The sequence below is a fragment of the Uranotaenia lowii genome, chromosome 3, assembly GCF_029784155.1.
Source record: "Uranotaenia lowii strain MFRU-FL chromosome 3, ASM2978415v1, whole genome shotgun sequence".
Taxonomy (NCBI): Eukaryota; Metazoa; Arthropoda; class Insecta; order Diptera; family Culicidae; genus Uranotaenia; species Uranotaenia lowii.
In genome coordinates, this window is record NC_073693.1 from 339630704 (window position 1) to 339702792 (window position 72089).

Here is a 72089-nt window from a genome sequence, read left to right on the forward strand (position 1 = left end):
CTAAGAAAGTGTTATGTAGTTTTTAACCTTGTACAATAAATGATAAAATACTTACAAAATAGGGATTTTAATAATATAATTCAACTGGGAAAATATTCACTTCACTTGTGCCTTCGAATAGTGTTCTTTAGACTTCATATCCTCAGTCTTGCTTTTCGATCAATCTGACAGGTTCGATATCAGATCAATGACAATGATCGTGTAATCATCAGATACGGTTGTCCGGCTCAGTGATGCCAGAACAACACCGTTTTTGTTATTTTTGGCTTGATTTTCAACGTTTCGTTTTGAATCGAATTTTTCTGCTGCTGTTGGCGACAAATCTAATGAATCGATTGGATTTTCAGTGCATTTTTTTACTCAAACCCTATCGAAAGATGCAATTATTAGGCATTCATATGATAATTTAGGACTAAGCTAAGAAGAAAATAGATATATTTTATTTGATAATCGGTCTGTATTCATGGAAAACTGTACGCAAAAATTTGAGTTAAATGCGTGGTGTTGTTTAAATCTTACCTAACGAGCCTCTAGTAAAAAAAAAGACAAAATGCCACGATTGGAGTTTTCGATTTTCTGTTAGTGTTATTCAATTGAGCAAAAGACTTGTCAAACTGGGAAATTTGGAATTGCGAAAAACGTGATAGCGAAAGTATTATCATTTATACCTGTAAATACAAGGTAATCAAAACACAGTTTTTAAATGCTCGATTTCGATGTCAAACAAGGTTCTCCAGGACTTATTTCTTGGTACTTAGTTGCCAAGTTATGATTTTTTTTATGATATGTAGGTATTTTTTTAAATTTTGTGTTTTTATTACCAGCATAAGGTGGTAGGGGAGATGAGGGCATAACGAGCACCCAGGGCGTAATGAGCACTACTCTTTTCTACGAAAGTACGTATTTTATTAAATAAATTTTCATTTACAATTCATGATCGATTTTTTTATTGTAACATTATACGGCTAGTAGCATCATCCTCCGAACAAAGCACATAATGTATGAGCGTGCGTGAATTGTTTGTATTCTTCAAACAGATTTAGATTATTTTGTTATTGCTTTGTTTGATGAATCTATGACTCACCTGACTTCATCGAATTGAATTCGCTGCTAGATTTCCCGGCAGAAAACGCACATCTTGCCCTGATTAATGGTGCTCATACTGCCTCAGGGGGGGGTTCTCATTATGCCTCCACAGTGGCTGGTTTTCAGCTTTTGTCAACATTTTTTAAAATGCATTTTTTAACGTTTTCATCTAGTTTTTCACGTTTCAGCCCGTTAGGGAATAGGCTTTCCAAGTGTCTGAACACGAAACAATAATGTAACCTCCATATTATAGCTATTTTCTATGGTTAAATAACCGTTTTCCTTAAGGTGGCCATTATGCCCCCATCTCCCCTACCAATGAAAATTCGGATTCCAGTACAGAATCCTCCAAAAGATTGCAGAATGTGAGCCATTTTTCCCGTTGTTTTGGTTCATTCGGGAACCGAAAAAAGATATCTTTTTGAATACGGGGAAGGTCTTGTAAGAACTTTTGTTTTTTTCTTTTGATGGCAATGACAAAAATACAGCTAAGTTAAAACAGCGGACTCGACCAAGAACCACTTCCGAAAAAACAAACGTCACCAAAATTGATTTCATGAGAAGTTTGAAGAAAATCAGTGCTGCCCCAAATGACAACGGGGATGCTATATGATTTATTTAAAAAAGGATTAGATTGCGTCTCTTTTTTTTACTATAGGCTCTTTAATCTTACCGAACACCATCTTGAGAGGAAGGCGATTGAGTAAATATCAACGAGGGCATTTTAAGGTTTTATAAATTTTCAGTTTGAATAAAAACGACAATTTACCGAAGTTATTCATATATTAAGGAGTGTATTCGAAAAAAAATACAACACTTTGTTTTGTGAATGACTCTTGAAAGCATGGATGGAAATTGGTGAAATTTTCAGTGAATCTACCTTGTAATGTAATATGCACGTGTGTAAAATTTGGTTACCATCTGTCAAGTGGTTTCTCAGATAGCGTTCGATACTGAAGTTCTTTGACAATTTTTTTGTGCAGGATGGAGAAAAATCCAGAAAAGTCCCTGTGGGAGACCCAAAAACAGCTGGAAAGCAATTATTCGACCAAAGTTCACATGAAGAATCGTTTAATAATTCCTAGAGGAACCTATAGTGAGCTAAAATTTGAATCAAAGTGAAGATAACTGAATCAATAAAGTGAGAGGAATGTGAGAGGTTTTTTCAAGGTCAATCCGAAAATATAAATAACGGTGGTGATAAAAGGTAAAAATTTTCTGACTGGTTCTGACTTATAAATAATCCTGACTTCATTTCTACGAGGTAGAAAACCTGCCACCGATAAAATTAACAAAATACGGTGGTCAAGTCGTGCGAAAAATATTTTGACTGCTTGTGGGGAGATATTTTGAAAAATTTTCTAAAGGACAGCAAATCGAACAAGGAGAAAAATTGAAAAAAATAATGTCTAGTACTTGAGGAGGCTAACGATCTGTGAAAACGGCAAAATACTCAGTCTTTCATAACGATTGACACGATGAATGGCTAAAAATACAAGGAAGACTGCCTCCAAATGCAAATTTTTTCTACAAATCACTTTAATAGGTTACACAAAGTTTATACTCTGTTTAAGTTGGATCTGCAATCGTGCCATTATGCAAAAACGGTGGTTGAGTGATGAAAGGTCAAATATGTTGTTCTTGTGCCGAAGAGGACAATCTGAAAAATTTGTTATAACTTTGACCAGATTCAAAATTTTGAGTTATTTTGGAAGTCAAGCTTCAGGAAACAGCAAATGTAATCAAAAAAAGCTTTGATTTTAAAAAAAAGTGGTTCATCGTATGCATTATAGATGGCGCACGTGTTGCCCAAAAATTAAAATCGAAAAATTTCTTCATTCGAAGCTATTTCAAAAACCACTTGACAGAATATCACAAAAATGTGCATATGTAATAGAGTGCCCCAAATGATCCGACATTTGAAAAAGCTATGCGCTGCAGGCTAAAATTGATATTAGATCTAGTACAAGATCTCATGCCAAATTTGGGTCAGATCGGATCACGGGAAGGGGTCGCTCAACGAGCCTAAAGTTTGTATGGGATTTTGGGACATTTTGTTCGGGAGGAACACAAAAATCCAGTTGTTCATGAATAACTTTAGTCCCCTTCGGTTGATTTCTTTTGAAAACGGTTTTTCTTAAAACCTAAACTATGACAAACATTTCATTCCAAAACTGCATTTCGATTCAAGTTAATGAACAAAAGTTATTAAGCTTCAAAAAATAGTTATTTTTTTAAGGGTGATATTCATCACTATTAATGAGAGACACTGCTTCCAACATTTTGACGCAGCATTAACAGTAATGAATATCACCCTGAAAAAAGTTACCCAATTTTTAAGTTTAATAACTTTTTTATCATTAGTCGAATCGAAATGCCATCTTTGGATGAAATATTTGTCATAATTTAGGCTTTAAGAAAAACCGTTTTCAAAAGAAATCGACCGAAGAGGACCAAAGTTATTCATGAAAAACTGGATTTTCGTGTTCCTCCCGAACAAAATGTCTCAAAATCCTATATAAACTTTAGGCTCGTTGAGCGACCCCTTCCCGTGATCCGATTTGGTCCAATATTGGCATGAGACCTTGTACTAGGCAAAGGATCAATTTAAGACTGCAGCGCATAATATTTCACAAGCTTGAAATTTCTCATACAAATTCGGGGCAGTCTAGTATGTAAACATTACATTATCAGGTAACTTCGCTTCATTCATTCATTCATTCAAAAGATATTCACAAAACAAAGTGTTGCATATTTTTCGCATAAATACACTCCTTGTTTGAACAAACACATTTGATTGAATATCTGGTTATTATATTTATTTGAACTATTAAATATTAGTGTAATAAGAATTCACTGGAAGCTACGCTAATCTTCAAAATCTATCAAAATACATAGTTGATGGCGTTTTACTCCGCAAGGGCATTTTGGACAAAAGTACCCTATAACGTCCCAAACAGCGCAATCTTTTTTTCATTTAAAGAAACTAGCAACACTGACGAATTTTCTCCCAATTTTCGGAGATATGATTTCAACTAGAAAGTTATTGATATTAGAGCATTGAAATGTTCTGATGAAATGATCTTCCTCAGATTCTCATTTGCAAACAAAAAAAAATAGTCTTTGGTAAAGTTGAATTGATTTTTTGCAGAGTTTATAAAAGCTTTGGTTGAGTTTAGTATGAGGATATTTGTTCCGGCATGGTAATCGAACAGCGAGTAAACAGCGAGCGAGTCATCGAGATTCGACACGGCGCAGTACGCAAAGGCGCGTGTGGTGCGTGAATTATTTCACCCCTTTCTTTATATTGTTATGCAAGCAGCGAATTGTTCGGCGGAAGAAAGGACGCTTTCTTCACCAGCAGAAAAGAAAGCTTTTGATTGTTCCAGCGCGACGACCGCCAGGCCGAACAGTGTCCCAAAATTATATTTGTCTAATTGTTAAGTGTTTAGAAATAAATTATAAGTCTAGTTATTAAAGTTCGTTAAAGTCTTTAAAGTCTAAATAAAAGTGTGTTAATTTTGTGCAATAAATATTAAAAGCTATTTATATATGCAGCGAAATGAAGAAATTTTCCTTTGTTAAGTCGACAAACTCCCTAGAGTGGCCCTTATTTTCCAACTGTCAGGAATCCTAGCTCCCACCCTCTAATCCCAGTCCAGTTAGGGTAAGTGAGCTCTATTTTGACATGCTCCTTTTCTTGGCATGTCTACATGTCTTTTCATGTTTTTCAGATCCAAATTGAACTATAAACTTTTGAATATATTTTCATTGCGAAGAGAATAATTTGTTTCAAATCTGTGCATACCGAATTTTTTGATTGTTTGTACTTTATTAAAGTAGTTAATTTTTTTCGATCTGCATCCGAGGCAATTATGTTGGAAATCACCCTATGAAACTCAGATGAACTCACCTTTCTAGTGCAACTGTTAAATTCACAAGCGACTTCAAACGCGGACATTCATTTGAAAAATTTGCAATAAATACTCATGCCTACAGTTAAACTCGGAAAAAAATCAAAAAATACTAGAAAGACAGAAGAATGAATATTTATTTAGATGTTGAATATAAATTTAAAACTAATTTTGTTCCTTTTCTTGGCATGCAACTTCAATCGAAATACACCACCAGTGTTGGAAGCTAGAAAAAATACTTGTTCATTAAAGAGGTATTTTTGGGCTGATGTTTTCCCTAAAAAATCATTTAAAACTACGCACAAATGTTTTCATACTAATTGAGTTGTATGATAAGACCGTTTCTATCAACTTAAGCTTCGAAATAAGTTGGAGAAAATAAGTGGTTAGACTAACTTAAAGTCATATCCAAACATTGAAAATGCAAAAATCGCTATTTGGGAACCATGAATCGAAGGTACATTGGTATGCGTGCGAACAACATTTGTTATTAAAGAATCCCTGTAAAAATTTCGCTCAATCGGATCTCTCTAAGACGACATGTTCGCATTTATTCACTTTATTTGGCAATTCCAACGTGAAAATTTAAGTTTTATAGAAATAATGATGAAAGGTTTTTGGAAGCCTTAATTACAATTTGAAATCTGTCGATGAGTTTGGATAAAAAAAATAAATTTTTTTTCTTTATTTCTGTTGAATTATTTGTGGGTTTCGACAAAAATTTTCGGGATTTTGGGACGTTAAATTTTAAATCAAATGTCCAGATTTTCCTGGGTTTCATATAAAATTTCCCGGATTTGTCCTTCCTGTACACTAGTCGGAAAATATTCTGGCAACCTTAATATTCAAAAATATGTTTCAATGGAGCTGTTATCATTGGGATACTGTCAAAACTACTTGTTGTCTTCTGAAAAATCATTCTCTGACTCGAAAAGCTTGATTTAAATTACAGACTCTGTTCGTTTTTTGTAACATTCGGTTTTGGCAACATTCGATTTCGGCAAATGTGCCAAAATCGAACGGTTTTAAGAAATAACATTACCTTTAAGTTTCCGCTATTACAGTACCAATATTATTTCTACAAATACCATAAATACCTACCTTTTAACGTTCTCAAATTGTGTTGAAATACAACAAAAAATAACAAAAGCTCTTAAAAAAAATTGATGAAAACTCAAAAATGACAATGAGATGAAAAATAAACAAAAAAAAAAACGAATACAAACAACAGACTAAAAATTACAAAAAACAACTTAGAAATGATGAAGGATAGCATAAACAGCATTTATAACAATAAAACGAAGATTATAAACAAAACAACAATAGTGCAAAATGCTTCAAAAACATGAGAAAATATAATCAATTATATCTCAAAATGGGCGGAGATTTACTAAAAATAACGTTAGTGATGATAAAAATAGTTATTTTGTGATAATAAGAGAGAAAATTTAAGAAAAAAACCGTTTGATTTTGGCAACACTAAATGTTTAGGCATGTTGTCAAAACTGAACGGGATCTGTAATTTGAATTTATTGCCAGTGTTGCCAGATTTAAATATGATTTTAAGTGGAAAATTTCTCAAATTTTTCACAATTTATCAGCATTGAAACTTTTTATGAATGGATCTATTATAGGGCCACCCCTGCAAATTTTTCGCTTTTGAAAAGCCCTGTATAGCTAAGGACCACCCTAGGTCTCATTCTGCCCCAGGGAAAGCTTATCATGGCTGTTTAGTCAGGTTAAGCAAGCGTCATCCTTTAGGTGCCCATTTTGCCTATAATTCTCCAAGATGGTTATGAGTTTCAGTTCTCTCAATTTTCTATGATTAATATTTATATAGACAAAAGTTAGTGTCCGTTGAATTAAACACCTTTGACAGTGCAATCGCATTTAAACTTTAAACGCAACAAGCTTTAATGTTTCCCGTATCTACGAACCCGCCTTCGCCGCTAATGAAAGCTGACAGATTCGACACTATCTTCACTGGCTCTGGTCGGCTTGGTCGTCGTCGATTTTGCACTTCCAGGTGCAGATAAGCGCAGTGTAGGATTGCGCAAACCGCTTTTATAAGATCTCAGCTTTATCTTACTCCGGAACGACGAAACACGTCCAAGTCCAAGAGCGAAAGTGTGAAACTGAGTCGGCTTTCGGTTCTTATCAATTTTGTCATGACTACAAATCATTGTTAAATGAGACCCCTTAAAAGGCTTTCTTCCTCTTTCCCCGGATGGAGGCATCCTTCTTTCTCAGATTTTTTTTTCTCCATCAAAACCGCACCGCAAAACAGTCGGGAATGAGTAATTTCCCTAGAAGGGTGCTCCCGTAGGCGTATCAAATTACAGCCGGCCTTCCTTGGTTCAGTACTATAGAGCTTGGTCCAGAAGTGCTGCAGACTCCACGACGTCTCGTTTGGAATCGTTTTAGATGCCCTGAAGCTAGGAAAAAAGGCTGAAAAAATCCCTCGTCGGCAGCTGTTGTTGTGGCCAGGCTTCTTTGCCAAGCTGGGATGATGGGGGAGAAAAGTCAACAACACTTCTCCGAGCTGCACTTTGGTTTGCACTTGCCGGAATGCACTTCTGGCTGCCATTCTGGCGTTACGGGAAGATCTCAGCCTCAGTTAGAACTCTGTGAAGGTTCTCCAGGACAGGACGATACAGAGACGCCCTGAAATCGTTGACGGTCAGAATGATAATCACATTATTACAACATTATGTGCTTCGGGGTAGAATTGCATGCAATTGGCTCTCGAGGCTGAACGGTGCTTCGATTTTAAGATTTTTTTTAAAATAAAATACAAATTTGTGGAAATTCTTACGAAAGTAAGATTTAAATCAGTAAAGATCAGTAAAATTTATCCAAATATCTTTTTTCAATTTGTGAGTAAGTTTGTTCCCTAAACTTTTCCCTTCATTTTCAAAGAAATTTCGATCCGAATGCAATATCCCGAGTGAATACTTACTCTGTGGTTAGCTGACCAAAGGCGAGGAGCAAAAACACTGCAAAACCAAAACTAAAATCGTTTATCAGATTAACACCTTTCGTGGGACTTCAGGGGCCAGCTCCAGGGCCGGAGATCGAACGGACGACGCGGAAGGAAAGGCGCAACACAGTTTCTGCATTAAAATAATTTGATAAGAAAAACGCTTGACTCTCCCGGCACTTTCTTGGGCAGCATGACTACTAACTAGAAGAAGGAGTTGAAACGAAAAAAAAAACCGAAACAGCAAATATGTAAACCTCCGACTGTTTATGGGGCGCGCGCTCTTTAGCTTGGAGTCGGTCGTGTGGGACAGGTTTTGAACTTCTTTAACTTCACACGTCGTGAACAGCTGACGGGCTGTTTGGCATCAGTAATCTACGGAAATCTGACTTGGATCACATCGAAGCCAGTTGAGCCAGATCAGGAACGCTTCAAGCCGAAAATGACTGTTTGAAATTTTTATCTCAAGCAGAATTTCCAAAAAACATAACAAAAGTATTCAAAATATGACAAAACTGACAAAACTGACAAAAACGACAAAAATGACAAAAATGACAAAAATGACAAAAATGACAAAAATGACAAAAATGACAAAAATGACAAAAATGACAAAAATGACAAAAATGACAAAAATGACAAAAATGACAAAAATGACAAAAATGACAAAAATGACAAAAATGACAAAAATGACAAAAATGACAAAAATGACAAAAATGACAAAAATGACAAAAATGACAAAAATGACAAAAATGATAAAAATGACAAAAATGACAAAAATGACAAAAATGACAAAAATGACAAAAATGACAAAAATGACAAAAATGACAAAAATGACAAAAATGACAAAAATGACAAAAATGACAAAAATGACAAAAATGACAAAAATGACAAAAATGACAAAAATGACAAAAATGACAAAAATGACAAAAATGACAAAAATGACAAAAATGACAAAAATGACAAAAATGACAAAAATGACAAAAATGACAAAAATGACAAAAATGACAAAAATGACAAAAATGACAAAAATGACAAAAATGATAAAAATGACAAAAATGACAAAAATGACAAAAATGACAAAAATGACAAAAATGACAAAAATGACAAAAATGACAAAAATGACAAAAATGACAAAAATGACAAAAATGACAAAAATGACAAAAATGACAAAAATGACAAAAATGACAAAAATGACAAAAATGACAAAAATGACAAAAATGACAAAAATGACAAAAATGACAAAAATGACAAAAATGACAAAAATGACAAAAATGACAAAAATGACAAAAATGACAAAAATGAAAAAAATGACAAAAATGACAAAAATGACAAAAATGACAAAAATGACAAAAATGACAAAAATGACAAAAATGACAAAAACGACAATAATGACAAAAATGACAAAAATGACAAAAATGACAAAAATGACAAAAATGACAAAAATGACAAAAATGACAAAAATGACAAAAATGACAAAAAAGACAAAAATGACAAAAATGACAAAAATGACAAAAATGACAAAAATGACAAAAATGACAAAAATGACAAAAATGACAAAAATGACAAAAATGACAAAAATGACAAAAATGACAAAAATGACAAAAATGACAAAAATGACAAAAATGACAAAAATGACAAAAATGACAAAAATGACAAAAATGACAAAAATGACAAAAATGACAAAAATGACAAAAATGACAAAAATGACAAAAATGACAAAAATTACAAAAATGACAAAAATCACACAAAATTGACAAAAACTTGACACAAAAATATTACAAAAATGCCACAAACACTACACAAAAATGAGAAAAAAACACACAAAAATGACAAAAAAAAATGACACAAAAGTTAAACAAAAATGAAACAAAAATGACACAAAAATAACACAAAAATTATACAAAAATTATACAAAAATGATGCAAAAATGCCACAAAAAGGACACAAAAATGACACAAAAATGAAACAAAAATGTCACAAAAATGACACAAAAATGACACAAATGTGTTACAAAATTTACTGAAAAACTATACAAAAATGTTTTGTAATGACACAAAAATAACCCAAAAATAACGTAAAAAATACACAAAAATGACACATTAATGACAAAACATAGACACAAAAAATAAAACACAAATGACACAAAAGCGGCGAAAAACAACACAAAAATAATACAAAAATGGCACAAAAATAACACAAAAATAACACAAAATTGACACAAAAGTGATACGAAGTTTGCTCAAAAATGGGATAAAAGTGACCTAAAAATTTATCAAAAATGTTACAAAAATGCCACAAAAATTAATCAAAAGTTACACAAAAATGACGCAAAATGACCCAAAAATTACCTTGAAAATTATAGAAAAATAGCAAAAAAACAAACAAAATTAACACCAAAATGTCACAAAAATGACACAAAAACGACAAAAAATGACACAAAATGGCACAGATACGGTACAAAAATGACACAAAAATAACACATCATAAATACAAATATGACAAAAAATAACAAACATTACTCATAAATGACACAAAAATGACACAAAAATGAAACAAAAACGACAAAAAATGACACAAAAATGGCACAGATATGGTACAAAAATGACACAAATATAAATAAAAATAACACATCGTTGATACAAATATGACAAAAAATAACAAAAATTACACATAAATGACACAAAAATGACACAAAAACGACACAAAAATGACACAACAACAACTAAAAAAATTATACAAAAATGACACAAAATGGCAGAAAAATGACACAAAAATGGCTCTTTAATGGAAGAATGACGCACAATTTAAACAAAAATTACACAAAAATGACACAAAATGACACAAAGTTAACCCAAAAATAACAATCAAATGAAACATGACATGAAATGACGAAACATAACATTAAATGTCACAAAAAACACATGAAAACGTCATGAAAAAGGGCACTTTAATGGCACAAAAATTACTATACAAAAATGATACAAAAATGACACAAGAATGACACATAATGACACAAAAATTACCCAAAAATAACAATCAAATGACAGAAAAATGACGGAAATTAACACAAAAATGTCACAAAATGGAACCAAAATGGCATTGAAATGGCACAAAAATAACAAAAATTTGTAACACATTTGATAACTGAAAAAAACTGTACAAAATAATACAAAATGATACAAAAATGGAACAAAAATAACGTATAAAATATACATTAATGACAAAACATACACACTAAATTGAAACACAAATAACACAAAAATTACACAAAAATGATACAAAAATGAATCAAAATTGACAAAATGACACAAAAATGATACAAAAATGAATCAAAATTGACAAAAAATGACCTAAAAAATTATAGAAAAGTGGCAATTAATTACACAAAAACAAACCAAATTTACACAAAATTTACACAAAAATGATACAAAAGTGACAAAAACATGGCACTAAAAAGCGATTAAAGTTACACAAAAATAATAAAAAAAACGATAAAAAGGACACAAAAATGACACAAAAATGATACAAAAACGACACAAAAATGGCACAGAAATGGTACTTAAATGATACAAAAATGACCCAAAAATAAACAAAAGTAACACAAAATTGATACAAATATGACACAAAAACAACAAAAAATTACACAAAAATTACACCAAAATGACACAAGAATGATACAAAAATAACACAAAAATGACACCAAAATGACACAAAATAACATTAAAATAACACGAAAATGACAAAAAAATTATACAAAAATGACACAAAAATCTCACAAAAATGATACAAACGTGACAAAAAATTACAAAAATCAAACCAAAATGACACAAAAATGACATAAAAATGATACGAAAATTATACAAAAATGACAAAACTATTTAAAAGGTAAGAAATTTTATTAAAAAAATCACAATTCTTAAGCAAAATGATTGAATATTATTATAAAATTGTATAAGATGTTTTTTAAGGCCTGCCAATTTTATCGAATATTTGCATAAATTTTGCTAAACAATTGCCAAGAAGTTTTCTAATTATCTTGACGTTATCAAAAGTATTGCAAATAAATTTATCTGAAAACTTACATTCAATTCTCACGAAATTTTCTCAAAATAGTCACAAAACTATTTCAAAATTCAAAATCTCAAATATTTCAAATTATTGTTACGTTTTGAGACACTTAACAATGATGCGAAATAGTTTTGAGATAACTCTCTAAGAAATTCATTTAAACTCTCACAATTTATCGAAGATTGTCACAAAATGACAAACAAAATTGTTCAAATTTTCGACGAAACAGTTCCAAAATTTCAACATGAATATTGAAAAATGGACACTGTCCTCCATGTTTGGCAAACAGTCATCGTTAAATATTTTTCAAACTATAAATGCAGTTTTATAAAAAAAAACTCTTACACACTTACTCTTACAAAAATTGGCTCAAGAATGTAAAAATTGTAACAAAGATTTCTCGATATTGTTTCATGTCGTTCTCACAATTTCCAGATAATCAAAATTGTTTCAAAATTGTCTCAAAATCATCACAGAATTGTGAAAGTTTTGACACTCAGTTGTCTTTATTCAAATACACAGATTTGTTTTAAAATTGTTATTACATTATCGAAAAATTATTTCGAAACGAATTGATAAAAATTTATAACGAATTTTTATATATTTTCCGAAAACTAATCAAAAAGAATTAAACAAACTGATTTCAACCTGAAGTTGCCAGATTGCCCAAATTTATCCAGACTTGCCCAGAAATTTGACACAAAATTTAAGGAAAGTCCGGTCTGGCCCTGTTGCCCGGATTTCGTTGAAAAATGCCCGGGTTCAACCCGGATTTATTCTCTTTATTTGTAAACTCAAACTGGGTCATTATAATTTTTCATTTTTACGTCCAAAACGGATCCTTTCTCGGAAAATTGTATCCAAATTATTATTACTGTATTAGAGTATTAGAGTATGAGAAGCCTAAAATACGATTTAAAATCTTTTTATGTGTTTAGATGAAAAAAAAAAATTTAAGTGTTTCTTGATTTTTACTTTTTACTAATTTCGTGATTTTGACCTAACTGTTTCTGTTATTGTCCGAATTTTGAGTTGAACATTTTAAAATCAAATGCCTCGATTTTGACAGCTTTTTAGATGAAATTTCTCGAATTTGTCCGGTGCGGATACGTCCTGAGAAAATTCTGGCACCCTCCTTTAAGCCAAAAATAATTACAAAACTATCTCAAAACTATTTCGAAGTTGTTAAGAGTTCATAACCTTAACAAAATTTTGTCAAAAACATTCCAACAAAATTTACAAACGTGTGTCTCAAAAGTCTTCCGAAGTTTTTACAAAATTTTTATATAATTAAGACGGAGGCCAGGAACTCGTAGTACTTTACTCTTAGATAACTTTTATGTCGTTTGATTTTCAGCAAAACTATTCCCCAATTTATTTTGCTTAGCATTTGTGGATTTCATTGGTATACGAATATTTTTTTTCGAGCAATAGTAAACTCACAATTAATGATTGTTCTATTAACAAAAATTACATTGCACACACGGTGGTGCACTCAAAACTGTCATCAAAATGTCACAATTTTGTAGTAAATATGTGACATATTTATTACAAAATTGTCAACTTTTTCAAATCAGCCTAAAAAATAATAAAATTCTGATGATTGTGAATGTACGTATCAATAGCACAGAAAATTGTGGAAGTATCAATAAGTTCACGTTAAGTGTTCCACCTTTTTATCGATTTCTATCAAATAATCTTCGAACGAAACCAGATGCCCCTCACCTTTCCATCCGTGTCGCGTGTGCTCTACATAAGTAATTGTATTTATGTGCGTTTAGTCGGTCGTAAAAATCATATGCCAATAATGTGCAATAAAAATCATAAATATGTGTAGCTCGCCTGAATGTAGGCTGAGTTGAACCAGGCAGAGGGATGACATCCACCAGCCTCTGGAATTCCTATCCGAGATCTCCCTATCAGTTTTGTGTGTGTGTTTTTTTTTCTGTGATGGAAGGAGTGAAAAAGTGGCTGGTGCGTGATTCGGATGCTTCCTGAATCTTATTCTGTTTGAACTGTGTACGTGGCCCGTTTTGGAAGGACGAAAAAAAAGAAAAAAGACCAGAGGCTTGCCGAACCGAAGAGTTATTCCAAGAATCACATTCCAGATCCACTCCGTGCTCGGAAAAATGAAAAGGGCTGACGGTAGACGGAAGTTTTTCGTTGTCTGACTTCCTACAACTAGGTTCCGTAAGACGTTCGGGAATTTCCGTGTCCTCTTTGCTTAAGGTGCCCTTCCTTGGGAGGATACCTTCAAGAAGGGTGAGACAGAAGGAGGAAAATTTTAATAATATCCAACCTCCATACTTACTCTGCTTGATTGCGAAAATATTTGCGACATCCGGCCGGTCGTAAATCGTAGGGAAATTATACCGAACCAACAGCCAAGGGTTTTCAGGGTTAAGGAAGGTGGCAAACCGTGTGTCGTTCCTGATAAACGGTTCATATTTCCCCGAGGAACAATATGTTATGATTTGCCGGTGAAATACTTTGGGAATCATGATCTTTTTTTGGGGGATGCAAAAAGGTGACACATTTGAATTCAATTCCGTACAAGGCAATGAGTGTTAATTTGGGTTCCTGAGTACATTTTTCCTGCCACTTTATGCCGGTCGATAGGAGTGTATCATTAGACTGAGTCGATTTGGGGTCATTTTCGAATTTCTCAAACCCTGGGGTCTCAAAAGCTTCGTTTTGGTCCAAAACTCATCCACAATTTTTTGCAGAATTTTTAAGTAACGTTTACATGAGTAAATTTGGACTTTTAGATTTGTATGGGAAAATTGAATATTTTGTACTGAAAAATCAACATCATTTTTGTTTCTTCTGTGCAACCGAGCCAGCTGGTGGTTTTTGTGCCAATTTATAAAATTCCGAAAGGAAATTATCCGCTGAACAACTTTGTCGAAGACCGTAAATTCGTATCTTATTAGACAAAAAAGTTATTAGCTGTTCAACAGAGGTATGCTTTTGGCATTGATAAACAATAAATTCAATAGACACCACTGTTGTGTGCCTTGCGAGGTATTGCATGACTACTTTTCATGCAATACTTCGCGGGGCACAAGCAGTGGTGTCAATTGAATTTGTTGTTTATCAATGCCAAAAGACATACCCCTGTTAAACAGCTAATAACTTTTTTGTCTAATAAGATACGAATTTTTGATCCTGGACAAAGTTGTTCAGCGGAAAATTTCCTGTAAGAAATTTATAAATTGGCACAAAAACCATTAGCAGGCTCGGTTCTACAGAAGAAACAAAAATGATGTTGATTTTTCAGTACAAAATATTCAATTTTCCCATACAAACCTAAAAGTCCAAATTTACTCATGTAAACATTACTTAAAAATTCTGCAAAAAATCATGGATGAGTTTTGGACCAAAACGAAGCTTTTGAGACCCCAGGGTTTGAGAAATTCGAAAATGACCCCAAATCGACTCAGTCTAGTGTATCATGTCGTTTTGCTGGAAGATGGGATTACCCTTGGAATGTTTAACTGCGACCAAAAAAGTTATACCTTAAAGGGTGATACGGTCAAAATTTGGTCAATATCAACTTGACGTATTTCTGGAGACCTAAGTTGGCCTTGCTCGAGTGCAGTCGCGTTTATTTTCGACGGTCGCGTTTTGCATCGTTATTCCTCGTATTTTTTTTCCTTTCCCGGAATAAAAAGTTTCTCGAGAACGGCGTTCGTGTATTAAATGCATACTTTTTCCACGATGCTCATTGTTTGAATTGTGAAAAATGCAATAAAATGGAAATGAAAATCGATTGATCAAATCAACCAGTAGTTCAGAAAGTGTTAAGTTCAATGGTTGGTTCAGTTTGTTCATTTTTTTGTGCTGGATGGAAGGGAAAGGGTGAAAGAGTAAAAAAAAAAAAAACGCTGAACTATCATCATCATCAAACCATGGAGGCCTACTAGCATTAACACCATTAACAACAGCTAAGTTTATTTCAAATTTCAACTTTTTCTCCCAACTGATGATCTTTTTTATAAGCATGGTTATTCTAACTATTCTTAAGGCATGAATCTGCCAGTACGGTTTCATCGTAAAACGGCAGGAAAGTGTGGTTTCGAATAGAAAAATCTTGTATGTGTGGTGTGTGCGCGAGCGTTCTGCGAAATCGTCCAACGGCTACTTTGATTGCTTTCTGGTTTTTACTGTTACGCCAGGAAAGGTTCTTTTTTTGTAATTTTTATTAAAATTGCATAATTAGAGCTCTCGGCGAAATCTTATTTGGTTTTTACTTTTTCTAAACTTAGGAAATTTGAATATAACATTTTCAAAAATATGATGATTTCATGAAATATTTTTCCACTAATTACAAATTTTTCGTTTTTGAATTGTGAAGAATCTCAAACGAGCAAATACATAAAAATAGGTGAGAGTAAAAGTTCCAAGTGATTGATTACAAGGGATGAAAAGCAACATTTAAAAATCAACACCAATACAGATATCAAGTTAAATTACCAGAAACGAAAATCCCATTTTCATTGACAATAATTCAAATTAATTTTTATCGTTAGAACCATTCACACCATACGCAGATTTCTCGATTGAAATCGAAAGGTTTATGAGGTATTAGGGCAATTTTGTCCAAGGATAAGCAAAAATAGTTATTCGAAAATATACATTAGGCTTTGTCGTGGTGCATTTCCTAGTATATTCGTATATCAGATCAGTCAGTTGATATCCTCTAATATTTTTTAAAAAAATTACCACGATCACATACGTTTAAAAAAATAACTGTTTGTTATTGATCTTGCTAACCGATAGCCTTTCTTATTCATCCTGCTGTTTTACTAGAAATGAAGAAATCAAATGCGAAATTGCTCTTCCGAGAAACACGGCTCTTATTACCCTTCTCCGAAGGAAGATTTGGGATTTTTAATGAAAATTCTTTTTGTTTAAAATTTTACAAGAACTTTAAAAAAAAGAGAGACATTCGATAGTTCAGTTTTTCGATTGGAAAACTTTTTATTATACATTACATTGAAATTCGAGAACAATTTTAATATCTCTGAGTATTTTTTTAAACGAGGCCAAGATTAGTTACAATAGCATATGGAAAACCAATTCCAATAAAATAATCGTAAAACTTATGAATTATTTTGAGTATGGTAAATAAATAATGAATCAGCATTCGAATATGGTTCTGTTTAAGGTTGATTCATGAATGATAATTCTTTCCTTGATTTGTGAAAGTAAGAATACAGTGCATTTAAATGATTTTTTCAAGTTACCCAGACTTTTTTTTGTTCATTGAACTTTATGAGTTTTGAACGCATTTCCTCTGATATTATGTTTTTTTTTTTTAATTATTATGGGCTAGGACATTTAATGGATTACACCGTAATTGTTCCAACGAAAAATTTATTGATTAAAATGATAAATTATATCACCATAGAATTCTAAATTGATATAAACCAATCAAATCAATTGCATAAACAACATTGGTAAGAAATTAAGCACTATTTGGAGTTGGTTTCAATAAGTTTAGGGAATGAGCTACTTAATATAACGCTGCGAAAAAAAATCTTAGTAAGATTTCAAAATTTGTTAAAATTTGCTTACACTCTCTGAAAATAAAAATCTCATCGTTTACTAAATTCGCCTCAATAGGAGAAAATAGGAGTTTCGATAGGAAACTTAGGAATTTTAGGAGCATAGGAGCTTAGGCTTTAGTGGCTACGTCGCTTACCAAGGTGACAGTCCATGCTACATTACCTTTACCCCCAAACACTCAGCGTGAGATTTGTGGAGGGATGGCGTACAGCCGGTCTCCGCAAAACAAATCATCACATGTGCTGCACTTCCCTTCCTTCTATCGACTACATGGACTTGGCCGGCGTCGTTATTGGTTCATATTGAACAGTGAGATTCTCAAAACTGTACAGTGAGATTGTGATGCTTGTACCCAGCACCTTTCATTTGGTTCATTGTGCAATGTTGATTATCTCGAACCAATCACGGAGTGCAACCATTATGCCATTGGCCAGGAGGGGCCGCAGGTGGACCGTAGTTGATAGCAAGCTCAAGCTCAAGCTCAAGCTCAATATCAACTTGACGTATTTCTTTCAATTTTGCGTTTAAAAAACCTGAACACCCCTCATTTTGAAGGTGTGTGTGTGTGTGTAGAATGTTGCTCCTATTTTGATTTTGGAATTCAATCTTCAGTTGTCAAAATAGTTGTCAAGGAAGAAGAGCAGCGTATCAAAATTTTGCTCGCGCATCGCGAAAATCCGAGCTAATCGCATGCAAAGCTGGCAAAATCGCGAAAAGTTGCCAAATCAACCATTACAAATGTAATTAAAGTGTTTGGGAAACGTTTGTCGACAGCCAGGAAGTCTGGATCGGGGGGAAATCGAAAACCGGAAGCCGCTGAGACGACAAAGAGAGTTGCCGGTAGTTTAAGGCTTAACCCCTGCCATCGGATTTTGTACAGCCACCTTGTCCACCTTCTTCGCCGCAGAAAGCCAGTTTGCCTTGAACTGCTGCTCGTCCTTAGCAGTTTTTTTTTTGGTCTTCTTTAGGTTCCGCTTGACAATAGCCCAGTATTTCTCGATTGGTCGGAGCTCTGCCGTGTTGGGAGGGTTCTTGTCCTTGGAAACCACATGCACGTAGTTGGCGGCGTACCACTCCATGGCCTTTTTACCGTAATGGCAAGATGCCAAATCCGGCCAAAACAGTACGGAACAACCGTGTTTCTTCAGGAAAAGGCAGCAGACGTTTATTCAAACACTCTTCCACATTAATTTCTTGGTTGACAGTCCCGGAAGCTATGAAAATGCTGCTTTTCAAGCCACAGGTACAGATGGCTTGCCAAACCAGATATTTCTTCGCGAACTTTTACAGTTTCATGTGCTTGAAAATATCTAGCCGTATAAAACTCCTGTCCCGGAAGCTGCTTGTAGTCGGCTTTGACGTAGGTTTCGTCGTCCATTACCACGCAGTCAAACTTCGTCAGCATCGTCGTGTACAGCCTCCGGGATCGCGCTTTGGCCGTCGTATTTTGTTTATCATCGCGATTTGGAGTCACTACCTTCTTGTCAGTCGATAGTCCGGCTCGATGCACGGTTGTAGACGATACACCCAGTTTATTTGCGGCATCTCGGAGAGAGAGGTTAGGGTTTCGCTTGAAACTACCGGCAACTCTCTTTGTCGTCTCAGCGGCTTCCGGTTTTCGATTTCCCTTCGATCCAGACTTCTTGGCTGTCGACAAACGTTCCCCAAACACTTTAATTAAATTTGCAACGGTTGATTTGGCAACTTTTAGCGATTTTTTCAGCTTTGATACGCTGCTCTTCTTCCTTGGACGGCATTTTGACAACTGAAGAGTGAATTCCAACATCAAAATAGGAGCAGCATTTTACACACATACACACACCTTCAAAATGAGGGGTGTTCAGGTTTTTTAAATGCAAAATTGAAATAAATACATCAAGTTGATATTGACCAAATTTTGACCGTATCACCCCTTATTTCGGACTGTATCAAAGCAATCAGTTGGGATTTTTTTCGATTGCTTTGTTTCAGTAGAATTATTCAACCAACTAGGCCACAACACATATTAGAGTGCATATTTCGCACTCGCATTCAAAATTTTAAATTGATTTCAAATTCATATTTATAAACACAAAATATCGTTTTTATGTAATATGTTAAAATTTAAGGAATGTGATGTAGATTTCAATTTTCACATCAAATACCAGAACAGAAAAATTTGTAAAATAGTTATTCTAAATGTGAAAAAAATAAATTAGGAAACATTAAATCAGAATGTAGAGATAAAGACACAAAACCAGTATTCATATAAAAAAAAATCAGAAGAGTTTAGAATAAGGTTGCCCGATGGCCCGCTTTCATCCAGGTTTGCCGGATATTTAATGTAAAATTTGGGAACAGTCCGGCTCGGCCAGGTTGCCTGGAAAAATGTTCGGATTTAGCCCGAATTTATTCACTTTATTTGGCAAATCAAACAAAAAAAAATTAATGTGTTGTCAATTTTTTTTAAATTTATGCCTTGAAAAACCAAGTTTTTGAGCAATTTTTTAAAATAATTTTTTCTTGATTTTTGTTGAGTTATTTCTAGGTTCTGAAAAAAATACCCAGATTTTTATTCGTCAATTTTGAAGTCAAATGCCCAGATTTTGCCAGGTTTTTATATAAAATTACCAGGTTTTTATATAAAATTTAAATAATTCTGAGAAAATTCTGGCAACCTTAATTTAGAAGATTTAACAAAATTCTCGAGTTCCCAAAATTTAGAAAACCTTCTCGATTGGCCCAGTTCGTCGTTCAAGAATAGAAGTGACGGTTAATTGACCGCTTCTGCTCGCCATCGGTAATCTCGGAGCAGCATTAATTGTAACGGCTTTATAGCGATGAAAAATCATCACCCGTCCATCGGCAGTGCGGCATCGTTCAGATGTCGTCGTTACACTTTTACCCTGTAGGCAAAATATATCGGAACGGAACAAAGTTTCGCCCTTAAAACTACCTCAGTCCCTGTGCCAGAACGCCTGGCCATCCAGGAACCGAACCGTCAGAAATTTTAATGGAAAAACGCAATTAAACTCTCCCTTTTTTGTGTACCGAAGACGCCGCCTCCGTCGTCATACGTCTTTTTGCGCTTTCGGCGGCGCTCACATTACACAGAGCCAGAACAGCAGCAAGTGCATGGCCTCTTTAGCGTTTTTCCGTTTCGAACTTTCTTCAAAAGACGCGCAAGCCCTTTTGATTCCGGCAGCCGGGAGCTGATGCGGATGACATCAACCTTCGATTATAAAACAACCAAGTGTCATGATTCACGCACGCACTTCAGCTTACTTTGACGAAAACTAAAATATAAAAACAAAAACGACATACCGCGGCCTGCTACTAGTTTTTCTGCAGAATGTGGGTGGTGGCGCCTGTGAAAACTTAGCAGACTTTGGCAGGCCGATCAGGAAGAAGGTTGAAGGAGAGATTATTCAGTGTGCCACTAGCTAAAGAACTAAATAAAGGAAAAATCTCTTGACATGACGCGCGTCTAGCCTAGAGCTCCTGACGGCAGATGGCGGCAGGAAGACACTTGACATCGAAGGTGTACCGTTTGATTGACGCTAAAATGCGTTTCGGCGAATGGGTTCCACTTCTCTCCATTCCATGTTTTGGGCCCACGACGGCAGACCTATCTCAATCAAGGAATTACCTACGGTGTAACTCGGTTATCACGAAATCAAAAAATCGGAACGACGCGGCATTTTAAACGGAGACCCTATTTAGGTAATAGTCCAACTAGCAACATTTCACCGTGTTAGGATAGAAGGTCTGCATCAAAATCTAGCATAGAACAACTTTCCGGGACTAAGTGTCATGTCAAGTCGGCAGCAGCGCACCAAAACTATTTAATTAAGTGTCTCATGTGATCGCGTACGCGTTTTTGTGCCAAATGGGTGAAAATTAGCTGCATCGCAGCAAAAACGCAGCAAGCCTTCCGTTTAAATTGCAATCAACCTACTTTGTATTAAATTTTGTGATGGATGGAAAATATTTATCGTCATCGCATCAAGGACTTTTGCCGCTTGCTTGGCTGGTGAGACGCGACGCGACACGACTGCATTGAAGCAATATCAAACTCCATTGGCCAATTTGATGTTGTTGTTGATGTTTGCCATGATTATTATTATTACCGGAAGATTTCACGATTGGCTGGAACTTATTTAGGAACAGGCTTAGCCTGGGTGCTTATTTATGTCATGCCGATGGAGAGGGAATCTGTGCGAACCTTGATGGCTGCAGAAACGTCACCGATTCGTGTCAAATGTCAGGATGGCTGATGAGTTTTTGAAAATGTTGCATGCTTCGATTTTGCGATATTGCTTTCTCTCTGCTGTTGGTAGAACAATTCCAATCATTAGATTTTTGAAAAAAAAGATCATGTTTGATTTGAACTGAGTAAACTTACATGACACTAAATTTCATTACAACTCATTGAGCTCAGCTGTGTTTCATATTAATGTTGTATTGAAGGCCTCTCCCAAGTAACACAGATTAAGCCAACTAGCGTTAGAAAGTTTTATTATGATTTTATAACGACATTTTATATGGAGCTAGTTTTATAACTGTTTTATAATGGTCATAAAAATGCTTAGATTCTTGATTCAACCATTTGATTTAAGGAAGTTCTGAAAACGCTAATAAAGTTTTTACTAAACATATTGTTTAAGTTGTTTAGAAAGAGTTTTGAACGCTCTATTAAAACTCCAATAAAACATAAACTAAGAAGTTTGCTCCAAACTTTTTTTTGCGTGTTGTATAAAGGCATGTAGTGCTTGATTTCAAAACTGTTTTAAAATAAGGTGACAGTTCTCGATCAAGATGTCTCCCATTTTTACACATTTTTGAAAAGTCATGTGTGTTGTTTTTTAGTTAAACAAAAAAACACAAATCTTTGAAATACTTCAAATCACTGGAAATGGTTTTAATATCTTTACAATATGGAAATTGAGTGAAAGTGCTCAGCTAGTAGAAGAAAAAAAATTTATGCTGAGTGTGCCCAAATGAACTCAAGAATGTCAGTCAGTATATGGATAATGGAAAAATGATATGATGAACATGTGTTCGTGTGAACGATCTGTCTAGGAGAATGTTGGTGCTCGATGATTCGATGTGAGAACGCGGGAGAACATAAGCCAGTTAAGTGAAGTAATTTCATGTGGATAGACGCATGAAATATTAGTGTAGTGAAAAAAAAAGAAATTGACCCTGAAGCAAGAACGTCCGGTCATTACAGACACCATCATTAATCCAAGATGGCGGCTTCCGCTCTTCTTTTCAAAGCTGTAAATAGAGTATTTCCTGAGACAGATTGTGGTAGGGTAACTTTTCGTTTTTGTTTTGAAAAATGTAAACACCAACTGGTCGCCATTTTGATCTTTGACAATAAGCCCTGTCATCAAGGATGGAAAAAATCATTCACCAGCATGAATGCTAATGATTTTCAATCACCGCTTCTTTTACGATGGTAGCATCGGCGATGCGAATGGGACCAGTCGAACGCTGATTGGTCGGATTGGGAATCCCGAACGAATGAACTTTGACAAGCTTCGTGTGAACGAACCGAACACGACACATTCACCACAGTAACTCGGATCGCTTTTTATTTTCACCACGACGTTCGTTGGGTGAATTGATTCGCAAATGATTGACAAACACAATCACCAAACGATTGCAATCGCGATTGTATTGGCGAATGTTTCGCAATGGAATTTTCCGGTAAAGAATTAGCCATCGGGTGTTTATTTTTGGGCTAAATTTGTGCGTTACGGCTCCCGCGCTCGTCAACTTGTGTTATACAAAAACTACGAAAGGAATACAGCTAACAACAAATTACTTCCAAATTTTGGCTTAAAAAACATGCATGTTTAGTCCTTGTAAACAGTGAGCCCGATAAGCGCCTTTGAGTATGCAAATAGTAAATAGTATGAACAAAATTCAGATATTGTACAAGAGTATTTTTATTTATAATTGTCATGAAAGTTGCATAACATCCAAGACATTAACAGTATTTGATTACAAAAAAAGCAGCATGAAATATGTTGAATCCCCCTCATCAGCTCCGGTTATCCGATCCTCCGCATTATACAAGCCACCATTTTTTGTCCAAAATCCATGTAAAAATGTTTTTTATCATTGCAATATATCATTAAGCTCTTAAATTGACGTCTCTGGCAAATTTAAAATCTAAACTTTCCAGAAACGTCGATTAAATAGAAAAATAAAATCCATGTGAGATCCGAGCAATGCGCCTGGATGATATGCAATACCAAAGCAAATGGCAAGCGCGGTTGCCGTAACACACAAACTTAGCCGCAAAATAAACACCCGATGGCTATCTCCTTTACCGAAAAATTCCATTGCGAAACATTCGCCAACATAATCGCGATTGCAATCGTTTGGTGATTGTGTTTGTCAATCATTTGCGAATCAGTTCGAATGTCCGTGGTGAAAATAAAAAGCGATCCAGTTGACTGCGGTGAATGCATTGTGCTTCGGTTCGTTTACCCGAAGCTTGACAAAGTTCATTCGTTCGGGATTGCAATCGTAAGCGTTCATTTTGGTGTGTGAACTTTTTCCATTCCCGATTGCTTTGATTGGCAGTTAGAACTAAACGAATTCACCACCGATGGCAAATTGAACGTTCTTCGATGCGATTTTTTCCATGCTTGCCTGTCATTGCTGTTTTTTAAACTTCTTTAATTAAAATCATTAACATACCTGTAAGGTGTGGCTTGGCTTGACGCTTTTATAACTACTCATATTTAGTGTTTGACTTTTGATAACCCCTCGTCAGTGCACATGCTGACTATTCGCATCTCTTCGTGTAGGCTTTGCCCTCACCAATGCACACAAAGACTATTCGTATCCAGTCGTGTAGCCCTCACATTTGCTCGCGTCCAAGTCGGGAAAACAACCATGGCACCATCAGGTGAGGAAGTCTACAGGAACCGACTAGTTGATGGAGTAGCTGGAGATTTCTCTCGCATCGCAAGAACCGAAACTTTACATTGGCGACCGTGACAGGACCCCATTAGATCGAGAATGGGATTTTACGAGAGAAATCTCCGGCAACTTTGAAAAGTGAAATTTGAAAGAGAAAAAATGGCGGCTCCGAAAGTTTGTCTAATGGTAAGATACAATGTTGTGTGTGACAATTAGTGAAAATTCTGAGGAGAAGCAAACTTCCAGTCGAGATTCCAGCAGCAGATGAGATATACCAGCTTCAGGTGAGTTTTGCATTTCGTGATATGCATTAAATATCAGCTTCTTCGCGTGAGCAGACAGAATGCTTGAAAGGCCAGCAATTAAAGCAAAAAAAATATCAACTACCAGCATAGCCAGTAATTCGAAAAAAAAAAAGTAGTCCGACAATAATTGTCAACGCACTTGTTAGGCGATGCGATCCCTAGAAATTAATCCGGCAAAGATTGCCAACACTCTAATCAGGCGATGCTCGCTAGCTAACTGAAAAAGTTATCCCGGCAATGATTGCCAGTGTCGTAGTCAGGCGATGATCGCCAGTATCTCTATGAAGTTATCCCGGCAATGATTGCCAGTGTCCTAATCAGGCGATGATCGCCAGTATCCATACACGGAGAAAAAAGTATAGTTTTTCCAACTATATTCCGCCTATATTGAACTACATATATTTCTGATTAATTCTCGGCTAACTATAAATATTAAACTTTGAACTATATATATAATGGATGATCTGGTTGATTTTTTGCATTCAACTATACAAATGATAGATTCAACTATAGCTATATGATTGATTTTGTGCATTCAACTATACATATGATAAATTCAACTATAATCGTATGATTGATTCTATGCATTTAACAATAAGTATAGTAGATTCAATTATACTAATATGATTTATTCAATTATGAATATCATAGGTTTAAATATATCTATATGATTGGTTTTTTGCATTCTACTATATTTATATTATTAAGATTACTATACTATACTATCGCTACATCAAAATTAAATTTTATCATCATTTTCAATTTCTAAATTTATTTTGAATAACTCATTCGTTTGGATACACTGTTGCAGTACAATAAATATGGCATGCATGTTCGGTCAGACTCCCAGTGACTCAGCGCGAAAGCATATCCACTCAGGTGAAATATTGTTCGAAGACCTTCCGGAAGCTTCCAGTGCGGAACCAATCGGTACATTTGGCCCCGAACTGCTGATGTTGCGAATGATTTCCTGCAAAAAAAAGGTTCTCTATCACTTATTCAACACAAACGGGACAAGACTTACCGATTTATTTCCTCCTCCTTGTTCTTCTTGAAACCGGTCCCCACCGCCACCAAATGAGAAAAGATTAACCGGGTTGTCCTTACTCTGCCCGGGGATCTTGTAAACAAAACAAATTACGCAATTTAAATATTTGAATAACTCACTATACTAAAATTAATTACCGGTACGGCAATTGGCCCACATCTGGTGATTTTTCCTGTTGCACCTTTTCCCACATTTTCAATTTCGGTCAGCGGACGGATTGGATGTTAATGAAGTGCACGTCCTACGATGGGAAACATGGAAAAATGTTGGTAAATAGTGGAGGCTTCATTATGAAGCAACAAAATTAAAAAATCTTACCCGTCGTGCTGCTCAGGGAACACTATTTGCCGAAGTTGGCGCGACAACCAGCAGCCTCGCTTCCTAGTTTCCAGCGAGCACAATTCCGAGCCAGACAAAGAGCACTATTCCGGTACACAGGATATTTTTCGAAGCGCTGAAAGTGTCTGCTTGGAACAAAGGCCTTGAAATTGATTTAGAATCCAATACGCGACCATTTTCCTCCAGATCAGCCTTCGGGATGGAAGAGATCTCGGCACCGCGGTTTACCCCCGAGATGTGCAGGTTGTGGGCCGGCACGGCCAGCTTGGCAACCTGGGTAGCGGTTCTCGGCAGCTGGCGGGCCACCTGGGTGGCCAAACGGACAGGCAGCATCGATATCTTGCGTGTCAACTCTGGATTTCTACCGGTATGAGATGGTTTTTCACGAGTGTTCCTCCTCGAAACGGCAACTGGCGAAAACTCTGCTTATTTTTCTGCTGCGACAGTTAAAATTATGGGTCAGTGACAATGACTGTATGCCCTGTGAATGAGTTCACTGTATTTTATTATATCTATAGTTGAATGCAAACGCTCAACAACAAATATGTAGTTGAATCTATTATATTCAAAATTTAATACCTAAATTCGATTATACAATTGTATTTGAATCTATCATATCTATAGTTGAACCAATACTAAAGTTGAATCTATTATATTTATAGTTGAATGCCTAAAATCAATCATACAAATGTAGTTGAATCTATCACATTCACAATTGAATCAATTATAATATTACAATTGAATCAATTATACCATCACAATTGAATCTATTATATTCATAGTTGATTGCATAAGATCAATCAGCAGTTTGTAGTTGAATCTATTGTATTTATAGTTGAATGCGTAACATAAATCATACAGTTGAATGTATTATATTAATAGTTGGTTGCGTAAGGACAATTAGAAGTTTGTAGTTGAATCTATTGTATAAGTAGTTGAATGCGAGAAAATCAACTGCATTTCGATTATTAGTATAACAAGCTGAAATAATTGGAACAACTGTCGTCTTTTTTCTCCGTGTAAGAACTTATCTCGGCAATGATTGCCAGTGTCCTAATCAGGCGATGATCGCCAGTGTCCCAAAAAAGTTATCCCGGCAATGATTGCCAGTGTCCTAATCAGGCGATGATCGCCAGTATCTCTATGAAGTTATCCCGGCAATGATTGCCAGTGTCCTAATCAGGCGATGATCGCCAGTATCCCCAAAAAGTTATCCCGGCAATGATTGCCAGTGTCCTAATCAGGCGGTGATCGCCACACCCAAAATTCAGCCTCTGTGCCAATGGCGTGTAGTCAATTTCATAGCATCATTGGTACAAGAAGATAACGCGACCGGCACTGATTCGATTTGCGCCCACCGGCATTAACCTCCCAGCGTAACCGAATTGCGTATGCCTGAAAGAAACAAAATAAAAACGTTTTCGCGTCCCTCCCCATCGCATCACAAGCCGAAGAAGGATGGAAATAAATACCGGCCAACACCAGACAGCCAGCGAACCGAGCACTGTAGGAGTGAATGTAGCAAAAGCAACAACAAAAACATTCCTTCAATTCACCGGCAAACAACACCGGCCAAGCTGCCTGGCTTTAGCAGCTGTGTATATGTAGCGTGTGTATGCAATAGCAGGCAGTAAGCAAAGCACAGTTCTCATTCAATGGGTTTCCCGTTCCTCCACTCCCGTTCCCTTTCCCGTTTCCATCTTAAGACAAAGGAATGCATTGAAAGGAAGCCAAACGCCGGGAAGCCGCCGTTGTACGTTTTTTTTGTGATTGATCGGTAACAGAAAGCCTATGACAAATATACCTCCTCCTGCATGAAGCTCGAACAGTACACTGGTTAGAATGTCGGACTGGCAAGACGATACAATTGGTGATTTGAGTTCGGTTCTCACTATAACGCTGTGGTTTTAATTTTTATTTTCTTGTTTCTGGGATGAATTATCCAATAGGAAGGAAATTCTATAAAATTTTTTTCTTGTTTCGCTTGAATGTAGTGGTCATCATTTTGGTTGGGAGCCGAGTCCTTATGCCAGTTACGGTTTTTCAAACATACCGTCTTCGGCACAGTGAACATTTCAGCGCATTATCGGCACAGAGATTTGCTAAATAGGCATTGGATTTTTGCAACCTCTTCTATGGGTGCAGTGTCCCGAAAAAAGTTATCCCGGCAATGATTGCCAGTGTCCTAATCAGGCGATGATCGCCAGTATCCCCAAAAAGTTATCCCGGCAATGATTGCCAGTGTCCTAATCAGGCGATGATCGCCAGTGTCCCAAAAAAAGTTATCCCGGCAATGATTGCCAGTGTCCTAATCAGGCGATGATCGCCAGTGTCCCGAAAAAAGTTATCTCGGCAATAATTGCCAGTGTTCTAATCAGGCGATGATCGCCAGTATCCTCAAAAAGTTATCCCGGCAATGATTGCCAGTGTCCTAGTCAGGCGATGATCGCCAGTATCCCTATGAAGTTATCCCGGCAATGATTGCCAATGTCCTAATCAGGCGATGAACGCCAGTTTCCATAAGAACTTATCCCGGGAATGATTGCCAGTGTCCGTATCAGGCGATGATCGCCAGTATCCCTAAACAATTATTCCGGCAATGATTGCAATTGAAGATAAATGATTGTCATTGAAAATATACCATTCAGCCGTTGGACGCCAACTACATAAGACTCGGTCACTCGATGATTGATAGCAATGCAAAATATTTCATAAGATGGTAGTCGCTGACACAACCGTATTTATTCCGGCGATGATGTTGAACAGTGGCATATACACCTCACATTGATGATGAGCATACATATCACCGGCGATGACCGCCAACTATAAAACATTATGAGTTCCAGTACTGTACTGTACGCTGTAGCAGAGTAGCAACACATAACATGATAGCATAACATAGCATTTGATCGCCAGGACTGTTCTTTTAATTGATCCTCATAAGTCAAATAAGCTTTTTCCATTCGTTCAAAAAGCTTTGAATTTATGCACTAGCAAAGGTCGGTAACGATTGCAAAAAGTTCAAATATCATGAAGATAACCCTGCTGGCATATAAGATGATTTTTAAAAGTATTTGAGTGAATGAGCTTGCGATCATTTGCAAGATTAAAACTAATCGCATAGTTCATCAAATGTAGAAAACGTTAATCTGGAATTGCAAGCTCAAAATCAAGCAAAGCTGGATTCAATGTAGTAGCTAGATTCAATGTGTAGATGTTTAAATAGTGACTTTAAATTGGTGTATGTTAAAAACATAATTGTCACAGTAATTAACTTAATATGAAGACGCAGTGGATCCTCAACCTAATTAATAGGCTCCTAAAACCATACTAAAGTAGTTTCTATTCAATCATTCGCCTCAGATAGGTAGCCTTCATGAGACTCACTGACGAAATAGCTTTTGAAGGAATTAGGTACACGTATGAATGACAATTCCACGAATGGACAATGATTAAAAGAAAGTACACAAATCCTATCAGATCAAATTGTTTCTTCTGTTAACCAGCGTTTAATGTTTGTCAGGCATATAGCATAAGAAACGATAGCTTAACTGATAGTACGCATTTGCTGAGCTAAGAGTATTGCTACTATTTCTCAAACGACCTATACGGGAAGGAACGTATCATAGACCTCGTACCTATGCACATGGTTATGCCTCATTTGGGAAGGTGCTCCTTGGTTCCACACAAACAAACAGCTCCTCGGACTACGTAAGGATAAAGCGATCGAACATAATAGTTTGCGGTATGCAAACAATTGACGATGATGATGTGAGGATTACAGGTACAATGGGTGACTTGTAAATTTGATGAGAGGTGCTATCGGATGCGTTGTGGTTGTCGGAATAAAGAGTGAACATCTTTTCTTCTGAGTCATACTTTTCCGGTGCAGTACAGTATGCCACCTGATCTAACAGAGACAAGTTAGAAGGTTTTTTTTTCTTCTTGAGGAAGATTAGCATAGGCTATGGTTTTTCGAAGTGACTATGGAAGCGTTTGGCAAGCGATTTGCTATGGTTTTTCACACTTGGGTTGTTCGGATGCTGGCATTGCCAGGTTGCTATCGGTTTTGGACGTGATGATTGTCACGAATCAGAAGTCACAGCTGTGCCAGCCCGGATCGGAACGAATTCGCAACCGGACCGATAACTGTCAAAATTTTAGTTGTCAGTTCAAATCCGTTCGATTTTTCTTCGAATTCTATTGGATTTTCCCGACCATTTCTCCGCTGCCATACAATTACAGAAATCAAAATCGATCAGTTCGAATCGGTTCGGTTTCGATTCGAATTCTGTCAGTTTTACTTGGCGGGACCAGAGATGCCAACTGCCAACTGACGAAAGTTCAAAAAGTATGGAAGATCCAGACAAAATCTGAAAGGTTGACATCACTGGTCGGAGCTGTCATTCGAAAACGATTCGAAACGTTTTCGCAATATGTTTTTTCTCATCGGTTCGGTCTAAAGGTGCGTGCGTGCGGTTAACAAAGCAAAAGTTACATTTTTATTTTTATTCCACAGGAAATTATCAAGTCGATAATGTCCAGCACGGACGGTTTAGTTGTCAGTTGATTGCAGGAGAAGATCGTCGATCTCCAGGGGAACTATGGACATCACTAAGGAGCATGTTCGTTCAATTAGGTCGCTGCCCCAGTTGTCCGCTGCCCGAGGGATAACTGTGAAGTTGATTCGACATCTAGCACTCCACCCTGCCTTACACCAAACTGTAACGATTAAAAAGTGATGTTTATTCTTCCTTTCAATGGTGTCCTGAAGTCAACCTGACTAAATTTAATGAAGATATTTTAGCCTAGAGTTTATGAACATATACATTACTTTGAAAAATTATGTAAATAAAGAAACAGGATTGCAGTAAAATAACTTAAAATTTCATGATGACAATGCAAATAAATTAAAACAAATTTTTACATGATGGCAATTCTTTCGAAATCGTACCAATTTTTGTCTGGTTTTTGGCCGAAAACGAACCGATTTTTCTTCGAAATCGAACCGATTTGGTCGGAAATCGGACCAATTTGGTTCGAAATCGAACTCATTTCCATCTGGAATCGGTCGGGATTGGATCAGAAAACGAACTGATTGTTTTGACAGCTCACTCGCAAAAACTTATCGTCGTCAGGAAAGTTGTGTCACCAGGGCACTGAATTCGTCGGAAATCGGTTGGATTTCTCGTCAGATTTCTAACCGATTCACGAGTTGAACGGGCCGAAATCGAATCGATTTTGGGCCGATTTTTCGATCCGGGAGGACACGGCTACTTCACGGTCAACGGACTGAATTCATTGTTATCAAGTCGCCGCTCCAGTAGAAGATTCCTCGAGTCACGCAGCTTCGCTGTGGTGTCCGGAGTTTGTTCTCAACAATAATTGTTTGCCTTGGTTCCAGTTCTAGCAGCACAAAAAAAATGGAATTCACTTCCCGAAAACCAGATATGTTATTGTTTTGATTTCAGCACACTTCTGGGATTACTCATAGAAATATGGGTTATGAACTACCCAATTTTGAAGTCCGAACACGATGAGAAAATATCAATAGTGATGTGATTAATCACTAACCAGTGGAAAGTTTTGTTACCTGTTTTTTTAATCTACGCCACCGTTTGACATAAATGGCTTTCGTAAAGGATAAGACATTTTTCCCCAAGAACTGTCCTGTTTGACGGTAATTAATCCAGAAACATATTTTGGAAAAGTACTTTATAATTGATTCCCCATTCAAGATCTTGAACATTGTAAGCATATTTTATTTGTTCTCTGTCGGTTTTGCTGGGCTGGTAAACGGTGGATAATGTGCAACACGAGACCCCATAGTGGTCATATCACCTCTTATTCACAACTCCTATCTCTACCTCCCCGCGGTGCCGGCTGGGGTGCGAGTAACCTAAGCGGAGATCGGGTACCCAACCCCGGTGGATGCTTTGGTCGCATGCAGACTGAGAAGGTGGCCGCACGCGTCTGTTCCCCAGGTCAGGGGCGGCGTGCAACAACAACCGAGCGTCTGTTCTCCAGGTCAGGGCGGCTCAAACAGCGTCTGTCTTGCAGCAAGCGGCTGAATTTATGAAATGCGGCTCCCGCCAGCTAAGTCCAAGATGGCAGCCCCATCGCGGGATAGGGACTTTAGGCTAACAACCTACTGCTCCTGATACCTTGTATTGTTACAGAAACTGAGAGAAGAAATAACCGAATTGGAACTTTGGCAACGACTTTTAGCATGAAAACACGGACTAGAATTGGAACTCGGAATGTTTTGACCCTTGCCCAGCCAGGAAAGCTGGCTCAACTTGCTAGAGAAGCTAGCCGCCTCAAGCTAGAGATATTGGGACTGAGCGAAGTCCGTTGGCCTAACACTGGAGAACACAAGACACAGTCCGGGCAAGTACTGCTTTACTCTGGCATACGAGGAGAACATGCTACTCGGGAACGAGGAGTTGGTTTCCTGTTAAGCCCGCAGGCCCATGCGGCCCTCATAAGATGGGAACCGATAAACGAAAGAATAATCGTAGCCAGATTCAGAACACGGGTTAAAAACCTTACAATGGTCCAGTGTTATGCGCCAACTGACGTTGCCGATTTGCAGGAGAAAGAGCAGTTTTACAGTCAATTGAACAGCGTGGTTGAGAGAATTCCGAAGGGTGACATTCAAATCCACTTAGGCGACTTCAACGCAAAGATTGGCTCCGATAATCAGGACTTTGAGCGCATCATGGGGCGCCATGGTCTAGGACAGATGAGCGAAAACGGAGAGCTGTTTGTAGAATTTTGTGGCAACAACAACATGGTGATCGGTGGATCGCTCTTCCCCCATCGACCAGCACATAAGGTCACTTGGGTATCCCGAGATGGCCGAACAGAAAATCAAATTGACCACATCTGCATCAGTCGAAAATGGAGAAGGAGCCTTCTTGATGTCCGCAACAAACGAAGCGCAGACATTGCATCTGACCATCACCTCGTCCTTGGCGAGATACGACTGAGAGTTGCGCGTGTCCAACGGCGCGAGGAGAAAGTCGGGTGTCGATACGACGTCCGCCGGTTGGAGAATCCAGAGGTGAAAAGGGCATACGTTGAACAGCTAGAATCCCGAGCCTCGGAGCTGCCGACAAACGGAACAGTCGAAGAACAGTGGTGTGGAATCAAGAATGCCTTTATCACGACGAGCCATGGTACTCTCGATAAAGTTTGTGGAAGACGAATTGAATGGATGTCGGATGAAACCTGGAGGATGATCGATGATCGGAGAAAGGCGAAAGTCGGAATTGAGCAGGCATGTACCGGGTCAGCCAAAGCAGCCGCCCGCTTACGATATGCGGAGCTGGAAAAGGCAGTTAAACGAGCTTGTAGACGAGACAAGAGAGCCTGGACAAACTCCCTAGCCGAAGAGGGAGAAAGAGCCGCCGCCATTGGAGATATCCGATTATTATATGATATTTCTCGCCGCCTTAGTGGTGCAAGGACTAATGCAAGAATGCCGCTGAAAAACCGAGCAGGTCAGCTGCTGACAGATCGAACAGATCAGCTCAAGCGTTGGACTGAGCATTTTGATCAACTTTTCCGAGTTACAAATAGCAATGGCCAACAGAACCCGCAGCTCGAGGCGCCCACAGTAAGTCGCATTAATGGCGTCAACTCGGAAGCGCCCTCGCTGGCTGAAATAGAAGCGGCAATCAAGGACATGAAATCCAACAAAGCGCCTGGAATCGATTGCATTCCTGCTGAAATGCTCAAAGCCGACCCTGCCTTGTCAGCACAAATGTTGCACCGTCTTTTCGCTGACATTTGGGATACTGCAACATTCCCGGTCGACTGGATGCAGGGTATCCTCGTGAAGGTCCCAAAGAAAGGAGACCTAACAGAGTGCGGTAACTGGCGTGGCATAACTTTGATCTGTACAACCCTCAAAGTACTCTGCAAAGTGATCCTGAACAGGATCCAGGAGAAAATCGACGCTACACTCCGACGGCAACAAGCTGGATTCCGATCCGGACGATCATGTGTGGACCACATCACAACGCTACGAATAATACTGGAACAAATCAACGAATTCCAGGACTCTCTTCTGCTGGTGTTCGTTGATTTCGAAAAAGCATTTGACCGACTGAACCACGAAAACATCTGGGCTGCTCTTAGACGACGAGGGGTCCCAGAGAAACTAGTCCATCTCATCGAAGCACAGTACGAGGCATTTTCGTGCAAGGTCTTGCACGACGGTGTCTTGTCCGAACCAATCCCGGTAACTGCTGGAGTGAGACAAGGATGTATTTTGTCATCGCTGCTTTTTCTCATCGTAATGGATGAGATCTTGACTGGATCGATTGACTGTAGACCAAACCGAGGATTGCCGTGGAATCCTTCAACCATGGAGCAACTGAACGACCTTGACCTGGCAGACGATATTATTTTGCTCGCCCAAACACAACAAGACATGCAGAGCAAACTCGACGACCTCACCGAAAGCTCCAAGGCAGCAGGTCTCAAAATCAATGTCGGAAAGACCAAGTCGATGGAAATCAATACAGAAAATCGTTCCAATTTCGTGGTAGCTGGACAACAGGTTGAGACAGTGGAGTGCTTCCAGTATCTTGGTAGCCAGATTACGCCTGATGGTGGTACCAAGAAGGACATCGAAACCCGGATCAGAAAAGCCCGATTTGCGTTTGCGAGTCTCCGAAACATTTGGCGGTCACGCCAGATCTCTCTACGAACTAGGATCCGAATCTTCAACTCAAACGTCAAATCCGTATTGCTGTACGGGTGTGAAACTTGGTGCACATATGCGGTGACGACGCGAAAACTGCAAGTTTTTGTGAATCGCTGCCTGCGGAACATCATCCGCGCTTGGTGGCCTGGCAACTGGATCTCAAACGTTGAACTTCATCGCCGGTGTCATCAAAGGGCGCTAGAAATCGAGATTCGGGAACGTAAGTGGAGATGGATTGGGCACACGCTGCGAAGTGATGAAAACGAGATTTGCAGAGAGGCGCTTGACTGGAATCCAGATGGGCATCGAAGAAGAGGCAGGCCCAAAAGCTCGTGGCGGCGAAGTCTAGCCTCTGAAATCCGCACAGTTGACGAGAACCTTGGCTGGCAGCAAGTGAAGACGCTGGCTCCGGATCGCCAGCAGTGGAGATCTTTTATCTCAGCCCTATGCGCCGGTTAATCGGCGCTGGACCCTTAGGTTAGGTAGGTTTTGCTCCAGTTTTTTTTACCTAATTACGAGTAGTGGCAATCCGAAGATTACAGCATCTGTTGCGAACGAGCATGTGTGAGGTAGCGATACCCTAATGTTGATTTTGTTTGTTTTTGGCAGGGGCAGGGTAAACTGAACGAATCATGATAACAAATTCGGTACGAAGTTCATTCGAAGAATGTATTAAAGATTTTTTTTTCACAATAAACAATTTTTTTTCCGGAGAAGAAGGGGAATGTAAGGTGTGGCTTGGCTTGACGCTTTTATAATTACTCATATTTAGTGTTTGACTTTTGATAACCCCTCGTCAGTGCACATGCGGACTATTCGCATCTCTTCGTGTAGGCTTTGCCCTCACCAATGCACACAAAGACTATTCGTATCCAGTCGTGTAGCCCTCACATTTGCTCGCGTCCAAGTCGGGAAAACAACCATGGCACCATCAGGTGAGGAAGTCTACAGGAACCGACTAGTTGATGGAGTAGCTGGAGATTTCTCTCGTATCGCAAGAACCGAAACTTTACAATACCTTCATGTCTTAACTTGTTATACATTTACAATTAATTAAATAAAGAATTTATATTCTCCTCACCAAGGTGCGCTTGCGAAACCACTACAATTGCATTACCAATTTTATTTCGTTACTATCTGGTCATTAAACATGCGTAATGATGTTGTTATGTTTACCCGATCAGGAGGGAAAAACAAAATTATATCAAGATGAGATATTTTGATACTAATTTTTTTTCTATCTAAATGAGTTATAATTCAGTACTCGTAGGATGTTAAAATATCTCAAATTATATCAAAAAGTCTATACGATCATAGCTAAATTATATCAGTTTTTGATATGCTCCTATCAAGATTATATCTGGTTCAGATAGCATAGTTTGATATTAGGCAGAACAAATCCTATCAAAATTATAATCAAAATTATAACTTATCAAGATATGAATGTTCCGAGAAAAATTTCTAGTGGAATGTCAAAAAACCACATTAAATACTACAACCATGCTCCATTTTTGGTTTCCCAAAAATTGGATTCAATTTTATGGATCTGTTGAGCGAAATTCATTGATGCACGGTTTGGGCCGTTGACTTCGATGTCCGTGTTTCAGAAAAAGTTGCATGTATATCAAAATATGATATAATCATTTTATTTTAGGACAATCCGAAAAAACAAATCTTCATCATTGAAAATGAGCTCAACCCCATTCAAGTCTGTCAATCAGAATAAGATATAATTCAGATTGAAGAAACTTAAAATCGAAAATTTAAAGTACTTAATTATAACTGAATCAGATGTAAATATCTTGGTGAGATACGTTTGAGTTATTATTTTGATATGCTCTCCTGATCGGGTACCCTACCACGATATGCCGAGAAAATGTAAACTTGAGAAATCAGCTGTTCGTTTTACTCGTGGGGAAATGCCTTATACTGAAAATCTCATAAGACTTACACAATATTTATGGCTTATGGGTGAAAGGGCGAAATGCCTTTATGCTTAAAATTTCTAAGTGGGATATACCTGAAAATATTAAACTTATATTGACACATTTAGTGAGACTGCAAGAAACTTGCGAACTTCTTTAACTCTTACCTCCTTTGCCGATACGCGCTGCCTGGTTCAGAAGACACCTAAGTAGGTAAATTTCGCTTCTTTTATAGCCATTCACTTCTTCCTCGGACCCTTCTCAGATAAAAAATTTTGCTTTTCCGAAAAGAGGCTGACGGCACGCACACAATGATACAGCACAAGATAATATATCAAAAGGATTTATTATTATTCTATCGAACAGCAAACATTTAAATATTGTACTTTTCCACATTACGGAAACGGAAATCCGAAAACAAATCAGTTTTAAATTTCCAGCAGAAAAGTTTTAATACTGTCTTGATAATACTAGACGGAGCTGGAAATTAACTACATTATCAACATTTGCACCGGACGTTTTCATCCTATCAGATCAATATCAACTAACTTACCCACATTTTCAAGCTAGAGCAGAATGATTTTAACAAATTTTTTTAAGTATAAGTATAAGTATAAGTATAAGTATAAGTATAAGTATAAGTATAAGTATAAGTATAAGTATAAGTATAAGTATAAGTATAAGTATAAGTATAAGTATATAAGTATAAGGTATAAGTATAAGTATAGTATAGTATAAGTATAAGTATAAGTATAAGTATAAGTATAAGTATAAGTATAGTATAAGTATAAGTATAAGTATAAGTATAAGTATAAGTATAAGTATAAGTATAAGTATAAGTATAAGTATAAGTATAAGTATAAGTATAAGTATAAGTATAAGTATAAGTATAAGTATAAGTATAAGTATAAGTATAAGTATAAGTATAAGTATAAGTATAAGTATAAGTATAAGTATAAGTATAAGTATAAGTATAAGTATAGTTAGTATAAGTAAGTATAGTATAAGTATAAGTATAAGTATAAGTATAAGTATAAGTATAAGTATAAGTATAGTATAAGTATAAGTATAGTATAAGTATAAGTATAAGTATAAGTATAAGTATAAGTATAAGTTATAAGTATAAGTATAAGTATAAGTATAAGTATAAGTATAAGTATAAGTATAAGTATAGTATAAGTATAAGTATAAGTATAAGTATAAGTATAAGTATATAGTATAAGTATAAGTATAAGTATAAGTATAAGTATAAGTATAAGTATAAGTATAAGTATAAGTATAAGTATAAGTATAAGTATAAGTATAAGTATAAGTATAAGTATAAGTATAAGTATAAGTATAAGTATAAGTATTATAAGTATAAGTATAAGTATAGTATAAGTATAAGTATAAGTATAAGTATAAGTATAAGTATAAGTATAAGTATAAGTATAAGTATAAGTTATAAGTATAAGTATAGTATAAGTTTAGTATAAGTATAAGTATAAGTATAAGTATAAGTATAAGTATAAGTATAAGTATAAGTATAAGTATAAGTATAAGTATAAGTATAAGTATAAGTATAAGTATAAGTATAAGTATAGTATAAGTATAAGTATAAGTATAAGTATAAGTATAAGTATAAGTATAAGTATAAGTTAAGTATAAGTATAAGTATAAGTATAAGTATAAGTATAAGTATAAGTATAAGTATAAGTATAAGTATAAGTAGTAGTATAAGTATAAGTATAAGTATAAGTATAAGTATAAGTATAAAGTATAAGTATAAGTATAAGTATAAGTATAAGTATAAGTATAAGTATAAGTATAAGTATAAGTATAAGTTATAAGTATAAGTATAAGTATATGTATAAGTATAAGTATAAGTATAAGTATAAGTATAAGTATAAGTATAAGTATAAGGTATAAGTATAAGTATAGTATAAGTATAAGTATAAGTATAAGTATAAGTATAAGTATAAGTATAAGTTATAAGTATAAGTATAAGTATAAGTATAAGTATAAGTATAAGTATAAGTATAAGTATAGTATAAGTATAAGTATAAGTATAAGTATAAGTATAAGTAATAAGTATAAGTATAAGTATAAGTATAAGTATAAGTATAAGTATAAGTATAAGTATAAGTATAAGTATAAAGTATAAGTATAAGTATAAGTATAAGTATAAGTAAAGTATAAGTAGTATAAGTATAAGTATAAGTATAAGTATAAGTATAGTATAAGTATAAGTATAAGTATAAGTATAAGTATAAGTATAGTATAAGTATAAGTAGTAGAGTATAAGTATAAGTATAAGATAGTATAAGTATAAGTATAAGTATAAGTATTGTATAAGTATAAGTATAAGTATAAGTATAAGTATAAGTATAAGTATAAGTATATAGTATAAGTATAGTATAAGTATAAGTAAGTATAAGTATAAGTATAAGTAAGTATAAGTTAGTATAAGTATAAGTATAAGTATAAGTATAAGTATAAGTATAAGTATAAGTATAAGTATAAGTATAAAGTATAAGTATAAGTATAAGTATAAGTATAAGTATAGTATAGTTAAGTATAAGTATAAGTATAAGTATAAGTATATAGTATAGTATAAGTATAAGTATAAGTATAAGTATAGTATAAGTATAAGTATAAGTATAAGTATAAGTATAAGTATAAGTATAAGATAGTATAAGTATAAGTATAAGTATAAGTATAAGTATAAGTATAAGTATAAGTATAAGTATAAGTATAAGTATAAGTATAAGTATAAGTATAAGTATAAGTATAAGTATAAGTATAAGTATAAGTATAAGTATAAGTATAAGTATAAGTTAAGTATAAGTATAAGTATAGTATAAGTATAAGTATAAGTATAAGTATAAGTATAAGTATAAGTATAAGTATAAGTATAAGTATAAGTATAAAGTATAAGTATAAGTATAAGTATAAGTATAAGTAAAGTATAAGTATAAGTATAAGTATAAGTATAAGTATAAGTATAAGTATAAGTATAAGTATAAGGTATAAGTATAAGTATAAGTATAAGTATAAGTATAAGTATAAGTATAAGTATAAGTATAAGTATAAGTATAATTAAGTATAAGTATAAGTATAAGTATAAGTATAAGTATAGTATAAGTATAAGTATAAGTATAAGTATAAGTATAAGTATAAGTATAAGTATAAGTATAAGTATAAGTATAAGTATAAGTATAAGTATAAGTATAAGTATAAGTTATAAGTATAAGTATAAGTATAAGTATAAGTATAAGTATAAGTATAAGTATAAGTATAAGTATAAGTATAAGTATAAGTATAAGTATAAGTATAAGTATAAGTATAAGTATAAGTATAAGTATAAGTATAAGTATAAGTATAAGTATAAGTATAAGTATAAGTATAAGTAATAAGTATAGAAGTATAAGTATAAGTATAAGTATAAGTATAAGTATAAGTATAAGTATAAGTATAAGTATAAGTATAAGTATTAAGTTTAAGTATAAGTATAAGTATAAGTATAAGTATAAGTTTATAGTATAAGTATAAGTATAAGTATAAGTATAAGTATAAGTATAGATATAAGTATAAGTATAAGTATAAGTATAAGTATAAGTTTAAGTATAAGTATATAGTATAAGTATAAGTATAAAGTAATAAGTATAAGTATAAGTATAAGTATAAGTATAAGTATAAGTATAAGTATAAGTTATAAGTATAAGTATAAGTATAAGTATAAGTATAAGTATAAGTATAAGTATAAGTATAAGTATAAGTATAAGTATAAGTATAAGTATAAGTATAAGTATAAGTATAAGTTATAAGTATAAGTATAAGTATAAGTTAAGTATAAGTATAAGTATAGTATAAGTATAAGTATAAGTATAAGTATAAGTATAAGTATAAGTATAAGTATAAGTATAAGTATAAGTATAAGTATAAGTATAAGTATAAGTATAAGTATAAGTATAAGTATAAGTATAAGTATAAGTATAAGTATAGTATAGTATAAGTATAAGTATAAGTATAGTATAAGTATAAGTATAAGTATAAGTATAAGTATAAGTATAAGTATAAGTATAAGTATAAGTATAAGTATAAGTATAAGTATAATGTATAAGTATAAGTATAAGTATAAGTATAAGTATAAGTATAAGTATAAGTATAAGTATAAGTATAAGTATAATTATAAGTATAAGTATAAGTATAAGTATAAGTATAAGTATAAGTATAAGTATAAGTATAAGTATAAGTATAAGTTATAAGTATAAGTATAAGATATAAGTATAAGTATAAGTATAAGTATAAGTATAAGTATAAGTATAAGTATAAGTATAAGTATAAGTATAAGTATAAGTATAAGTATAAGTATAAGTATAAGTATAAGTATAAGTATAAGTATAAGTATAAGTATAAGTATAAGTATAAGTATAAGTATAAGTATAAGTATAAGTATAAGTATAAGTATAAGTATAAGTATAAGTATAAGTATAAGTATAAGTATAAGTATAAGTATAAGTATAAGTATAAGTATAAGTATAAGTATAAGTATAAGTATAAGTATAAGTATAAGTATAAGTATAAGTATAAGTATAAGTATAAGTATAAGTATAAGTATAAGTATAAGTATAAGTATAAGTATAAGTATAAGTATAAGTATAAGTATAAGTATAAGTATAAGTATAAGTATAAGTATAAGTATAAGTATAAGTATAAGTATAAGTATAAGTATAAGTATAAGTATAAGTATAAGTATAAGTATAAGTATAAGTATAAGTATAAGTATAAGTATAAGTATAAGTATAAGTATAAGTATAAGTATAAGTATAAGTATAAGTATAAGTATAAGTATAAGTATAAGTATAAGTATAAGTATAAGTATAAGTATAAGTATAAGTATAAGTATAATAAGTATAAGTATAAGTATAAGTATAAGTATAAGTATAAGTATAAGTATAAGTATAAGTATAAGTATAAGTATAAGTATAAGTATAAGTATAAGTATAAGTATAAGTATAAGTATAAGTATAAGTATAAGTATAAGTATAAGTATAAGTATATATAGTATAAGTATAAGTATAAGTATAAGTATAAGTATAAGTATAAGTATAAGTATAAGTATAAGTATAAGTATAAGTATAAGTATAAGTATAAGTATAAGTATAAGTATAAGTATAAGTATAAGTATAAGTATAAGTATAAGTATAAGTATAAGTATAAGTATAAGTATAAGTATAAGTATAAGTATAAGTATAAGTATAAGTATAAGTATAAGTATAAGTATAAGTATAAGTATAAGTATAAGTATAAGTATAAGTATAAGTATAAGTATAAGTATAAGTATAAGTATAAGTATAAGTATAAGTATAAGTATAAGTATAAGTATAAGTATAAGTATAAGTATAAGTATAAGTATAAGTATAAGTATAAGTATAAGTATAAGTATAAGTATAAGTATAAGTATAAGTATAAGTATAAGTATAAGTATAAGTATAAGTATAAGTATAAGTATAAGTATAAGTATAAGTATAAGTATAAGTATAAGTATAAGTATAAGTATAAGTATAAGTATAAGTATAAGTATAAGTATAAGTATAAGTATAAGTATAAGTATAAGTATAAGTATAAGTATAAGTATAAGTATAAGTATAAGTATAAGTATAAGTATAAGTATAAGTATAAGTATAAGTATAAGTATAAGTATAAGTATAAGTATAAGTATAAGTATAAGTATAAGTATAAGTATAAGTATAAGTATAAGTATAAGTATAAGTATAAGTATAAGTATAAGTATAAGTATAAGTATAAGTATAAGTATAAGTATAAGTATAAGTATAAGTATAAGTATAAGTATAAGTATAAGTATAAGTATAAGTATAAGTATAAGTATAAGTATAAGTATAAGTATAAGTATAAGTATAAGTATAAGTATAAGTATAAGTATAAGTATAAGTATAAGTATAAGTATAAGTATAAGTATAAGTATAAGTATAAGTATAAGTATAAGTATAAGTATAAGTATAAGTATAAGTATAAGTATAAGTATAAGTATAAGTATAAGTATAAGTATAAGTATAAGTATAAGTATAAGTATAAGTATAAGTATAAGTATAAGTATAAGTATAAGTATAAGTATAAGTATAAGTATAAGTATAAGTATAAGTATAAGTATAAGTATAAGTATAAGTATAAGTATAAGTATAAGTATAAGTATAAGTATAAGTATAAGTATAAGTATAAGTATAAGTATAAGTATAAGTATAAGTATAAGTATAAGTATAAGTATAAGTATAAGTATAAGTATAAGTATAAGTATAAGTATAAGTATAAGTATAAGTATAAGTATAAGTATAAGTATAAGTATAAGTATAAGTATAAGTATAAGTATAAGTATAAGTATAAGTATAAGTATAAGTATAAGTATAAGTATAAGTATAAGTATAAGTATAAGTATAAGTATAAGTATAAGTATAAGTATAAGTATAAGTATAAGTATAAGTATAAGTATAAGTATAAGTATAAGTATAAGTATAAGTATAAGTATAAGTATAAGTATAAGTATAAGTATAAGTATAAGTATAAGTATAAGTATAAGTATAAGTATAAGTATAAGTATAAGTATAAGTATAAGTATAAGTATAAGTATAAGTATAAGTATAAGTATAAGTATAAGTATAAGTATAAGTATAAGTATAAGTATAAGTATAAGTATAAGTATAAGTATAAGTATAAGTATAAGTATAAGTATAAGTATAAGTATAAGTATAAGTATAAGTATAAGTATAAGTATAAGTATAAGTATAAGTATAAGTATAAGTATAAGTATAAGTATAAGTATAAGTATAAGTATAAGTATAAGTATAAGTATAAGTATAAGTATAAGTATAAGTATAAGTATAAGTATAAGTATAAGTATAAGTATAAGTATAAGTATAAGTATAAGTATAAGTATAAGTATAAGTATAAGTATAAGTATAAGTATAAGTATAAGTATAAGTATAAGTATAAGTATAAGTATAAGTATAAGTATAAGTATAAGTATAAGTATAAGTATAAGTATAAGTATAAGTATAAGTATAAGTATAAGTATAAGTATAAGTATAAGTATAAGTATAAGTATAAGTATAAGTATAAGTATAAGTATAAGTATAAGTATAAGTATAAGTATAAGTATAATAAGTATAAGTATAAGTATAAGTATAAGTATAAGTATAAGTATAAGTATAAGTATAAGTATAAGTATAAGTATAAGTATAAGTATAAGTATAAGTATAAGTATAAGTATAAGTATAAGTATAAGTATAAGTATAAGTATAAGTATAAGTATAAGTATAAGTATAAGTATAAGTATAAGTATAAGTATAAGTATAAGTATAAGTATAAGTATAAGTATAAGTATAAGTATAAGTATAAGTATAAGTATAAGTATAAGTATAAGTATAAGTATAAGTATAAGTATAAGTATAAGTATAAGTATAAGTATAAGTATAAGTATAAGTATAAGTATAAGTATAAGTATAAGTATAAGTATAAGTATAAGTATAAGTATAAGTATAAGTATAAGTATAAGTATAAGTACAAGTATAAGTATAAGTATAAGTATAAGTATAAGTATAAGAATATGTTCAAATATAAGTATAATTTTAAACTAAAAAATGCCACCATATCCTAGCCTGATTGACAATACACGACGAATGTTCCGAATGCATATAAACGATGAACCAACCGAAACCATCATAAACATATCAAAACTCGGATTAATCCATCTGGCGCTCGCTCAACCGTCTTAATTTAAATCCCCACAAGTCACACCACCGGATCAGAGACCCGAGAGAAGACAAATTCCCGGCCTCCACCACCGATATTTTGATTATTACGATTTATTTTTATTGTCAGCCATTAAACAAAACGGCGCGACAGATCGCTTCCCTAAACGTCTTCTTTCCCCACCGAGAACCGTTCCATAAATCGGTAGAAATGGTCGCATCGATCCCAACGACTATGTGCTGGATGATGGGGATCAAAACCGAACGACGGCCATATGTCTCGTGTAAACATTAGCGCAGAAGAGTTTAAAAGATCACGGGTTCAGCTCCGATTTTTTTGTCGTCGTTTTTTGCCGGGTGTTTGTTCCTGCTGCACTTGATCTGGCCACAATCGGTTCGACGGTGTGTTTAGCCGAGCAGCTTCACTTGGCATTGCATCCCAAATCGGTGGACAAAACCAGAAACATTCTCCCGGCATGCTCAATCATAGCCGGTGCATTTTATGTTATCATTCGATTTTTCATGGAAAAGTATGGAAGTCGACTCTAAAATTTGAAATTGTGTTACATTAGTCCGTGTCATAAGTTATGAGCGACTATTTTTCATTCCATTGCTGACAAACAGAGCTCTCTTGCGCACGCAGGAAGCAATTGTCTTTTCAGAAGAACCCTATGACCATTCTCGGGTCTGATTTAATGTCTTGCTTGATCTACCAGGTTTTACAGCCTTTAGACAACTGAACTACTTGGTGTATCCATTATATTCATTATATTGACCTGTTTTTTTCTCTAGGGATTTTAAGCTTCAATGGCTTATCCACCCCGATATATTGAACCAGAGAGGTTCTACATGACCTGATGAATGGATGTCTATGCTCGCGACAATCATTTCCGAGATCTTGGTGAAAACCACGTGTTTGTGAGGAATCCTGTTAGAATCTGATAAATCCAGTATGCTGAGTTTCTTTTGTAGGAACCATAGCAACCCACTACCACCCACGCAGGCTACCGCTATGGTTACCATAGCAGTCGTCAAAGTAGCCTGCGTGTGAATCGCGTAAAATGCCGTCATGCGAACTCACGTGAAAGCCAAACACTCGTGAAAGTTAAACAAATCCTTCCTTGTGATAAATTACTCAAAAATGAAACAATTTTCAAAAAACTTCATTTAAAAAAGCATCAGAAAGTCACGTTTACACTTTCGAGGGAATCCATCGAAAAACTCGTCACGCGTCGCTGAAAATATCGAAAACAGATGATGAAGTTATTAATACTTTTGTTTATCTTTTGTTAGCTCTCAAGGCAGTCGCAATCCAGCAGAAGCAGCAGCCGCTTTCAGTGGCTTCCGAGAGATGTTTTACCGGTCCCCTTTTGCATGTGCTAAGCCTTTTAAAAAAACATCAGTCGGACAAAAAAGAGGTTCGGAAGAAATGTCAAAAAATATGAGCGCATAAGTCCGCAGTCAAAGCGGGATTTAAATTTGTCGCTTTAGCAGGAATCCGTTTGCCGTCTCGCCTTCGAGTGATCGACTACCCGAACGAGAACGATCCCGATCAGAAGTTTGACACAAGAACGGATTCGATTGTTCTGTCACCAGGACCGGACCGGTTTATTTTCCAGTGTGTCATTCTGGATTGCAGGGCACGTGTAATCCAATCCGTTCGGTTGCGCTTAAGTCGATGTGACATCACAGCTTGCGATCTTTGAAAAAAAGGCTGCCAGAAGCCGTTCGGGAAGGGATTAACTTTTGTCCCCTTCTTATAGGTACTTGTTCTCTCAGACGAGGATCGGGAAAAAAACACCCGACGATTATGAAGAGATAAACAAGATTGAACTTCCTTTACAACAACGAATTGGATTGAAAAGTGTTGTGTTATTCTTCTGGAAAAGTATGACACTCTTGTGACACCGTGTATCGAGTAGGAATCTGTCTGGTTTTCTGAGTGAAATTCACTTGAAAATTGACGAGCTAGTGGACTAGTAGGTAGATCTTGAAAAGGGATAAAAATAAACTATTGAAGAGTCAACTGAATTGCATAAACAGAAAAAGCTATAGAACTTGAGAACAGATGATTTAATATTTTGAAACTTATCGGGCCGTCAGTCAGTGACCTGCAGGTTATTTCACTTCTACTGAACTAACGTGGGTGCAATTTTCAAAAGACAGACCAACGACAAACAAACAAAGAAATAAAAGATCTACTATATTTGTACCCAAATGAATTTTGGTAACTTGAACCACATTCACTTTTCAAAGTTTTTTCGAGCCTTGGTTTCGGCAGAGTACGGTAGACATTATTATTTAGTTTGAAACGTTGCGAGAACAAATTTATCATCTCACCTAGAGGAAATAAGGGCACAATGGCCACCGTAATATAAAGAATGTGACAACCTACTTTGGCAGAAACTGCGGTCAAACCATGCATCCGTGGTGGATTACCAACATACAAGTACATATACAACAAACTTAAATGATGTATGAGTATGAGTATGAGAGCTTCATACTGATTTGATGAAAAATATCATACGGATATCATACGTATGAAATTTTATCATAAAATAGTATCCCTTTAGGTTTTATGCAAATTTTTTGTGCTACTTATTTTTTCCCAAAATTTTCTGCTTTAAAGCATGATTATTCTTAGTATTTTTTCCATTTTCAATAAAGAACTGATTTTAAAATATCACCACTCGAACTGAAATATAGCTCAAATCAATAATAGACCTAGTTCAGAAAATCGGCTGTATCGATTTATTTTATTAGGAAATCAAGTTTTCAAAAACTGTTCAAGATTTACACATGAAAAACCATTGTATTGAAAACCGTTGTCTGCTCATGAGTGCATTGTTTTCATAAACGTGTTCTTGTTAAATGGGTGTGGTTGGGACAAAAGGTTGCGTCCTGCTACCACAAACTTGATGTAAACTAGATAAATACAACAATGCTACTATACAAAATAGCCAAAAATTCAAAATAATACGTGAATTTTAAAACGATGACGCCAGGATGTGTCCGAGAAGTCTAATACCTTTCAAGAAAACGTCAAATTAATACAAATAAATTGAACAGAACGTCTGACCACTCGAACTTGCATCAGGCCCGAAATGGCTAACAAGACAATATATCTAATCAATGCATTTAGAGGGTGCCCAGTATTTCTCAATTGGGTGGAGCTATGTCGTGTTAAAAGGGTTCTTGTCCTTGGGAACCACCTGCACGTTGTTGGCGGCGTACCACTCCATGGCCTTTTTACCGTAATGGCAAGATGCCAAATCCGGCCAAAACAGTACGGAACAACCGTGTTTCTTCAGGAAAGGCAGCAGACGTTCATTCAAACACTCTTTCACGTAAATTTCTTGGTTAACAGTCCCGGAAGCTATGAAAATGCTGCTTTTCAATCCACAGGTACAGATGGCTTGCCAAACCAGATATTTCTTCGCGAACTTTGACAGTTTTATGTGCTTGAAAATATCTGCTACCTTTCCCCTTCCTTTTGCCGTATAGAACTCCTGTCCCGGAAGCTGCTTGTAGTCGGCTTTGACGTAGGTTTCGTCGTCCATTACCACGCAGTCAAACTTCGTCAGCATCGTCGTGTACAGCCTCCGGGATCGCGCTTTGGCCGTCGTATTTTGTTTATCATCGCGATTTGGAGTCACTACCTTCTTGTGAGTCGATAGTCCGGCTCGTTTTTTGGCTCGATGCACGGTTGTAGACGATACACTCAGCTTATTTGCGGCATCTCGGAGAGAGAGGTTAGGGTTTAGCTTGAAACTACCGGCAACTCTATTTGTCGTCTCAGCGGCTTCCGATTTTCGATTTCCCCTCGATCCAGATTTCCTGGCTGTTGACAAACGTTCCTCAAACACTTTAATTAATTACATTTGTAACGGTTGATTTGGCAACTTTTAGCGATTTTGCCAGCTTTGCGTACGAGTAGCTCGGATTTTCGCGATGCGCGAGCAAAATTTTGATACGCTGCTCTTCTTCCTTGGCCGGCATTTTGACAACTGAAAAGTGAATTCCAAAATCAAAATAGGAGCAACATTCTACACACACGCACACCTTCAAAATGAGGGGCGTTCAGGTTTTTTAAATGCAAAATTGAAAGAAATACATCAAGTTGATATTGACCAAATTTTGACCGTATCACCCTTTATGCTGCAAAACACTTCAACCAAATTAAATTGAATTTCCCAATTTTTCATCATTCGAGAGCTGAATACAACAAAATTGTACTGACTGACGGAAAGAAAATTTGAATTTAACACCTATAAGCATCAAGTCTCAGTTAAGCTGTCCTGGGTTTCTTTCCCCAACTTGTTATTCTGAATGTGAGGATTATTCAAATGTAGAATTTTTTGTCCTGAGATAGTTAGTATACGAAATAGTTGTGATTGAAAATTAAGCACACCAACTCGACACGTTCCCACTTACCCCGGTGTACCTTATAAAAAAAAATCATTCAATGCAAAAGTCTAAAATCGTAAAAAAAGGATTGATCTCACCAAATAGGTTATCGTTGACAGGAAACATTCTTCGCTTAATTGTAAACTATCATCTAAAATTGGCAGGAGCTGTGCTGATGCTGTTTTGATATCAGAACATATTTTCCTATTTTCTTTCTTCCTCAGTTAGAACGACTATTTCACAAAACAAAAATTGTTCAAGTCCGTGCGAGTCAACGCCTACTCGATCGAATACGCTTCTGATAATTATAATATTTTTGCTTTGGCCCATAAACTACTATACTATTTTCAGAAGTTTCATAGAAAAGTAATGAGAAATAAAAATTATCAATCCACAGTGTCTCAGTTACATAATCATTTAAAATCTCGTCCGATTTTGATCTAATTTAAATTAAAAAAATCCATGAAATCTATTAGAAATAAATTAGAATCAACCATGAAAACTGTAGTTTTTGACGAAGTTTGTCAAAAAAATCTGTAAAATTATAAAGTTTTGTGAGATTTCAACAACCTTGTTCAAACTTCAATGCGATGAGTTTATACGGAACTAAAAAAAAACAGTTTTTTCACTGTTTGTAAGCAAAAAAATCGGAACTTCGAAGATAAAGTTTAATTGTGGGGAAGTTTCTCAAAGGTACGCCCTTGAAAAGGAACTAAGGTAAATCAATTACAATAACGATTCAACGTCCAACGCTAAGGAAACAGTGATTTTTTTCTAAAAACTTGAATCAAATTTTTGCAACTCCGTGTGCAACAAGTATATAAACCGCGAAGAAATTCAATATCTTCCCCCTACATTGAAGATGAGATGAAAACCAAATCTATGTAAGTATACTTTCTTTTAGTGAAAATGTCTGTAAAATCGATTCAACATAGTTTCAAACGCCACACGAGCTTGCGTACGGAGATATAGTGCCATTTTAACTTCTAAATCCCCTTTATTAGGCTTAAGGGTAAACACAGTCATAATTCCATTCTCCGATGCGTGCGGTGGCCATCAATCGATTCTTCGGAAAAAACCACAAAAAAAAGTCTCATTTGGATCAAAATTTTCAAACCCGAACAAGCCATTTTCTGAACTGATTGAAAAATGCTTAGGAATTGAGGGTAAAATCAGCCATAGCTACATTTTCCAAAGCGTGCCGTGGCTCAAACAGCCTTCATTCGGTTCCTAAAAAAATCATATTATATAGGTCTTATTTGGTTTAACATGTTCAAGTCCGAACATGCTTATCTACAATATTTAAGAAATGTAGGGGAATTTAGGTTAAAAAAGCCATAACTCCATTTTCCGTTACGTGCGGTGGCTCAAATGGCCTTCATTCGATACCTCAGAAAAAAAAATCATACTAGATAGGCCTCATTTGCTCCAAAAATTTCCAATACGAACATGCTTTTCTCAACTGTATTAAAAATTCTGGGAAATTGGGGGTTAAACGGCCATTAGAAGGTTCGGAATCAAGTAGCAGCTATTCCCAGCGAGAATCTGGGAAATGACTAGGGGAGGAGCGGGCTATATGCGCCTATTAAGCAGAACACTGATTTAATCAAATATCACGTCGAATATGTGTACAAAAACTATATACACGTGTGCAAGCATCTGTTTTCTATACAATGGAGTAATTTTTATGTTAAAATTTTCTTCTGTTTCCAAGAAAACGATTTTATTGTAAGTGTTATCGAAAATGCCGAACCTCAAACCGTGCGGGCTAAATGCGCCTATTTATGTTTTGGACAAAATTTCTGTTTTTTGGGCAATATTTCCGTATAATTTCATTGAAACTGCTAGAAAGTAATAATTTCCGTACGACAAAGCTGAAGTTTTATAAAAATCTATGTGTATTATAATTTTATGGAATAAAACAAAAGTTAGGGTTGCCATACTATGGAGGCAGTTCATCCATGAGAAAAACTTTATCAAATCTGTTTTTAGCTCTTCAATTCTCTCTTAAGATGTTATTCAGAGCTTAGATTTGAAGGTTCAATGATAAAAATTATTTATTTATTCTTTTTAACCTGTTATTTTAGGATGGAGGCATTTTACAAACATGATGGGAGCATACAAAAACACTCTATTATTCCACTAAATAATCATTATTAAACGTCCACAAAAGCTGAAATATGTTTAATTTCTTAAGTTCATTTGAGTAAGAAACAAAAACCATCCTAGTTTTTGTTTTAAACTTCTTTACGTATAATTTTTAAAAGTCGAAATATTACATCAAAATGTATCAAAACCTTGTATGATTTTTTAAATTTTTTTGAGTTTATAAATCCATAAAATTCTTTCTTGCCTTATGTTCTAAGCGTATCACCCTCAAAATGCATTGGTCAGATAAGCTGTCTAGTCAGCCATTTCGCCAAACAGCCGTAGGGTCATTTAACCCGATAGGCCCATTTAGGAAACCTTTCCCCTACGTCGCTAGAACTGTTCTCGCATAAGGAAAGCTCAATAGGCCCATGGGTCGTTACGTTTTTGCTCGTTTTAAGTGTGTTTAAAACCACGCTCTCAAACAACTGGGCTCGCTATACATAGGAATTCTCTTTCTCATTATCATCGTGCCCCGATCAATGGTGCTCTATACGCCCCGAGTCAACAAGTTAAAACAAAAACGCGTTTTAAAATTGATTATTGTAAAAAATCAAAAATTTAATGATGATGAAAATTGAGGAACAATGATGTTTCAGTGCGTACTTTATAGATCAAGATGATTTAACAATTATAAGAGCTTATTTTCCGGTGCTCAAAAATTTAATTATTTTCGTCACTTTAGAACCATGTTTATTTTTAAATATTTCTGTAATGAGTTAAAGAAGATTGCTCTTTTTCTTAAAAATTAATCTCACCGAAAAAGCAGTGTCGAAAGCAGTTTCGATACAGCAAAACAGTGTCGAAAAGTAGCACTTTTTGACACTGTTTTGATTTCAAAGGAAAAACTACAAGCCGTTAATTCGGTTGGAAACTACTTTGCCAACTGAATTTCTGAAGCCATATTTAATAACTAAGATCAATTTAAAAAAAAACCTTTTTTATTTTTATTTTTTTTTTTACTTTTTTTGTTACTCCACATTTACTTTTCATATTTATCTCTTGAATGCAAATGAATACATTAAGTCTGGCCCGGTTGCCAGGATTTTGCCCGAATTTAGTCATTTATTACCATACAACAACAACAACAAAAAACAAATTGTTTTGAAAACATATTATTTATGCGTATACAGCGAAATTTTTTCAGCAAATTTTATATAAATGATCATGAAAGTTTTTTACCTTAGCCTTAAAAAAAATCTAAATCTACTAATGAGTTTTGATAAAAAAATTATTTTTTAATTTTTTTTCTTGATTTTTGTGAAGTATTTCCTGGGTTTTGATCAAATTCGCACGGATATTAAAAAAAAAAACCCGGATACATGCTGAAAATTTTGGCAACCTCACTCTTCGTTATAGAAACCCTTTGATTGAGTTTATTTAGTAATTTGTCCCGATGAAAAAGTGGTCTATCAATTGATTTTTCAGGTTCGAAAACGGTAAAAGCTTATCTCCTACATGAAGTGCCATTTGTCTGAACAGTATTTAACGGCCATCTCCCGCCGTGCGCCAAACCTGTCATAAACCATTGCGCGACAATCGGGTGTTAATTACTTCATAAGCCTCCTATGATCTCCCGAAGGAATCATATCTCTAATCCGTTGACACGAGACACCACGTTTATTAGCGAACGAAAACTCTTTCACCCCTTCTCGATTATGACACTCCACGATGGGTAAGAACGTCCTGAAAAAGAGCACTCATTCGCACATTGTCCTGTAATTAGCACCTAGTTTACCCCTTTTGAAATATGTACGAGCGAAAAAAGCAGTCGCAGCCTGCTGTGCCGGAGCTTGTTTCCAACTGCGTTTCTCTCGCGTAAACGCCATATGTTGGCGTTGTGCGTTTGCCTACAGCTTCACGCGTATTTCGGAAACATACCTACTTGAGGCGCACATTTCTACTCTCTTCAAGTAGCCAACAGTGTCAATGTTTGCCAGTCTAATTATGGCTCACTTGTCACATCTGATATCATTGTGTATCCCGTCCGATGTTGAATGGACTTCGACACCGACTCTGGACCATTTTGCATGCTCGCATTACAAAGAGGTGCAAAGTGCTCAGCTTTTGTTCAGTTTGTTGCACTTTTGCTACTCTATTAGCGATTCATTAAACTTGATGAGTGCGAAGGGTTTCCATCAACTAAAAATCCAAAATGAATAATGAAAAATGAAAATCGAGAAAAACAAATTTAAAAATTGTTTACTTTTTCTATTTGTTTTGTATAGGACAAATAAATTTTTATACTAATTGTAAATCATGTATGATAACAGGCATTGGACATCCTGAAAGTTCAATTTCGTTGACAAACTTTCCGGTCACCCTAGCATGAAACCAGAGCATTTCGGAGAAGAACCAAACGAAAAAAAGGGGTTCTGATGATCGAGAAACGGTCACATATCGGTGCGAATTGCGGGTGATAATAATTCAATTTCTCGCGATCCGATACCAGATATAAGTATGGATGTGTTTGGACTTGACCCCTTTTCCTCCAGCCGACCAAATATCATCATCTGTTAGTACTACTAGAGTATCAAGTTCAAGAAAACAGGCTGCTTAAATGTGTATACATATACAAGTAGCTTTGCGGCAGTAATTAGCACTGTCTGATTGTAATCATGTTTGAACACATGATTATAGCTTGTGGCAGTGAATCCGCCAAAACGACTCGGTTTTGGTCCTGGCGTGTCAAAGCATTCATTTGCCGCGAGATGGACATCTGAACCTGGAGAACCCTACCGAATGGTAGCAAATATCCCTTCCAAAACAAAGAATCTTTTTGTTGCAAGTCCTCCACGTTTCGTGAGTAGGAAAAAAGGGTATTCGCACAGTTTTTAAAAACAAGACTAAGTACCCAGTACGATCATTCGGACGTTAATTTAAACTGTATTACTTGAGCGAGCATGTTTAAGCTTCCATTACACTTATTTGCGTCGTTCCATCTCGCGTGTCTCGCTAATTAGAAGCGTAAATTGTGAGCCGAAGGCGATGCTGAGCAGAGCAACATTCTTACACTTACTGTCACTGGACGCTGTAAGCTGGCGGATTTTTTGCTGATAGGGTATGTAGTTTTTTCGCACATAACAAGGAGACTTTGGTGGTTTTTTCTATTAGTTGGAGAATTTTTTTGAAAAAAGTTCTAAATTTGGCCGATAGAATAGGAATGGTCTCCTACAGTACAAATTCTGAAATTTTAAAAATTCTCGCCTCTGGATTTTTTCCTTTTTTTCATAATTTTCAAAAAGTCATCATTTTCGAAATCAAATATCTCCTAACTTAACGATCACAGAAAAATGCCAAAGTACTCGTTGTAAAGATTTTATTATTGAACCCATTCCAGAATTGCGTCACATTATTTGGAAAAACTTTTTTTAAGATTTTTGTGATAATTTTTAGATGTAGGAACTTTATAAGAAAAACAATTCATGGAAGTGTTTTGCTCAAGTTTGCCTTTCATTAGCAACCAATTTTTTTTCTATGTAGTGTTTCACAAATCTGGATCCTCCGTTGCACAGTGGTCCAGAAATGAAATTTAGCGGGAAAGTTTGATGCATTTAAAGGGTGATACGGTCAAAATTTGGTCAATATCAACTTGACGTATTTCTTTCAATTTTGCATTTAAAAAACCTGAACACCCCTCATTTTGAAGGTGTGTGTGTGTATGAAGAATGTTTCTTCTATTTTGATTTTGGAATTCACTCTTCAGTTGTCAAAATGCCGTCCAAAGAAGAAGAGTAGCGTATCAAAATTTTTCTCGCGCATCGCGAAATTCCGAGCTACTCGCACGCAAAGCTGACAAAATCGCTGAAAGTTGCCAAATCAACAGTTACAACTGTAATTAAAGTGTTTGGGGAACGTTTGTCGACAGCCAGGAATTCTGGATCGGGGGGAAATTGAAAACCGGAAGCCGCTGAGACGACAAAGAGAATTGCCGGTAGTTTCAAGCGAAACTCTAACCTCTCTCTCTCCGAGATGCCGCAAATAAGCTGGGTGTATCGTCAACAACCGTGCATCGAGCCAAAAAACGAGCCGGACTATCGACTTACAAGAAGATAGTGTCGGCCAAAGCGCTATTTTGGAGGCTGTACACGACGATGCTGACGAAGTTTGACTGCGTGGTAATGGAGGACGAAACCTACGGCAAAGCCGACTGCAAGCAGCTTCTGGGACAGGAGTTTTATACGGCAAAAGGAAGGGAATTGATAGCAGATATTTTCAAGCACATGAAACTGTCAAAGTTCGCGAAGAAATATCTGTTTTGGCAAGCCATCTGTACCTGTGGCTTGAAAAGCAGCATTTTCATAGCTCCCGGGACTGTCAACCAAGAAATTTACGTGAAAGAGTGTTTGAATAAACGTCTGCTGCCTTTCCTGAAGAACACAGAAGTCTGGGAACCCTGAATCGAGCAGGACGCAGTTTTCATAATAGGAATTTTAAAATCATTTTATGGGTGTTTGAATGGTAGATATTTACATTTAAAGTAGATCGTGAATAAGTGAAGTGTTTGTGCACGGGTATATCATGGAGGTTAAGGTAAAAGTGTCACCGTATGCAGGTAAATTGATTTTTTTTTCCTAAGATTAGCAAGCTTGGTTGTGTGATGACGCATCATTAGTTTCGGCCATCATCGAAAACCTCAGAATAAATCGAATGGAGATGGCGTTCACAAACCTTACCGAAGATTCAAACATCTGGCGTTACCGTTCATTTTCAAAGATTTTTTAATTTTTTATTCCTTTTTTTTTGTACGAGATTGTCATCCTCTGCAATGATTCATCCCTCTTTGGTTATCCTATGAATCAATGAATCTAAGAATAATGTTTCGTCTTTTGAAATGAAATATGTTAATGTTTCGGTTCAAAGAGTCCGAAAAACATGATAAATTAATTCGATAGCGGTATCAGAAAGTTAAGTTTGCTCCTAATTACTAGAAAGGTTTACCACCTCGAAAGAATGTCCAGAAGCCTTGTCTTTAGTTATTAATTTTTTTTCTGTGTTATGAATGTTTTTAGTTTACCATTGAATTAGAACTTGATGAGAAAACTGCAAAGAAATCGTTCCACTTTAGGAATAAGTATTTTTATTGTTTACTTTCATCTCCCTTTTTTAAATTTAGTGCAAAAATCGCAAATATCAAATATTCAATTCTAGGATTAGTTTTTTGACAGCTTAATGCTTTGCAGTAAGTCACGAATTTTTTCACTGTGAAGCATTGGAAACATTTCAAAAGAAATTATTTAATACAAACTACAAACGACTTTTTTTTCATATAAAATTTACGTTTAAACAGTAAGTTATGATAGAGAAATTGCAGGCAAGTTACTGATCCTATTTATTTAAAACTACTTTAGTGGATCGTTGTATAATTACTTCATCTTTTGTCTCATATTGTTCATCAGGTTTTCTCCCTCTTGATAATGAACAATGGTGTTACTAATAGTGAGTTTATTAAACCCTCATCATACTTCTATACATTCATTGTCGTGTATCAACTAATTTTTCAACATAAATACCTATTTAATAATATTTAATAGTATTCTTACATAAATTTTCAGCAATTTCGTTGCTCATCGCCAATTGTTTTTGTATAGTGGTTCTGATCATGTTTCCATCCTGGAGGTTGTATTTTTCATAACATTTTTGTAATTACTTCATTTTTTCAGCATCAGCACTTCAAATGACACTAGAATAAAAAATAAAAGTTTTTGAAGCATCGTGCGTCAACCGAACCAGTTGAAAGTTTTAAAAATTTTAAGTGGTTGTATAATACTGTTTTCATTTTGTTTTTTTTATTAAATTGACAAATTAATCTTTTTTACTACTACTTTTTTGAAGCTTTTCTAACAAAACTTTTATTATGTTTTGTTTTTCTTATTTCAAAATTTAAAAAAAACCTTTATTTGCAGTTTTCTTGGTGGCTTTTAAAAATGCCTGACTCGATCATAATTATTATTTATTGAAATTGTCCGTTTATATATTTATATCTAACAAATACTATCTATACATACTTATCCATATTTATATATTAAGAACTAAGTACATTTGTAAAGAATACCAACAAATGTTATTAAAATTTATACGTCCACATTATGTTATGTTAAAGCGAATAGGTTAAATTGGATTTTAAATTAATTTTTTAAAAGCTTCTAACAATAATGAAAAATATGGAAAGTTTTTATGTACAGGTTTCCACGAAGTTTAATAATAATAATAATAATAATAGTGTGTTTTCTACTTACATTCATTCAACTTTATTTATCAAAAAGCGCAATGTTTTAATGTAATCTCAGATTTCAGTTCTCACCGTGTAAATCATCAAATTCTTCAACGCAGAAATTTCTTGAATTTAACTATAGTTTTATTGAGTTCATCGAATCGAATTTCAAAACCTCTGCTACACAATTTCAAATTCACTTGTTCATAATCATTGACATTGATCGTATCCAACCAATGAAAATAACAATTTACCCTTGTACTTATTTATTTTTTCAGAGACAGAAGGAACATATGATCACTTTAACATGTTTACAATATATTCTATTTTATTTAGTATTACTACATTGTTTTACATCATGTCATATTATTTTTTATTGTATCATACAATCATACTACCATTTTATTATTTGATTTTAAATTATATTATTTTATACTTATTCATACTGTTTTGTTTTATTTATTGTTAGTTTTATTTTTAATGTTGAATTGAAAAATTTCATATCATTCAGATTAATTTCATGTATAAAATATAATATTCATACTCATTTTCATAGTTATTTTTATACTCATATCATATATTTACATCACTGTATAATAGACTGCCTCAAATTTGTATGGGAAATTTAAAACCTGTGAAATGTCATACGCTGCAGGCTAAAATTGATCCTGGGCCTAGTACAAGATCTCATGGCAAATTTGGGCCAGATCGGACCACGGGAAGGGGTCGCTCAACGAGCCTGAAGTTTGTATAGGATTTTGAGACATTTTGTTCGAGAGGAACATGAAAACCCAGTTTTTTGTCAATAACTTTTGTCTCTTCCGACCGATTTCTTTCAAAAACGGGTTTTCTTAAAGCCTAAATTATGAAAAATATTTCATCCGAAGGTTTCATTTCAATTAAAGTTGAGATAAAAAAGTTATTAAGCTTCAAAAATTGGTTAACTTTTTTAAGGGTGATATTCATCACTGTTTTAATGAGACGATTAAATGTCCGACCAGAACACTCAATGTGAAATACATGCCGTTTCGTCAAATAATGACCGATTTTAACCATTGTTGTTGCGCTCGATTGCAATTTTTGATGTTTTTCTAGTATTTGAGTTTGGATGATATTCACTTGCTTGTTCGGAAATAAGTAAGGGTGGAAAAATGCTTGACAATTTAAAAGAAAAATTGAACATATTGACGCCTCATTAACAGTAATGAATACCACCGTAAAAAAGTTAGCCCATTTTTGAAGCCTAACAACTTTTTTATCTTAACTCTTATCGAAATGCAGTCTTCGGATGAAATATTTATCATAATTCAGGCTTTTAGAAAAATTGTTTTTGAAAGAAATCCGACAGGAACCAAAGTGATTGATGAAAAACTGTTTTTTTTTATTGGCAACAGAAATCGTCCAGTCATGTTCTTAAGCCCCTGTGGTTATGCAATTTTTCTTTCAAATTGTCAAGCATTTTTCCGCCCTTACTTCTTTGAACAATCAAGTGAATATCATCCAAACTCAAATATTAGAAAAACATCAAAAATTGCAATCGAGCGCAACAACAATGGTTAAAATCGGTCATTATTTGACGAAACGGCATGTATTTCACATTGAGTGTTCTGGTCGGACATTTAGTCGTCTCACTAAAACAGTGATGAATATCACCCTTAAAAAAGTTAGCCAATTTTTGAAGCTTAATAACTTTTTTATCTCAACTTTAATTGAAATGAAACCTTCGGATGAAATATTTTTCATAATTTAGGCTTTAAGAAAACCCGTTTTTGAAAGAAATCGGTTGAAGGAGACAAAAGTTATTGATGAAAAACTGGTTTTTCATGTTCCTCTCGAACAAAATGTCTCAAAATCCCATACAAACTTCAGGCTCGTTGAGCGACCCCTTCCCGTGGTCCGATCTGGCCCAAATTTGGCATGAGATCTTGTACTAGGCCCAGGATCAATTCTAGCCTGCAGCGTATAACTTTTTCAAAAGTCGGGTCATTTGGGGCAGTCTACTGTATAAACCATATAACAATTTTCAGTATCACTGTATCTCATGTTCCTGTCTAGGCCGAGGCAACAGAACAATATAATTGATATTAATATGTTTAAATATTTTCTATAGCCTATCTCCAGCGAATGATCTTCGAAAACACTTTTTGACTTATTTAGAATTTTTTTTGTTAAGAAATGTTTTATATTTATTTACATTATCGTTATGTTATCAGAATTGAATCATTAACTGAATTTTTACTTTTTTCAGGAAAATAATAAATGAATCTTATTATTTATATTACATTCCTATTTCACAATATATTATATTATGTAAACTTATATTGATTTCTTTAATTTTATAATGTTATATTCAATGTATTGTATTGTATTATATTATTTATAAAAATGGTATTTAATAAACGAAAAATGGGTTGGGGCATCAGAGTATCCTCGTTTTGCAAAAGGAGCAGGTAGCGGTATGTGCTCGTTACCCGTTTCGAATACTGGACGTTTCTCAATTTATGTCAAGGGAATTTGGCATGAGTGAGAAAAAGATCGTATTTGATTACTTTTTGTAAAATAAGGACGCACTCTTTTTTCGGAAGCCTTGGGGGCGGGATTATAATTTACATGCTATTTTGGTTAGTCAACAATATGGTAATAGTTTCTCGAGACTACTCCACTTATACCCTGGATACCGTAAGTGCCTCTGCTTGCGATTCTATTCTTTAAAAGTCTCATTGAGAGGTTATAACTGTGTTGCATGGTAGCCAAGATGGACGCGTGGGTTATTTTCTTGGCCATAACCGCGGCGCTGCCGCAAACCCAAGGTGGATTCATACATACATACATACATACGTCTGCTGCCTTTCCTGAAGAAACACGGTTGTTCCGTACTGTTTTGGCCGAATTTGGCATCTTGCCATTACGGTTAAAAGGCCATGGAGTGGTACGCCGCCAACAACGTGCAGGTGGTTCCCAAGGACAAGAACCCTCCCAACACGCCAGATCTCCACCCAATTGAGAAATACTGGGCTATTGTCAAGCGGAACCTAAAGAAGACCAAAAAAACTGCTAAGGACGAGCAGCAGTTCAAGGCAAACTGGCTTTCTGCGGCGAAGAAGGTGGACAAGGTGGCTGTACAAAATCTGATGGCAGGGGTTAAGCGTAAGGTTCGGCAATTTGGATTTGGAAAAGCAGAATCCTAACTGAATATTTTCCTGAATTTTATACTCATTTAACTTGAAAAAGAAATTTAATTTGATATTTGAAATAAACGATTTCACCGATTTTCGCGCGTTTTCCCTCGACCAAATTTTGACCGTATCACCCTTTAGGAGCGATCTTCTTTAGTTGCGTCATATAACATGATTTTTCTGCACCTTGGTTCCACAACACATTTTTTTGTTGCTCCATATCATTTCATTTACCACGCTGTAACTTATTTATTTCTCGACTGATTTTAATTCTGTAAAAAGCATTGAACGTGGTTTCACAAGTTTGAAGAGAATCCGAATTTTCATTACAATTTAGTGGAACATGCTCTATTATGCCCCACCTAAACAAATCCCTGATCCCTGTAAAAAACGAGTATGCTCGTTGAAGATAATTGTTTCCTACAAATGCTTATGATTATTTACTGCTCAAATTCATTTAGTTGCTTTAAAAACTTGATTTTTAAAAACCATATTCAAAGCCACAGAACAAAACTGTGTTGCAAATACGCGCCGCTGTATATTCAATAGGTGCCTAGTAGCCGAACACACCCAAAAGCTGCCGATGCTGCACACTAACATTTACAAACACTTTGACTGGAAAGAAAATCAAAATGGACTAATGAAAGTGTTTTGATATTTAAATCAATGATTTTTACAACAAAGAGGTATTTTAGGGAAAAACTCATACTTGCCATGGCCAATCAAAGCATTAAAAACAAGTTGGTAATATTTTGCAGGCTTTAAATATGGAAAAAAAAATTATTTTCAATTTTATAATTCCATAGCTTTTTTGAGACAACTTCACGTAAGAATCAATGAAAATCACAATATAAGGTGATTTTCCACTCGTCGCACAGCTAAGAACATGATTTTATTTTTATGCAGTATTTTAATCATTTTAATCGAATTCCCTCCACTTTTTTTCGATTGCACTCATACAGAATTGGTCAACAAGATCCAAACGTGTTCGAAAAATGTAACATCAGAATTAAAAAAAAAATCATTGAAAAGAGGTTGTTTGTGCCCAATAGTTGTACAGGCAAATTTGATTTCGTGCCTAATGTTTTCCAATTTTTACAATGATTGCACTGCACATCTTAAAATCCTTCTTAAGGCTGTGCTACCATGTGATATTTGAACTTTTGGTTTCCAATTTGAAGACGTCCCCTTTGGAAGGAGGTCATCCATATAAACCGTCCAACGCGTAATGGAACAATTTGGACTTAAGACTTCCGCCGGTTCGAGAACCTGGAAAAGTACATAGGGGAGATAAGGAGAAGGAATCGTCAGATGAAACAAGTCAAGCTGTAGCTCTATAACTCAGTTGACTTCATCGAGTTGAATTCGCTGCTAGATTATACGACAGAAAACGCTCATTGTGCCCCGATTGACAGTGCTTTGTTTGCCCCGAGTCAAGAAATTTAAGTTAAAATGCGTTTTAAAATTGATTGAAGTGAAAAATCAAAAATTTAATGATGGTGAAAATTGAACCACATTGTGTAAATCATGTTGCAGTGCGTACATTTTAGATCAAGATGATGTAAAGGTCATAAAAGCTTATTTGGTGGTGCTCAAAAATTTTAATATTTTCGTCACTTGAGAACCTAGCTGGTTTTTTTTATTATTTTTGTAAAGATGATAAGGATTTTTCTTTTTTGATGAAAAATTAATACTATAAGTAGTATGGAACAAATCCTCATGAAAATTTGTTTAAGAAATACGTACTTTTGTAGAAAAGAGGAGTGCTAATTATGCCCCAAGTGCTCGATATGCCCTTATCTCTCCTATCTTACGTAAAATGTACTCAAAAATTCAAATCTGCCATTGGATTCGACCAGAGCCATCTGATTGGAATCTTATTTGAGCATATTTAGCCAGTAATGAGCTTTCTTTATACGTCTTGGAAACATGAAATATTGTCATTGAAATCTCATAAAACGAACTTAAAGGTTCTTTAACAGTTAAATTATTTTTAAAGGGAATATTTACAGATGGAAAAATTATAAGAAGCAATTTGTTTTGCCCCTCTAAACCCCTATAAAGAAGATGTCATTTTATGAAATAAATGCATGTCTCACTCTAAAGTTGATCGACTTTTGAATAATGAATATCAATTTAAAGTTTAAAAATGCACACGACAACACCCGAAGTTCCAGATCGTTCGTATGAGAATTTATCTTTAAAAAAAATGATTCAAATACCTTTTTTATAAAAGAGCGATTATTTTATGTTATCAATCTTCATATTGTTTCTCAAAAACATTTCAGCTGAAAAACCTTCTTGGTTAAATTCAGTTTCATGAAGCTATGGCTGTTTTTCTGGGTAATAAATGTCAACAAGTCGTTCAAATATCTACGGTCTAACTCGAAGGCAGATTTGAATTACAGAGAAAATTTCACATAAGATAGGGTTAGTTGCCCTACTTTGGACTCTTTAAGTGGTGGTTTTGAAAGAATCAGGTTTTTTTTTCATACATGGACGGCACGTTTATATCTTTCAGGAAATTTATTTGTATTTCACGATCTTATCTGCAAGTTTCAAAGAGATTATTCAACACAGGTTTCGCAGTTATTGAAAGATTTGCAAAGATATGGATGATCAAAATTTCCAAGTTTTAACCTACTGTTCCTCTTTTGGTACTAAACCAGTATTTTTCTTTGGACCTAGAACTAAAATTCCTTTAATTAGTATGATTTTTTGAAAATCTTCAAACAAATGTTATCATAAAAATCACAAATGCATTAAAGCTTTTAACGATTAAAAACACTCTAATTTTCCTTGCGAATATCTCATAAAGTTTCACTCCCCGTCAGCTCTATCGGCAGAACAATAGCTGAAACTTTTTCTTGTTTACTTACTTGTATTTTATTTTCTTAAAGCTGACAAAAAATGTTATAAATGTTCAACGTTGGATCAGAATAACGCCCCAATTAAAAATTTTCATCTTTGTTGATTTGTTGGTTTTGAAACAAAGTTTTGGTGATGTCAGGTCGAAACAGGGAGCATAAAAGTCAAAAGTGTGCTATGTTTGAACCCATTACAAATTTTCCGGGTTTTCCATTGCTTTTCATTTGTTTTAGGAAAAAAAAAATGTAAAATGGTTCATATTCTTCACAGTGAAAGTAACTTTCCTTCAAACTTTGGCTTGGACATTTAAATAACGTGATTTTTCCTTATTCACTCTAGTTTCTCAATATGTACTTGCCCTACTAATTGAGCTGACTGATTCAACACTGATGAGGATGTAGTTACATTTTTAAAAACGTAGAAAATTTTATCAGAAAGACTTTTTATGCCAAAAAGCGATATGGTAGGATTCAGGAAGATTAAGAGTTCATTGTGTGCATAGGTGTATCTATGTACATATATCCTATGCTAGAAAATTGAATTATTTACAATTTTTGGCATTTCAAGACTAAAGTAGGCCCTAGGTTCAAAAAAGGAGAACTCATCCTTAATAGTATTACGGATCTTCAAACCTGCGGCTTCTAATTTTCTGGAACTTTAGGTCCAATTTTTCTGACTGTACAATGTTTTGACAATATTTTTATCAAAATTAATCATTGTATCTTCTTTTTTCATCTAAAAAAGTGCTTAGCAAACGATTGTAAAAAACAAAGAAAGAGTTTGGCTCCTTAAAACTTAATCATATGAGCCGTTTCAAATAAAATTGTTATAAAATTAAAAATAAATTCGAAGTAGTTGTGACTACAAACAACTTTTGCTATTGATTTATCAAACAAAATATTCTTTGGCAAGTTTTTTTTTCATCATTTTTACCAACTTCGATTTTTTTCCAAAACATCAATCCAGCATCTCTGTTACATACATTTTTTTAAATATTTTTTTTTTTTTTTTGAGAACGAAAAAATATATGAAACTATATTTTCTGAGACTCCGAAAATGGTGTTTTTTTTTTGGTAAAATGGGCCATTTTCTTGTTTCTATTGGTTTGCCCTTGCCCAACAAGGTAAGCTGACTCAACTACAAGCTTGAAATTTTAAAACTTTTTTTTATATTATTTCAACAAAATTACCAATTATAGAGTAAAACTGGACAAAGTCTCAGCTCCGAAAACATCCGATTACCGAGCGTGTCCGATAAAAAAAAAAGAGTCCGATTAAAGAGCCAGTTATGTAAACAGAGCGTCCAAAAATTGTATAATATCTGAGAATCTGGGGGCTCAACCCTCAAATGATAGATAAGGATGTTATGAAGTATCCTTTTTTTTGGGGCAAACTAAAAAATTCTTGTTTAGAGGTTCTACAAACGCGATTTTCTTTACATTCTTTACACTATTTACACTATTTAAAGATTTGATAAAAAAAATATTAGGTTCTAAAATTTTCACAAAATTTATATATTTCATATTGTTTTTAAATTTGTTTGGATTTCCTTAAACATTATTAGACTGAGTCAATTGGGGGTCATTTTTGAATTTCTCAAACCCTGGGGTCTAAAAAGCTTCGTTTTGATTCAAAACTCATCCATGATTTTTTGCAGAATTTTAAAGTAACGTTTACATGAGTAAATTTGAACCTTAAAGTTTTTATGGGAAATTAAAATTTTTTGTACTGAATAATCAGCATCATTTTTTTTATTTTTCTGTGAAACCGAGCCTGCTTATGCGGTTTATGTACCAATCATGGATGAGTTTTGAGCCAAAACGAAGCTTTTGAGACCCATGGGTTTGAAAAATTAAAAAATTACCCCCAATCAACTCAGCCTACTGCGTCAATGTTGTCATTGACCTCAACAGTACACCTCCTCCACGTCTTAGATTACCAGTATTGTATTTTCTGTCGGTACGGTAGATATTCAAAATTAGTCTAATTCACTTTCGCCGATATCGCGCTTTAGCCAAGTCTTAGTAATCATGCTGATGTCATTTGCGCAGGAATAGATTTTGAGCAATGAAATTCCTTATATATCAGACTCAATTTTCAATAAGAATTATTGAATAAAATGATGAAAACATGTGTTAATGGTATAAAAAATATTTCCCTTATTGTTTTTGAAAAATGTCGAATGCTATGATAATAAATGTAGGTAAATAAACCTTTATTGAAAGAAGGTAGTAAAAATTATGTCCAAGAACTCATTTCCACTACAATAAATGAATCGATGAAACAAAATTCCACCGGGAATTTCCTCTTTTGAAGTGATCAACCAAATGCTGTCCACATTTCCGCTCGTTGACCAGTTTATAGAGCCATTTATCAATATTCATGGAAGATTAGACCCGAAATTTGAAAACATTGAACTAGCCAACTCCCTTCCCGTATCCTATAATTTTTCAAAAGGGTGTCTGTAGGCTGCCGTCATCTATCACCGATAATGATTTCCCCAGACGATTGGCATTTATCTGCTTTTCTTTTTGCCAACCAACCATCGAACCCAGGCGACTTTCACCTCACAATTTTCAGGGATCAATTTTTGAAAACTGCCAACATCCCCTTTCCTCCGTTTGCCTAGGATGGTTCCCAAAAACGGATCAAAGACGAGGGACGACAACCTTCCGTCAATTGCGTAACGTTTACATTTTTCACACAACAACAATGTTAGGCGGGTCGATCTCGTCAGTCTTCCGAGTCGATTACAAACCAATTTACATACCATAATCCTATTTTCCTCTTATATCTACTACAAGCAACAACGGTTCTATTGTGCCTATGAAATCGAGAGAAAGACAAGCGGGAGAAGATCCGTGTGCCAGATAACTTCACAGGAGGACAACCTTCCCGGGGGGATGAATTGATGCCGATTTTTCATTTCCTTCCCTGAACACAGTGGGTTGATTAATGAAAAACAGATACTAAATAAAATAAATGAGCGTTTTATCGAAAGAAAGACAGACAGAGAAAGACAGACAGAGAAAGACAGACAGAGAAAGACAGACAGAGAAAGACAGACAGAGAAAGACAGACAGAGAAAGACAGACAGAGAAAGACAGACAGACAGACAGACAGACAGACAGACAGACAGACAGACAGACAGACAGACAGACAGACAGACAGACAGACAGACAGACAGACAGACAGACAGACAGACAGACAGACAGACAGACAGACAGACAGACAGACAGACAGACAGACAGACAGACAGACAGACAGACAGACAGACAGACAGACAGACAGACAGACAGACAGACAGACAGACAGACAGACAGACAGACAGACAGACAGACAGACAGACAGACAGACAGACAGACAGACAGACAGACAGACAGACAGACAGACAGACAGACAGACAGACAGACAGACAGACAGACAGACAGACAGACAGACAGACAGACAGACAGACAGACAGACAGACAGACAGACAGACAGACAGACAGACAGACAGACAGACAGACAGACAGACAGACAGACAGACAGACAGACAGACAGACAGACAGACAGACAGACAGACAGACAGACAGACAGACAGACAGACAGACAGACAGACAGACAGACAGACAGACAGACAGACAGACAGACAGACAGACAGACAGACAGACAGACAGACAGACAGACAGACAGACAGACAGACAGACAGACAGACAGACAGACAGACAGACAGACAGACAGACAGACAGACAGACAGACAGACAGACAGACAGACAGACAGACAGACAGACAGACAGACAGACAGACAGACAGACAGACAGACAGACAGACAGACAGACAGACAGACAGACAGACAGACAGACAGACAGACAGACAGACAGACAGACAGACAGACAGACAGACAGACAGACAGACAGACAGACAGACAGACAGACAGACAGACAGACAGACAGACAGACAGACAGACAGACAGACAGACAGACAGACAGACAGACAGACAGACAGACAGACAGACAGACAGACAGACAGACAGACAGACAGACAGACAGACAGACAGACAGACAGACAGACAGACAGACAGACAGACAGACAGACAGACAGACAGACAGACAGACAGACAGACAGACAGACAGACAGACAGACAGACAGACAGACAGACAGACAGACAGACAGACAGACAGACAGACAGACAGACAGACAGACAGACAGACAGACAGACAGACAGACAGACAGACAGACAGACAGACAGACAGACAGACAGACAGACAGACAGACAGACAGACAGACAGACAGACAGACAGACAGACAGACAGACAGACAGACAGACAGACAGACAGACAGACAGACAGACAGACAGACAGACAGACAGACAGACAGACAGACAGACAGACAGACAGACAGACAGACAGACAGACAGACAGACAGACAGACAGACAGACAGACAGACAGACGACAGACAGACAGACAGACAGACAGACAGACAGACAGACAGACAGACAGACAGACAGACAGACAGACAGACAGACAGACAGACAGACAGACAGACAGACAGACAGACAGACAGACAGACAGACAGACAGACAGACAGACAGACAGACAGACAGACAGACAGACAGACAGACAGACAGACAGACAGACAGACAGACAGACAGACAGACAGACAGACAGACAGACAGACAGACAGACAGACAGACAGACAGACAGACAGACAGACAGACAGACAGACAGACAGACAGACAGACAGACAGACAGACAGACAGACAGACAGACAGACAGACAGACAGACAGACAGACAGACAGACAGACAGACAGACAGACAGACAGACAGACAGACAGACAGACAGACAGACAGACAGACAGACAGACAGACAGACAGACAGACAGACAGACAGACAGACAGACAGACAGACAGACAGACAGACAGACAGACAGACAGACAGACAGACAGACAGACAGACAGACAGACAGACAGACAGACAGACAGACAGACAGACAGACAGACAGACAGACAGACAGACAGACAGACAGACAGACAGACAGACAGACAGACAGACAGACAGACAGACAGACAGACAGACAGACAGACAGACAGACAGACAGACAGACAGACAGACAGACAGACAGACAGACAGACAGACAGACAGACAGACAGACAGACAGACAGACAGACAGACAGACAGACAGACAGACAGACAGACAGACAGACAGACAGACAGACAGACAGACAGACAGACAGACAGACAGACAGACAGACAGACAGACAGACAGACAGACAGACAGACAGACAGACAGACAGACAGACAGACAGACAGACAGACAGACAGACAGACAGACAGACAGACAGACAGACAGACAGACAGACAGACAGACAGACAGACAGACAGACAGACAGACAGACAGACAGACAGACAGACAGACAGACAGACAGACAGACAGACAGACAGACAGACAGACAGACAGACAGACAGACAGACAGACAGACAGACAGACAGACAGACAGACAGACAGACAGACAGACAGACAGACAGACAGACAGACAGACAGACAGACAGACAGACAGACAGACAGACAGACAGACAGACAGACAGACAGACAGACAGACAGACAGACAGACAGACAGACAGACAGACAGACAGACAGACAGACAGACAGACAGACAGACAGACAGACAGACAGACAGACAGACAGACAGACAGACAGACAGACAGACAGACAGACAGACAGACAGACAGACAGACAGACAGACAGACAGACAGACAGACAGACAGACAGACAGACAGACAGACAGACAGACAGACAGACAGACAGACAGACAGACAGACAGACAGACAGACAGACAGACAGACAGACAGACAGACAGACAGACAGACAGACAGACAGACAGACAGACAGACAGACAGACAGACAGACAGACAGACAGACAGACAGACAGACAGACAGACAGACAGACAGACAGACAGACAGACAGACAGACAGACAGACAGACAGACAGACAGACAGACAGACAGACAGACAGACAGACAGACAGACAGACAGACAGACAGACAGACAGACAGACAGACAGACAGACAGACAGACAGACAGACAGACAGACAGACAGACAGACAGACAGACAGACAGACAGACAGACAGACAGACAGACAGACAGACAGACAGACAGACAGACAGACAGACAGACAGACAGACAGACAGACAGACAGACAGACAGACAGACAGACAGACAGACAGACAGACAGACAGACAGACAGACAGACAGACAGACAGACAGACAGACAGACAGACAGACAAGACAGACAGACAGACAGACAGACAGACAGACAGACAGACAGACAGACAGACAGACAGACAGACAGACAGACAGACAGACAGACAGACAGACAGACAGACAGACAGACAGACAGACAGACAGACAGACAGACAGACAGACAGACAGACAGACAGACAGACAGACAGACAGACAGACAGACAGACAGACAGACAGACAGACAGACAGACAGACAGACAGACAGACAGACAGACAGACAGACAGACAGACAGACAGACAGACAGACAGACAGACAGACAGACAGACAGACAGACAGACAGACAGACAGACAGACAGACAGACAGACAGACAGACAGACAGACAGACAGACAGACAGACAGACAGACAGACAGACAGACAGACAGACAGACAGACAGACAGACAGACAGACAGACAGACAGACAGACAGACAGACAGACAGACAGACAGACAGACAGACAGACAGACAGACAGACAGACAGACAGACAGACAGACAGACAGACAGACAGACAGACAGACAGACAGACAGACAGACAGACAGACAGACAGACAGACAGACAGACAGACAGACAGACAGACAGACAGACAGACAGACAGACAGACAGGCATTTACATTTTTATAAGCATAAAAACGACTCAGAGATTCTTAAAGCAGATTCTTGGAAATATAGGTTTTGTTCTGTATTTGAATTTATTTTATTCCAAAATCAACATTGGCCCACCGTGCTCCGACAAGTACTTCCACATGTGGCACTCGTATCTCTCAAAAGAGATTTTCGCCACTTGACACACGCGTTTTAAAACAATTTCGTCAAAACACTGCCGAGGAACCGTGAAAAGCCCTGGCATCGTCGTTGCAGTAGGCTGTTGATAAAGAGTGACGTCTATCCCTTTCCTCCGTTTTTGTTTTCATCTTCGAGCACCCTTCGGCAACCACATCAAAGCCAACTAGGATTTGGCTTCTGTTTCTACTTTACACAAAACGAACGGAGGCGAACCCTCTTCCAAGGGCACTTTCGCCCTCTTCACGGAATTGTCAATTTTCGACCGGGATGATTCTCGAATGACAGCCGGATTTAAAACGCGGGGACAAAACGTTCGTCAAATGATTTTAAATTTGAATAAAATTGCCTCCAGCCTTTTCGGTTCGGAGTAAATTTCTGCAACGAATCGAAGCGATGTTTTCGGGTGTCTAAATATTCATGTCTGCTTGTCTCATGGCTTGTCGCGTGGATTTAAGGAAGCTGCCCTCAATTGAATTGTGTATTTTACATATTTTCCGGTTGTTCACGTCACCCCACACGCACTTGTAATTGGATCGATTGTCGAGGGTTTAGCGATGAATATTTGACAATCGAGAGGTGATGGAGATGGATTGTATTATAGTTTTTGAAAAAAAAATTCGTTGGAACAAGTGAATGAAGATATTGAGAAAAATTTCCTTAAATAGTGAATAATGTTGTCGAAACATCACACGTTGCTACAGAAATTAATTTATTTTCTACATATGCTCTATCTCATCTCTACATTTCTTTTCATTTCTATTTTGTTTAGAAACTTTATTTTCCGACTTTATTTTTTCTCTAAACAATATTTATTTTTCGGATATCTTGATCACGGCATGAATATCTTGATCTCAATTCTACATTCCATTCTCAGCACAGACTTTTAAAATCTAATTTTTTTATCCTTCATCTCTTCTCTACACAGCCAATCTGTCTTTTTCTACCGGAAGGCCAAATTAAAACAAACAATCAGCAGCAGTCTTAAAAATATGCGCTTTCCAAGCCAATCCGTCTTTAACCACAGGGAGGTCAAATCAAAACAAACAATCAACAGCAACAGCCTTAAAGATCTGCGCTTCCTAAGCCAATCCATATTTTACACCGGAAAGCCACATTAAATCATACAATCAGCAGCAGCAGCCTTAAAAATGCTCGATTACTAAACCAATCTTGCTTTTTTCTTCAGAAGGCTAGTACAAAACAAACAATCATCAGAATCATCCTTGAAAATCCATTTTTCCTAAGTCAATTCTGTCTTTTTCCACAGGAAGGCAAAATCAAAATAGTCAACAGCCGTAGCCTTAAAATTCTGCGCTTCCAGAGCCAATGCATCTTTATCAACCAGAAGGCCAAATCGAACCAAACAATCATCTAGAGGAATCTTAAAAATCTGCGCTTCACAAACCAATTCTTCTTCTTACGGGCCGAATAAGACTTTGTTTTGTTTGTTTTGCCTATAGTGTAGCCAAAATATCAAACGTTGTCAGTGATGTCGAGTACAACTATTGTTTTATTTAATTTTTATTAAATTATATTTATTTCCTGCATTTCTATCATCTCATCTCTACACCGTTAAACATGACTTATCAAAAACTAAAAACTATC